This window comes from Impatiens glandulifera, chromosome 1 (genome assembly GCF_907164915.1).
Source record: "Impatiens glandulifera chromosome 1, dImpGla2.1, whole genome shotgun sequence".
Lineage (NCBI taxonomy): Eukaryota > Viridiplantae > Streptophyta > Magnoliopsida > Ericales > Balsaminaceae > Impatiens > Impatiens glandulifera.
In genome coordinates this window covers 115,504,126-115,576,214 of record NC_061862.1, presented here as the reverse complement: position 1 = coordinate 115,576,214, position 72,089 = coordinate 115,504,126, and the positions used below count along the sequence as shown (strand labels likewise).

General features: G+C 35.6%; 1 protein-coding gene and 3 pseudogenes across 1 annotated transcript; 3 read left to right on the top strand and 1 right to left on the bottom strand.

Annotated features, from left to right (window-relative positions):
• The first annotated feature begins 27,130 nt into the window (after window positions 1–27,130).
• Window positions 27,131–29,365, top strand: LOC124919629 (heat stress transcription factor A-2c-like). Its single transcript, XM_047459911.1, has 2 exons — window positions 27,131–27,764; window positions 28,513–29,365. Exons 1-2 carry the CDS (start codon window positions 27,420–27,422, stop codon window positions 29,266–29,268), a joined length of 1,101 nt encoding a protein of 366 aa, XP_047315867.1. The 5' UTR covers window positions 27,131–27,419; the 3' UTR covers window positions 29,269–29,365.
• A 1,286-nt stretch (window positions 29,366–30,651) lies between these two features.
• LOC124924592 lies at window positions 30,652–32,144 on the top strand (annotated as a pseudogene).
• On the top strand, window positions 32,007–46,577 carry LOC124941080 (annotated as a pseudogene).
• Window positions 32,793–34,415, bottom strand: LOC124918937 (annotated as a pseudogene).
• Window positions 46,578–72,089: the final 25,512 nt, after the last annotated feature.

Here is a 72,089-nt window from a genome sequence, read left to right as displayed (position 1 = left end):
GGAGGGCAAAGCTTAGTCGCATAATATTTGTCCAGTTTTGAAGACAGCTTAACTAAAACCATGTAAGTATTGGCGACTGCAATTCACAACATAATTTTGATTCTGATATGTTTAAATTGGCAACATTTATCCTACCTACCACCGGGTACCTTCCCGATTTTTATTCTATCGCACTTCAAGAAGTGTATTTATTTTATTATTTAAAAATATACTAAATATTAAAACAAATATTATATTTTAAATCTTTTCTTTTAACATACACTTTGGTCATCAAGTAATTATATTTTAAAATTTGTCATTCATATTCTCTTGGAAAATCTATTAAGCTGATTTTATTCTACAAATTCTTTTACTTTTTGTTTTGAGTTATTCTGGTCACCGATATTCTAATTTTGTGTGAACCTTTCTTTTGTCAAATAAAACGGATACATATTCTACGGTTTAAAATTTTAGAGCCTTTATTCACACTTAAAAGTTTGAAAAAGTTAATGGCACGTGAATAAACATTTATATAAAAATCTAGGTCTATCAACATTTATAAAATTATAATTAAATTGTACAGAACAAGTGGAGTCTAGATCTTCCTTGACTTAGGTTCTCTAGACTCTTTTATAAATTAATTTAGACTTGAGAATTTTTAAAAACTTTTAGAGAATTCTACAATTTGTCTACTCTTGAGAACTTTTAGAAAATTTCAAGGGAGTTTTCTTATTTACATATTTTAGAAACTCTTAGAGAATTTTAGAGAGTTTCATAACCTTACTAACAAAAAAAAAATTCTTAGAGAAATTTAAAGAGTTTTACGACCTTACTTTTAAAAAAGAACTTATAGAGAAATCTAAAGAGTTTCATAACCTTGCCTATAACTTGGAACTCTTAGACAATTCTAAAGAGTTTCACAAATTGAAAAAGACCATAAAAATCTAGAAATTTTTAGAGAATGCAATTTGTGGGCTTGACATCTTCACCCATGACATTCTTCTTCACCCAAGTCGTCGTCCTCCTCGGCACGACCTTAGACCGATGCTCGATTCAATTTCTATCGGTCAGCTCTAATTGATATTAGACGTTTCTCACACGTCCCTCTATTTTGATCGGTCTCTCACATCTGCGCACAAGCTCTTTGAGCACAGATTGTAGAGACTTCAATTGTTGCGGGGACTGTTTTCCCTTACTTTGGTCCCCTTTTCTAATTACAGGCCCTTTCAGATATGTCCTCTCTTCATATCTTCATATTCTTGTTGACTCTCTCCAAAGATACCCGAGCACGATCTGCTTCTTTTTCCATAAATTTGGCGAGAGTGAAGGCGGACTTACATTGGCCAACGTTACTTATGGCCAAACTCTATGAAGTTGATGGTTGTTTAGTGTCTTTAGTCTTGAGTCCTTTGAAGGCCTTCCTGTATGCTCTTTGGACTCATTTGGGTATTTTCCCTTTCCCTTTGGAACCGTCCCCATCATCGTTCTTAGCGAAATTGGAAAATTTTAATTTGTCACGTTTGCGATCTCGGTTGAATCTCATCGTTGAGAACATGCCTATTCCCTCAAATTCCCTTCTTGTTGGTATCACGCTAGTCTTTCCGTTATTTAAAATGATTAATGAATTGGAATAAGACATTATATAAGCACATACCCGATCGAACCATTATTGTTCCAACACTACATCGTAGTCTTCCATTGGGACTAAATTAAACAAAATTGTCCCATACTAGTCTTTGATCATAGTGTGCACTTTCTTATCCTCCCCGACCACCGACTTGTCTATATTAAAGGACATTATCGTCCCTCTCATTGGGTTGATGCGCAAATTCAATGTCTTAGCTACTTCTTCATGCATGAAATTGTGGGTAGTCCTTGTATCCACTAGTGCCTTGATGTGCCTTCCCCCGATCAAAGCTTTTACAAACATCGAGCTCTTTGTTGTTCCCTTTACCAGTTCCACAACATTAGTTTTTACAACATTGAGCAATCTTAAGGATCCCACTCGAGTCCTTTCCTCATCCTTGGAGGACTCGGTTCCTTTAATCGATGTTACTTTCTCCCTCTTAAAGGGTACATAAACTTTATGTGATTGTGAGCAAAAAAATATGACACACTCTTGGCTTACCTATTTGTGCTTTGTGCATGCCTCTTTTTGGACGGGCGGTCTCTTCCGCCTTTCTCCTTGTCATGTAGGCGATCTCTCCAACCATTCTTCTTATCATCTCGGATGAGCTTTGGCCTATCCTCAGAAACCTTGAGCTCGATCAGTCTCTTCGTAATTGCAATTGACTCAGAGACATTATGCACCTTGGCCCTTTACAGTTTTAACTACGCCCAAGTTTTTAGGCCATTAACAAACGCGAACAAAGCCTCTTGTTCTGTTAGACTAGGTAACTCGAGCATCAATTCCTGAAACTCCTTAACAAACTACTTGTTGGTCCTATTATGCACAAGTTGACTTAACATTTTTCATGCCTCAAAATCAACGTTCTTTGGGAAGAATTGGCGCTTGAACTCAGTCTTGAAGTCATCCCACGTCTCCATTTGCAGTGTACCTCGTTCAATATTTGATTATCGCCTCTTCCACCACAATAGTGCCATATCATTTAGGAAGAAATGTGTTGTTTCCAACTTGGTACGATCATCTAGTATGTTTGATGTTTGAAAGTACATCTCCATGTTCCAAAGGAAGTCCTCCACTTCTCTACACTCCTTGAATCTTTGAATGAAGTTGGCTTGGGAACTTCTATCCGATGAGGTGTCGCACCTCTAAGTTCTCCTCTATTCCTCTTAATCCGACCTTCCATCGATTATAGCCTCCCTATTATCTCCCTTTGGAGGGCGTCGACCATCGCATGGACTTCTCCACGGATTGTCTCGAGTACTTCCTTTCGAATTTCATTAACCTCCCTTCGAACCAATCCCAGCATCCTGAATTCTACGGTTCGCATTGTTAATGATCCCCATGACCTCATTCTCCAACTTTCCTCTAGCCTCATCCAACAATGTCATTTTATCGGACACCGCGCTAAACACTATGAGAGCCTCTTGGTGCTTGCACATCCCTTCCTCAAGTCGGGTCACACGTGCTTCCATGTCGGCACACCTCTCGACGGACGTGTCCCTTTTGGACCTCTCGTCCTTTTGTTCATCGGTCGAATCCTTCGTGACTTTGGAGCTTGAATCCATTTTTTTGGCACAATCTTCTTTCAAGTGCGGAAGCAAAAATGTGGATACGATACCACTTGTCATAGGTAGAAACTCGGTCACCTAATATTTCTTTGTCCCGCGTGGTACTAGGCTAGATTGTCACAATCCTAGTTAGTTAGCCTTTTAAAAGATGCATGAAGATGGAATACTTGAGAGAGTAAGAGTTTGGAAAATATCTTATTTATTGTTTTACAAGAGTGAGGTATTACAAGTGTTGAGTGTTCTTGGTTTATGGTTAAGACTTGTTTATATACAAGTGAATAGATTATTCTAGATCCTCCTTGATCTAGGATTTTCTAGACTCTTCTATAACCTAACCTAGACCTAAGAATTTTTAGAGACTTTTAAAGAATTCTACAAACTGCCTACTCTTAATAATTCCTAGAGAATTTTAGAGAGTTTTCCTATCTATATATTTCAGGAACTCCTGATGAATTTTAGAGAGTTTCATGACTCTACTAACAAAAAGGAACTTTTAGAGAAATCTAGAGAGTTCCACGAACGTATTTTTAAAAAGAAACTCCTAGAGAAATTTAGAGAGTTCCATAACCTTACTTACAACTTGGAACTCTTAGAGAATTTAAAGAGTTCAACAAAATAGAAAAGACCACAAAATTCTAGAAACTTCTAGAGAATGCACCTTGTGAGCTTGACATCTTCACCCATCTGAATGGGCCGTGATATTTAGCTACCTTACATGTTGGAAAAAAAAATTCATTTAAACATGTCAAAATGTTTAAAATTAAGCATTCTCCACTTTACATGTAAAGTGTTGTACAATAAGATTTAAGATCATTATAATAATGATGTAAATACTTGGTTATTTGAATTTTTAATTTGAAAATGACCAAGTCTTTATGTTTCTTCTCCAAGCTCACGGTTGAAAGATGCTTTTAGGTGCTTTCACCACTTTTTTTAATAAAAATCTTAGCTTTTTTTTAAATGCATGAAGTGCACACATTTTTCTCTTTTTCTTTTAGAATTTTAATAAATGTGAGGGAAAATAATAATATAATTAAAAATAAGAAGAGTGATATGGTAAAGGAATTTTTGAAAGAAAATGATTTTTCATTATATAACTAGTTGAAAAAAAAGATAAAGTGGGAAGGAAGAGAAAATAGAATTTTTTTATTATTTTATCATTTTATCCTTAATTCTCTCTTTTAAATTTTCTCTTTCAAAAAAATAATCATAAAGAAAATAATTCCAATTAACATTAAAAATAAACTTTTGAATCTTTAAAATATTTTTTGAAAAACTATAGAATTAATCTTATACTCATTAAGTAAACCACAAAATAACAAATTTTATTATGTTTGTAAAATTCAATTTAATATGTATATAAAAAAAAAATTTATGTTAAAATATTTATTATTTTGTTTTATCTTATTTATTTAATTAATTAAAATTGTTTTAATAATAATTTATTTAATTAAGAAATTTTTATTAAATAAATTATTTAAATAAAATCTCGTTATTATGTAAAAAAATGATTTTTTATAAAAAAAAAATATTTAAATTATATTAAATGATAAAACATATTAAGTATAATAAAACCTTTTTTCTATAATTTAAATTAATAATAAATTTAACTTTATTAAAATTTAAATTCAACATTGGTTAATAATTTAATTATGTCAAAAATTATTTATTTATACATTATAAACTGTCTGTTACTATTCGCATTACTATTTTCGGTATTTGTGTTTAAATATTGGTAAGTTTTAGATTATTATTTCAGCCTAATTTTGAGTTCAGATCTTCTAGACTTTTCTAAGAATAGTTTTTTTTCTTAGGAGATTTGGCTTTCTTTGTCTTTCATTATAAAAAATAAAATACAGCTCATCGTCTGGACTTTGTTATTATATTATTGGTCCTAGTAGGCACCACCACCTCTTGAGGTAGAGAGTTCCAGAACTTTCTCTCAATTTCTTAGCAAAAAGGTAAAAGAAGCATCCAGAAAAGTTAGTTTTTTTTTTATAAATTTACTAAACTTTACAGCACCCAAGACTTATTTGATATTTTAATGAATTAAAAAAATTATATTATTTAGAATTGTAAGTAATTATATTATTAAAATTTATAAAAATTAAATAAATAAAGATAAAATAATTTAAAAAAATAAAAATAAAAATTTGAAAATATAAATATTGAAGAACTTTCCAGAAATAAAAATAATTAATTAATTGAGAAGTTTCCACCACCAAAACTTTCCAAGACGGATATTTTGGGCAGGAAAGATAAAAGAAGGATCTTCTAGATTTTCCCAAGAATTCTGATAATTAATTGAAGATTTCTCTTTCTTTAGTAATGTTGTTATTCTTCTCCAACAGACTGATAAGTGGGGAAGACCATGGCGGAGGATGTGAGTTCATCACCCTACTCCGGCAAGGTGACTGACTCCGTCGCCATCCCCAGCTGGTGGGGATCCGGCGACTTAGCACATCTTGTTTGTCGTGAGGCAGAGGAGGGAAGACAGCTTAAAACCCATGTAAGTATTGGCGACTGCAATTCTCAATTTAAATCAAATATATAACATTATCGGCCTAGGAGCGCATTGCTCTAGTTACAACCAGCTACGTGGCGTGTTCCTGGGCGCTGGATAAAAATTCAACATTGATCTGATGGGTGAGATTCCTGTTACACCCGGGTTTTTTTTAATTTCGGCCACACTATCAGTTTTATTTTTAATAAATGGGTTATTTGAGATCAAATTTTTAACCCATTCTTTCATTTTTCTTTACCAAATTAATACATAAAAATATTTTTAAAAATATAATAAAAATTATGTTCATTTATTTTATTTGTGTGTATTTTGGGATATTTATTTAATTATTTTAGGCTATAAATTACACATAATTTATGTCTAAAATTATAATTAAATTATTCCAACCCTTTTTTAAGTTTACTTTAGGTAAAATAAGTATAATATTTTAATCCCAAGTTATTTTCTATTTTTAATTATTTTTTCTAATTAAGGTTTAATTATCACAATAATTAATCCTAATTTAATTCTAACATCTCCTTATGATTATTTTGAATTAAAAAATTCAAAATATTATTTTAAAATTATAAATATTATTATAAATTGGGATATGTAAATTTTGCATGCTTACAAAATGCCCTCTCGAACCGAGTTTGAATAAAACAAACTTTGTTTTTGGAAGAGGGTCCAAGGTTGAACATTTGAAATTTGAACCCCAACCTATAAGGTAGAGGTATAAAACCTGGATGGCAACATATGCTAGGATGAATTATGATTCATAGGTCGGATCGCTACAAGATTATTCTTTAACTGTTAAATCTCGTTGAGGATAAAATATCACAATAGTCTTGTCTATAATAGGTTTTGATTGGGAATTGATTATCATAATAACCCCAAAGGTTGCCTTGGTTAGGGTTTTATCATAACAATGATCAATAATGTCTATCAAGAGATAGGACATAACTGGGGAGTAGTCTTATCAACTACAGTTAAGACATTTTTTAAATACCTATCAACAAATAGGACTCTCATGGGGAATAGTGATAATAATCATGTTATGTCCATCAAGAGATGGAATTTACCGTTAGAGATTGGTCATCATAATGTCTTTTATGAACGTATATTATAAGATAGGACTTATTTGGAGATGGTGATAACAATCACTCTAAGGGGATAGGCTATGACAATGACCTACATAGATGCCTATTAAAATAGGGATTTATAAATCATAACAATGAACTATTGTGCCTATAAATAAATAGGGCTTTGGAGAGGTCTTATACAAAGTGACATTCATAGCTGGCTGAAAAAAAAAATCAGCTGGGGATTATTTATAAGAGGAGATGTTCTGATTGGCAGCGTATATCTTCTAGTTTGACAAAGTGACTTTCGCAACTGGGCGAAACATCGACCAGTTGTGTTGAGGCGTCCTTTAGGTTTAACGTGGCAAAATTTTCTTCGCAACTAGACTAAAGTCGTCGACTTTCAAGGAAATTCTATCATTTAAGGAATACTTCAACTAAATCTTTTTCCCTTATTTTTTACGAAGTGACCTTCGTAACTGGATGAAATATTGACCAAGCATTTTGTTATCTCATGTCACAAGGAATGGATGCATGTTACCTTGTCATGTTTTATGGTGCCTTATATATTTATGGCTTGGGGAGCTTTGATAAAATCTACTTGGGGATGGACTATTCCTAGTTTTATTTTAAATAATGTTTTGAAAATAAAAAAAATATTGATTATATTCACAAATCATGGTAACTCTCTGATTTGAAATGTGTTCGGGATTAAGCTATGAGCATTCTTACTATCGATAGGGATTATCTCGCTTAAAGAGCCTGAGTTTCCTTTCCTTCTATGTTAAGATATTGATGATAAATTCAATTTCGTGCAGACGATTATCCAAACTTTTAACTTACAAAGAAGGTTTTCGGGACGTGAGGTTCTATTCAGCTATATTTTTGGTTGCTTTTTGTTGTAGGCTGTAATCCTTCAAGAGTTTGATTATTCCTAGTATAGTTGTAGAGAGAGTTTCAACTTTCTAGATTCGGGAATTTACCCTTTTTTTCTTTGGCTTCCAGAATATATTTGGTGGAATCGATACATTTTTCCCTTGCGATAGTCATCAGGACAGTCACCCGAGTGAGCATAAACGGTGTTTTTAACACCTCAGCCTACATGGAGTGTTTATTATACATATATGAATAGATTTTTTTGAATCCTTGAGTCTAGCTCTCTTTGTTCTCTTGCACAAAGGGAATGAGACGTCGTTCTCAAATTGCGGTTTTGGCTTAACTTTTGGAGTTTATCCAGTTCTATTTTCAAAGCTTTCCATAAAGGGTTAATTTCCTAGATAATTACGTAGCACGAAAACGAGTATATTAAGAATATCTATCGATTAGAGTTTTCTGGAAGCTCGGGGTCGTATTTAGGAGATCTCTTTTCTTTTACGCCTACTTATTTCCTAAAATCTATGTCATTGGTTGGCGAAAAGAACCAAGGTTCCTATTATCTTTAGACTTTATGTGACACGGATATAGGAATAGTCCATTCCTTTTATTTATTTAAATTTGAGTTGAATTGAGACCGGACTTATATATAGGCTGCCTACGTATCTTCCTTTTGTCATTGACACATTTTTTCCTTTTATTCATTTGGAAGAATTAGGTCTCGCGTAGTTCTTCTGATTGGTGACATAGTTATACAAAACTAAATGTTCATTAGTTCATTCGAGGTTGGGGACTAAATTTGTTTTAATCCTGGTAGGGCTGGATTAGAGCTATCATAATCCTAGTAAGGCTGGATTGCAAGTCGTTCTTTACACGTGTTGATATTATACATAATATCGTTTTAGTGCGTCTAAATTGCTTGGAGCAATAAATTCTTCATCGTCAACTGTTGATAGGTGGATTGCACCTCTAGAAATGATTTTCTTAATTATGAAGGGTCCTTTCCATCATGGTCGGAACTTGCCCCTAGGGTCTAATAGTTCTCGAGTTCGTTTGAGCATTAAATCACCTTCTTTTAGGTTCTTGGGCTTGACATTTCTATTAAAGGTATCGACCATTCATTTTTGGTAAACCTAGGTTTTACATAGAACATCCAATCTGTGGTCTTCGATTAATGTACACTGATCATATCGAGATTTTATCTAGTCTTCTTCAATGAATTGGGACTCAAAGAGGATTCTCGGTCCTTGGCCAGGGTGTCAAGGATTCTCGGTCCTTGACTGAAATTACTTATCTAGGTATAAAAGATCATCGGTCCTAGACTAGCTTAGAGCTAGGTTTCTCGGTCGAGGTGTAGAAACCTCTCGGTCCGTGGCTAGCTCAAGGCTAAGATCCTCGGTCCTAAGACATGGGAGTCTCGGTCCCAAGTCACATTTCTCAGTCCTATGTGAAAACCTTCAATCGGATTTATTGGTCTTAGCTCAAGAACATCGGTCCTTGGTCTCGGTCATAGGTTGATTTTTTCGGTCCTTGGTCTCGGTCATAGGTTGATTTTCTCGATCCTTGGTCTCGGTCAGGACCGGGTATTCTCGGTCCTCAGTCCTACAAGACATAATCTAAGAACACTGAGTGTTCTTCATTTGGTTTCAAAATTGTAGGTTTGCAACTTTTGATGCATATCACAAAAACATGATATGTAAGTTATTATCAACTCGACTAGATGTAAGGATCATAATCCCTACTCCTAAAACTGATCAATCGATCCCTAAGACGATTGATTTTTCAAAGTGATTCTTAGGGCAAGATTTGAGAACTTTTTAATTAGGCCATATCATGGTCTAATTCTTATTCTAACAGCTTCCAAATGATGTTTATAATTAAACATGACCAAAATAAGAACATCAATCAAGCTTTGTAACAAATTTTTAAAATAAATTTAAACTTTTATTTTAAAAAAATTAAGTTCGATCAAACATGATCGAGATGTATGTTTTATGATTTGAAACTCATCCTAACATGTTGTTAAGCTTTAAACTATAACCAAGCCTTTCGAGTTCTTTAATTCAAGAAACGGGTTCTTGATAGTTGGGACCGAGGGTGGAATTCAATACTCAAACGCATCGGACATAGAGTGAGAGGAGAATTCGAGGTTAAAGAGAGAAGAAACCGGGATGAGAAGAGAATACTACTAGAATACACCTAGTAGTTCAAGAAGGAGGTTCAAGGCCAAAAGAATAACTTAGAGCAACAACTTTCAAAAGATTCAATTCATAACCCCAAAAACTGGGGTGGGCATCAACATTTATAGAGGCTGAGTTACCCAAGAGTATTCGGTTACCACTTGTTGCAACAACTTTCAAAATAACAGAATTCGGTTTAAGAGAAATAAGAGAGAAAGGAAACAAAACTGAATTATTCAACAAAAAACATAAACCGGCCCATATGCACACTAGGGCCGAAAAACGGGTGCTGCAAATATTTTAGGACCGAGGCTTTGGTGAGCAGACCCTAACATAATCTCCTCCTTCTAGGTTCGTCGCCCTCGACGAAAGGGAACATGGACTGGTCATCCTCTAATGTGCATCTTCAAACTTCAAAAAATATTGCTTCGGTCGGGCTTCGGTACATTCAGCAAGGGTCGCAGCATAGGACCGCATTTCTTAAAAAACTTTCGGCAGAATCGTTTCAATAGTGGAGCTGGTCGGGTCCTTGAAGTCTTTTGCACTGTCGGGTCACTTACCACTCCTCCCATGTAAGGTATTTCTGTGCAACCAAAGTCGAGTTTTTCATTGTTTAGAGCTGACCTTTGTTGCTGCAATGTCTCCAGCGCCTGGTGCAAAAATAATTTCTTCCAGCTTCGATTATACTCTATAGTATCTTCAAAAATCCAGACCAAGTCTTTTTCCCGAACCAGCATATCAGGGGCAGCAAAGGAGCCATAGTTTTTAATTAGATCTTCAAGAGTATCTTTCAAGGTCATTGTCGCGAGGGAAACAGTTTGGCCTTCGGGCTTACTCTTTATTTGTATTTTGGCAGCAACACTATATTCATCTAAAGTCTTTTCCAACTGGTTTCCATGCATCAAAGTGGCCTGTGACCGAGGAATCCCCTTTAGGACCGTGGTTCTGTCTTGCTTCTCAAAGGATAGGGTCAGCTTTTCGAAGTCCCAAGATGACGGGCCTAGAGTAATAATCCATTCAATGCCCAACACAATATCATATCCTTCCATGGAAATTACCTTCATTTCTATTTGATATTCATTTCCTTCCATCGACCACTTCAAGTCTTTGCAAACACTAGAGCATAACACATTAGACCCATCGACCACTCTAACCGATTGCACCCGGGTTGCTATGCTTTTGTGGTCTATTTTCTCTAAAATCCTGTTATTAATAAAATTGTGGGTGCTTCCTGTATCGATCAGGATCACTACCGGCAGGTTCCCAACTTTGCCAAGAATCTAGAGCGTTTGAAAAGCTTTAGAATCGGTCAAGGCATGTAAGGATATGGTTGGTTCATCCCTTGGGCCGAGCAACGAAGGTAAATCATCAAAAACAGGTTCTTGATCGGGTTCTTGGTCTTCTTGATTGGTCGAGACCATGAATAACTTTGATTTACACCTATGGTTTGGTTGCCATTTTTCATTGCAAGAGTAGCATAGGCCTTTCTTTCTCTTTTCATCCATTGAGACCGGGTATAATTGCTTAACATGGCCCTGATTTGCACTTGAAGAGGACCCATATGATGAATTCTTGAAGTCGGTATTGGTGCTTGGTCAGGCTGTGTTGATATTCGATGGTTTGGGCAGCAACGGTGCTTCAGCGCTGTACAAGTTCTCACTCCACATTCGGGACTGATACGTTGCTTCTTGGACCTTAGCCATGGCCATGGCTTTGTTTAGAGAATCTGGGAATCACAACCTAATGCAATTTACAATTTCCTTCCTTAGACCGAACAAGTAGCAATCTATGACGTAGTCCCTTGGCATATGTAATAACTTTTGAGAGATCGACATGTACCGGAGATTATATTCTTGAACCGAACCAACTTGTTTCAAATTCATCAGTTGCCTCAATGGAGTGTCGTGTATAGAGGGCCCAAATTGCGCCAAGAGGTCTCTCTTGAACACATCCCATGATAATGCTTCCTTTTGGTTGCGGTTCTGAAGATATGACCCGTACCACATTCTTGCTTCGCTAGAAAAGTGAATGGGGGCGATATCTAATTTTGTGTCATCCTTTGTCTTGTCCACCCTAAAGAGTGGATATCAGCTAGCCCTCGACATCGGGTCCATCAAACCGAGGGAAGTCGACCTTGGTTAGCCGAGTGGGAGGAACATAATGTTGGTCGCGGTTCTGGCCAGGGTGATGGGGTCGATATGGAGGACAGTGGCAAGAAGGCTCATCATGATCATCAGGGTCAGCGCGGGGATCTTGGTCCTTACCCGACGCGCCACTTTCGATCGCTACAAGTGTTTCTTCAGCGGCATTGAATCTTCCGTCTATATTATTGCTTAGTTTGGCCATCTGCTGTTTAAGGGCACCATGCAAGGCAGTCGATTCAGTCATGTGTTGGTGCAAAATGGCCTGCGTAGCGGCTGATTGTTGGGACAATCCTTCGATTAGGAACTTTAGTGCTTCCATTTCTATTTGTTGGCGGGTTTCTACCATTTGGAGAATCGCCCAGCTCTGATACCAATATGTTAAGTTTTAAACTATAACCAAGCATTTCGAGTTCTTTAATTCAAGAAACGGGTTCTTAATAGCTGGGACCGAGAGTGGAATTCAATACTCAAACGCAACGGACATAGAGTGAGAGGAGAATTCGAGGTTAAAGAGAGAAGAAATCGGGATGAGAAGAGAATACTACTAGAATACACCTAGTAGTCCAAAAAGGAGGTTCAAGGCCGAGAGAATAACTTAGAGAAACAACTTTCAAAAGATTCAATTCATAACCCCAAAAAGTGGGGTGGGCATCAGCATTTATAGAGGCTGAGTTACCCAAGAGTATTCGGTTACCACTTGTTACAATAACTTTCAAAATAACAAAATTCGGTTTAAGAGAAATAAGAGAGAAAGGAAACAAAACTGAATTATTCAATAAAAAACATAAACCGGTCCATATGCACACTAGGGCCGAAAAATGGGTGCTGCAAATATTTTAGGACCGAGGCTTTGGTGAGCAGACTTTAACACATGTTTACAAACATGTTAGGTATCTATTTGAATCAAAATCCAAGCTCAAAAACACGAAATTCAAAATTTCTAGATTTTTAAATAAAATTTGGGTTTTTTATTGGGATTGAATTGATAAAATCTCTTTTGACAGAAAACTTAGAATTTATTTAAGGATCAATTTCAACTATAGAGAGTACAAAATTGAACCATAAATAAGATCAACCCGATCGAAATTTAAAAAAAAAATCAAGTTTGAATCACAACTTGAATCACATGTGGTTTGGAAGCTTACTTGTGATTGGAGAACACTCCTATGATCTTAAAAAAGCTTTCCAAAACTCTAGATTGAAGCTTAGAACACTGAATTTTTTTTCCGAAAAACAGTCATTGAAGCTCTTTTAAAAATCTTCAAGTAGGCCATGATTGTTGAATTATGTTCGATGGATTAAAAGAAGAACACTTAGGGAGTATTTATACCCAAGCTAGGTCGGTTTTGAAGTCGAATTCATATTCAATTTTCTTCTAAAAATCATCTTCTTCGTTTCTTTTATGTCTTTGTATGCTTAGTTCTAGGGTATGTTTTGAATTCAAACCTTAAGAGAAATAATGGTGATGGAGAGGCGTGCACATGGGTGAATTTTGGAGGGATAATGATGAGAAATGGCGAAGATAGAGCTTCGGGAAGGTCGTTGGCGTCGGGTGCGATTCTTTGACGTTCTCTCTGTCTCAATGGAAAAGACGATCAAAATGACATTGTTTCATTAAAATGAAACACACTGTTGCAATCCGTTGGCGGTCCGTTAGGTGTTCGAGCGTTTGGACTAACGGGGTTGACGTCTAGTTAGTTAATCCTATGTGGACCCAGGCGCGCGTTGCTCAAGTTACAACTGGTTACGCGGCGTGTTCTTGGGCGCGGGATGAATGGGTGAGATTCCTACTGCAGTCGATTTCTTTAATTTCAGACACACTAGATCATTAGTTGTTATTTTTAATAAAATGGTTATTTGAAATCGAATTTTTAACCTTTTATTTTATTTTTCTTCACCAAATTAATACACAAAAATATTTTTGAAAAGATAATAAAAATTATGTTTATTTATTTTATTTTTGAGTATTTATTTAATTATTTTAGGCTATAAATTACACATAATTTATGTCTGAAATTACAATTAAATTATTTCAACCTCTTTTTAGGTTTAATTTGGGTAAAATAAACACAATATTTTAATCTCACGTTATTTTTGTCTTTTAATTAATTTTTCTATTTAAGGTTTAATTATCACAATAATAATCCTAATTTAATTTTAACCTCTCCTTTAGATTATTTTGAATTAAAAAATTCCAAATATTATTTTAAAATTATAAATTGGGGTATATAAAATTTTATTACTTACAACTTCCAAAACCTATCATAATTAAAACTAGAATGAAAATATGTTGATAATTGCAGGGCAGACGGAAAGGAAGGGTGGGTTGTGTTGGGCTCCAGCCCCACGCATCCCAAACAAATTCTATATATAATATAATATATATAATATTAGTTGGGTGAACTAAAAAAACCTTTAAGCCTATTAAAAAAAAAGCCTATCTAGAGACTCCTCACCACTCACCAGTTCAGCATTCAACAGCCTCATTTACCGCTTCAGCCTTTAGATATCTGTAATCTGAGACGGCGAATGTAATCTTAGTCCTTATTCTCTTCAGGTATTTCGTATTTAAATAGTCGAGCAATACCATTAGATTAAGGATTTAGCCATTTAGAGTTGTGGTTTTGGGTAAGTGGTAATCAATTTCAATTAGTGATTTAGTGCTTAAGAATTTGAAGGGGGTTCTTTTTCTGTTTTAAGTTTAACTACTCTATTGTCAAAACTTGGTCTGATTGATTGTTTGATAGTTGTTTAGTTGGTTGTATATCATGTTTCCGTCTAAAAATTCATTTTCTCAATTTGATATTTGTAAACTCATCTTTCTTGCTGAACTTTATTCCGAAGATTTTAGAGGCACTAATTATTTGTTTTTGAAACAACAACTTCGGACTTACTTATTTAATTTACGGGAAGATCCTCAATTTTCATCGATTGCAACAGAAAAACATTTAGTCTTTACATTGTTTTATTGTTTGATAGAGTTGACTTTAATTTTACCAGTTGTAACTGCATCCGTTGAAAGAGTTTTTTTTACAACGAAAACTGATTTGTGTAATCGAATGAGAGACAAATAAATAATAGTTTAATAATTTTTGTTGAAAAATATATTTTTTAATAATTAAAAATGAACGATTGCAATATTTTATAATATAATTGTCTTTTGTTTATTAATGTAATTTATATTGATAGGATAACATTTTAATTATTAAATATATTTATTTAATTAGAAAAATAAATTAATACAAATTTAGTCTCGAGAAATTATTTTTGGATAAGTATCTGTATCTATCCATCTATATATATATATATATATATTTTTACAAAGAATAGAAAACAGCGGCAGAGAATAACCTTTTTTGCTAACGGTATTTTGGTCTTTCAAGATAAACTCCTTGTCAATACACTTTCTCGGCCAAATGATCTGGGACCTCGATCCAATCCCTCACAAAAACTTCAACATGGATGGATAGATGTTATACAACCGTTAACTATTAGTTAAGTATTTCGTATAAGGCAGAACTGTGACTCTCCTCTCAATCCAATTCCTTACTTGACCCTCAAAACTCACTATCGAGTTGTAACCGAACCGAAGTAGATCAAAGGAACGATGCCCATATATATATGGTTTTAAAAATGTCTTGACGAAGCTGGACAAGTTATTTTGCGAGTAAGCTCTGCCTTCCACCAGATGTGTTAAGTCGCCGACTCACATCTAGTAACCCCTCCATCAGCTGCGATGGCGACTGAGTCAGTTAGCCGGCCGGAGTAGGGTGATGAGCTAACATCCTCCGCCGCTGCTGACGGATGGTCTTCGGAATACTCTGTCTCTATCCATTTTCAATCACGTGTGATTTATAATTATAATTACGATCACACAAGGATGAGAACCCAATTATCATTTCTGCTGGAGTCTTGGAGAAGAAGCTACAACAGTCGAGAAAACAAATGATGGTAACGAAATTGGAAGGAAGTAGAAAATGTTAAAAATTTGTTTGGAAACGAAATCTTGTCTAGAGAAGTAATTATAGAAGAAAAATCTATAATTAATTATCTGTATTCATGGGAAAATCTAAAAGATCCTTATCTTTCTGCTCTCAATCTCTTAGTATTTTGTGAAAACTCTTTCAAATTTATATATATATTTTTTACAATTATTTTCATTTAATTTATAATTTAAAATATTTTAATTTATTTTTTTAATATTTAAATCCTTTTTGCTAAGAAGTTGGGAGAAAGTTCTAGAACTATCCTCTTCCCTCAAGAGGCAGTGGGTGTCTAGTGGGACCAATAATAATATAAAAGATTAGACAGTGAGCTGTAATTTTTAATAAAATAATAAAAGACAATCTCCCAATTAATATTCTCCGTTCTTAGAAAGTCTAGAAGGATCTGAATTGCAAATAAGGCAATAAAATATGTGGTGGAATAGCATTTTTGCTTTCCTTTCATTTTGAAACTCTCCTTTCAAAACATGTTTAATGGATATTTTAGTTGGATTTTTTTTTGGATTTGAAGTTAAGTTTGAGTTTTGTTAAAATATAAATTTGAATTTTGTTAAAAGTTAAAAATTAATTTTAAATACTTTTTAGTTACTTATGAATATTGTAGTTAAATAAGATAAAAAAAAAATATTTATTTTATATATATACATATTTAATTATTTATATTCTTTTTAAATCACTATTTTTTATAATTCAATAAACTCTTAACAAAAAAAATAATAATATTTATATATTAAGAGATTTGGCTTTCTTTGGCTTTTCATTATTTTAATAATAAAAAATAAATTACAGCTCACTTTCTAGTCTTTATTATTATTATTGGTCCCAATAGAGGGACCACTGCCTCCTCTTGAGGTAGAGTGTTCCAGAACTTTCTCTCAATTTTTAACAAAAAGGTAAAAGAAGCACAGGAAAAATAAAATTAATTTTTACTAAACTTTACGACACCCAAGACTTAATTGAGAACTTTCCACCACTAGAACTTTCCATAAAGGATATTTTGAGCAGGAAAGATAAGGAAGGATCTTCTAGATTTTTCCACGAATACTGATAATAATTAATTGATGACTTTCTCTTTCTTTAATAATTAAAATGATTTCGTTTCCTAAAAAGTTAAGATTTCTATAGTAAAAGAAGTCAACTTCCTTCCATTAAACTTCATTTGATTCTCAATTTCATACATGTGATTGATAAATGTATAAAGACAGAGTACTGTTCGGAAGACCATGTCGGCAGCGGCGGAGGATCACCCTACTCCGGCTAGGTGACTCCGTTGCCACCCTGGGTCGGTGGAGGGGGTTACTAGATGGGGTCCGACAACTTAGCACATCTTGTCGTGAGGCAGAGGAGGGCAAAGCTTAGTCGCATAATATTTGTCCAGTTTTGAAGACAGCTTAATTAAAACCATGTAAGTATTGGCGACTGCAATTCACCAACATAATAATTTTGATTCTGATATGTTTAAATTGGCAACATTTATCCTACCTACCACCGGGTACCTTCCCGATTTTTATTCTATCGCACTTCAAGAAGTGTATTTATTTTATTATTTAAAAATATACTAAATATTAAAACAAATATTATATTTTAAATCTTTTCTTTTAACATACACTTTGGTAATCAAGTAATTATATTTTAAAATTTGTCATTCATATTCTCTTGGAAAATCTATTAAGCTGATTTTATTCTACAAATTCTTTTACTTTTTGTTTTGAGTTATTCTGGTCACCGATATTATATATTATTATTGGATGACTATTCTAATTTTGTGTGAACCTTTCTTTTGTCAAATAAAACGGATACATATTCTACGGTTTAAAATTTTAGAGCCTTTATTCACACTTAAAAGTTTGAAAAAGTTAATGGCACGTGAATAAACATTTATATAAAAATCTAGGTCTATTAACATTTATAAAATTATAATTAAATTGTACAGAACAAGTGGAGAGATTATTCTAGATCTTCCTTGACTTAGGTTCTCTAGACTCTTTTATAAATTAATTTAGACTTGAGAATTTTTAAAGACTTTTAGAGAATTCTACAATTTGTCTACTCTTGAGAACTTTTAGAAAATTTCAAGGGAGTTTTCTTATTTACATATTTTAGAAACTCTTAGAGAATTTTAGAGAGTTTCATGACCTTACTAATAAAAAAAAAAATTCTTAGAGAAATTTAAAGAGTTTTACGACCTTACTTTTAAAAAAGAATTTATAGAGAAATCTAAAGAGTTTCATAACCTTGCCTATAACTTGGAACTCTTAGACAATTCTAAAGAGTTTCACAAATTGAAAAAGACCATAAAAATCTAGAAATTTTTAGAGAATGCACTTTGTGGGCTTGACATCTTCACCCATGACATTCTTCTTCACCCAAGTCGTCGTCCTCCTCGGCACGACCTTAGACCGATGCTCCATTCAATTTCTATCGGTCAGCTCTAATTGATATTAGACGTTTCTCACACGTCCCTCTATTTTGATCGGTCTCTCACATCTGCGCACAAGCTCTTTGAGCACAGATTGTAGAGACTTCAATTGTTGCGGGGACTGTTTTCCCTTACTTTGGTCCCCTTTTCTAATTACAGGCCCTTTCAGATATGTCCTCTCTTCATATTCTTGTTGACTCTCTCCAAAGATACCCGAGCACGATCTGCTTCTTCTTCCATAAATTTGGCGAGAGTGAAGGCGGACTTACATTGGCCAACGTTACTTATGGCCAAACTCTATGAAGTTGATGGTTGTTTAGTGTCTTTAGCCTTGAGTCCTTTGAAGGCCTTCATGTATGCTCTTTGGACTCATTTGGGTATTTTCCCTTTCCCTTTGGAACCGTCCCCATCATCGTTCTTAGCAAAATTGGAAAATTTTAATTTGTCACGTTTGCGATCTCGGTTGAATCTCATCGTTGAGAACATGCCTATTCCCTCAAATTCCCTTCTTGTTGGTATCACGCTAGTCTTTCCGTTATTTAAAATGATTAATGAATTGGAATAAGACATTATATAAGCACATACCCGATCGAACCATTATTGTTCCAACACTACATCGTAGTCTTCCATTGGGACTAAATTAAACAAAATTGTCCCATACTAGTCTTTGATCATAGTGTGCACTTTCTTAGCCTCCCCGACCACCGACTTGTCTATATTAAAGGACATTATCGTCCCTCTCATTGGGTTGATGCGCAAATTCAATGTCTTAGCTACTTCTTCATGCATGAAATTGTGGGTAGTCCTTGTATCCACTAGTGCCTTGATGTGCCTTCCCCCGATCAAAGCTTTTACAAACATCGAGCTCTTTGTTGTTCCCTTTACCAGTTCCACAACATTAGTTTTTACAACATTGAGCAATCTTAAGGATCCCACTCGAGTCCTTTCCTCATCCTTGGAGGACTCGGTTCCTTTAATCGATGTTACTTTCTCCCTCTTAAAGGGTACATAAACTTTATGTGATTGTGAGCAAAAAATATGACACACTCTTGGCTTACCTATTTGTGCTTTGTGCATGCCTCTTTTTGGACGGGCGGTCTCTTCCGCCTTTCTCCTTGTCATGTGGGCGATCTCTCCAACCATTCTTCTTATCATCTCGGATGAGCTTTGGCCTATCCTCAGAAACCTTGAGCTCGATCAGTCTCTTCGTAATTGCAATTGACTCAGAGACATTATGCACCTTGGCCCTTTGCAGTTTTAACTACGCCCAAGTTTTTAGGCCATTAACAAACGCGAACAAAGCCTCTTGTTCTGTTAGACTAGGTAACTCGAGCATCAAATCCTGAAACTCCTTAACAAACTACGTGTTGGTCCTATTATGCACAAGTTGACTTAACATTTTTCATGCCTCAAAATCAACGTTCTTTGGGAAGAATTGGCGCTTGAACTCAGTCTTGAAGTCATCCCACGTCTCCATTTGCAGTGTACCTCGTTCAATATTTGATTATCGCCTCCTCCACCACAATAGTGCCATATCATTTAGGAAGAAATGTGTTGTTTCCAACTTGGTACGATCATCTAGTATGTTTGATGTTTGAAAGTACATCTCCATGTTCCAAAGGAAGTCCTCCACTTCTCTACACTCCTTGAATCTTTGAATGAAGTTGGCTTGGGAACTTCTATCCGATGAGGTGTCGCACCTCTAAGTTCTCCTCTATTCCTCTTAATCCGACCTTCCATATATTATAGCCTCCTTATTATCTCCCTTTGGAGGGCGTCGACCATCGCATGGACTTCTCCACGGATTGTCTCGAGTACTTCCTTTCGAATTTCATTAACCTCCCTTCGAACCAATCCCAGCATCCTGAATTCTACGGTTCGCATTGTTAATGATCCCCATGACCTCATTCTCCAACTTTCTTCTAGCCTCATCCAACAATGTCATTTTATCGGACACCTCGCTAAACACTATGAGAGCCTCTTGGTGCTTGCACATCCCTTCCTCAAGTCGGGTCACACGTGCTTCCATGTCGGCACACCTCTCGACGGACGTGTCCCTTTTGGACCTCTCGTCCTTTTGTTCATCGGTCGAATCCTTCGTGACTTTGGAGCTTGAATCCATTTTTTTGGCACAATCTTCTTTCAAGTGCGGAAGCAAAAATGTGGATACGATACCACTTGTCATAGGTAGAAACTCGGTCACCTAATATTTCTTTGTCCCGCGTGGTACTAGGTTAGATTGTCACAATCCTAGTTAGTTAGCCTTTTAAAAGATGCATGAAGATGGAATACTTGAGAGAGTAAGAGTTTGGAAAATATCTTATTTATTGTTTTACAAGAGTGAGGTATTACAAGTGTTGAGTGTTCTTGGTTTATGGTTAAGACTTGTTTATATACAAGTGAATAGATTATTCTAGATCCTCCTTGATCTAGGATTTTCTAGACTCTTCTATAACCTAACCTAGACCTAAGAATTTTTAGAGACTTTTAAAGAATTCTACAAACTGCCTACTCTTAATAATTCCTAGAGAATTTTAGAGAGTTTTCCTATCTATATATTTCAGGAACTCCTGATGAATTTTAGAGAGTTTCATGACTCTACTAACAAAAAGGAACTTTTAGAGAAATCTAGAGAGTTCCACGACCTTATTTTTAAAAAGAAACTCCTAGAGAAATTTAGAGAGTTCCATAACCTTACTTACAACTTGGAACTTTTAGAGAATTTAAAGAGTTCAACAAAATAGAAAAGACCACAAAATTCTAGAAACTTCTAGAGAATGCACCTTGTGAGCTTGACATCTTCACCCATCTGAATGGGCCGTGATATTTAGCTACCTTACATGTTGGAAAAAAAATTCATTTAAACATGTCAAAATGTTTAAAATTAAGCATTCTCCACTTTACATGTAAAGTGTTGTACAATAAGATTTAAGATCATTATAATAATGATGTAAATACTTGGTTATTTGAATTTTTAATTTGAAAATGACCGAGTCTTTATGTTTCTTCTCCAAGCTCACGGTTGAAAGATGCTTTTAGGTGCTTTCACCACTTTTTTTAATAAAAATCTTAGCTTTTTTTTAAATGCATTAAGTGCACACATTTTTCTCTTTTTCTTTTAGAATTTTAATAAATATGAGGGAAAATAATAATATAATTAAAAATAAGAAGAGTGATATGGTAAAGGAATTTTTGAAAGAAAATGATTTTTCATTATATAACTAGTTGAAAAAAAAGATAAAGTGGGAAGGAAGAGAAAATAGAATTTTTTTATTATTTTATCATTTTATCCTTAATTCTCTCTTTTAAATTTTTTCTCTCAAAAAAATAATCATAAAGAAAATAACTCCAATTAACATTAAAAATAAACTTTTGAATCTTTAAAATATTTTTTGAAAAACTATAGAATTAATCTTATACTCATTAAGTAAACCACAAAATAACAAATTTTATTATGTTTGTAAAATTCAATTTAATATGTATATAAAAAAAAAATTTATGTTAAAATATTTATTATTTTGTTTTATCTTATTTATTTAATTAATTAAAATTGTTTTAATAATAATTTATTTAATTAAGAAATTTTTATTAAATAAATTATTTAAACAAAATCTAGTTATTATGTAAAAAATGATTTTTTATAAAAAAATTATTTAAATTATATTAAATGATAAAACATATTAAGTGTAATAAAACTTTTTTTTATAACTTAAATTAATTATAAATTTAACTTTATTAAAATTTAAAATCAACATTGGTTAATAATTTAATTATGTCAAAAATTATTTATTTATACATTATAAACTGGTTGTTACTATTCGCATTACTATTTTCGGTATTTGTGTTTAAATATTGGTAAGTTTTAGATTATTATTTCAGCCTAATTTTGAGTTCAGATCTTCTAGACTTTTCCAAGAATACTTTTTTTTTTTTTTTTAGGAGATTTGGCTTTCTTTGTCTTTCATTATAAAAAAATAAAATACAGCTCACTGTCTGGACTTTGTTATTATATTATTGGTCCTAGTAGGCACCACCACCTCTTGAGGTAGAGAGTTCCAGAACTTTCTCTCAATTTCTTAGCAAAAAGGTAAAAGAAGCATCCAGAAAAGGTAGTTTTTTTTTTTTATAAATTTACTAAACTTTACAGCACCCAAGACTTATTTGATATTTTAATGAATTAAAAAAATTATATTATTTAGAATTGTAAGTAATTATATTATTAAAATTTTAAAAAATTAAATAAATAAAGATAAAATAATTTAAAAAAATAAAAATAAAAATTTGAAAATATAAATATTGAAGAACTTTCCAGAAATAAAAATAATTAATTAATTGAGAAGTTTCCACCACCAAAACTTTCCAAGACGGATATTTTGGGCAGGAAAGATAAAAGAAGGATCTTCTAGATTTTCCCAAGAATTCTGATAATTAATTGAAGATTTCTCTTTCTTTAGTAATGTTGTTATTCTTCTCCAACAGACTGATAAGTGGGGAAGACCATGGCGGAGGATGTGAGTTCATCACCCTACTCCGGCAAGGTGACTGACTCCGTCGCCATCCCCAGCTGGTGGGGATCCGGCGACTTAGCACATCTTGTTTGTCGTGAGGCAGACAGAGGAGGGAAGACAGCTTAAAACCCATGTAAGTATTGACGACTGCAATTCTCAATTATAACATTATCGAATGTTTTAAATATTCGATATCATCTCTACGCAACTTAAATAGTCGCACAACAACTCAACGAGTTAGGGTAGTTTAATATAAAATACAAGAAATTTAATAAGATTTACTAACATAAACAAAACTTTAGCATAGTACTTAAGGATGAAAATTTAGAATTTTTTTATTTGATCATTAGTTTAGATTTAAAAAAACAAAACATTTTTTTAAACTGAATCTTAAGGTAACAGTTTTTTTTCAATTTATTACTTGGGTTTAGGAGAGTTCAAAACTTAGGGGTTGATTCTAGTCATTTGTATCCTATCAAAATTTTGTACAATATATGTATGATTTTTTATATGTATAAATAATTGATAAAACATTTCGGTATATCGTGTACACTTACAAATTTTAGATATCTTATCACGGGTATTTTAAATATCTTAGGCATCAATTATTATTATTTAAACTACTCTAATAAGATAACATTATTTACTTCGTATATTTTTTTAAATGTTAAAGAAATACAATTTTATTATTATTAATTAATAAAGATTGAAAAAAATTAGTTCTAAAGGTGAAGTTAAAAAAAAAAATAGGAAAAAGAATTAATATTTTTTTTATTAATAAATTTGATATTGAATAGTGAAAAAGAAATATTTGTTTGGGTGGGAATAAAATAAATATATATAATTATTAGAATGAAATTAATGTTATATTAAATTATATATATATATATATATATATATATAAATATAACTATAAATATAGTCAGGTTTAAATATTTGCACATTTTCCGTTACTCAAACACAAGACCACCGGGTATTTTTCTCATTTTTATCCTAAACCAACCGAATTTGATTTTTTTTTTTTTTTATCATAAACCGACTTAAAATATCACATATATATATATATATGATCAGTACTTATTATTAAATATATTAATCAAATTTAATTTAATCCTTGTTATTGATTATGTTGAATTTTTTTTAATAAATTTTTTTTTATTTAATTTACATGCAATGGTTAGAATATATTATTCAGTTATGCAGGAATAAATTTTATAAATGTTTAGGTAAATTCTTTACCAACCTTCATGACTACTTCCAAAGTTTCAATTGATACATCAGGGGTTGTATTCTCATTGCTCTTGAGAGGAAAATGTCTTGTAACTATTCTAGGAAGCAATGCAACCAATTCGGAGGCCATAGTGACAACATGAACAATTTAGGCAGTAGTGGTAGAAGCGACGCAAACGGTAACAATGTCCAAAAACGATATAGTTTTTAACAGTTATGGACTCTTCCTCCCGTGAATATAGTGAGCCATCTCAATGTGAACCTTACCCATCCAACTTGTGGGATTGCCCCCTTCTCCCCCACCACCACCAACAAAATGGCCTCATTATTCATACTTTACTTGCCTATCCTTTTTTACCAACATCATTTTGGCATAATGCAAGTGGCAACATACCTTTCTATATTCTTGCCTAAAAATTATTAACTTATTAATCTCCTATTCAGATTCTTATCAAAGAGAATCATCACATTCTCATCTTTGAATTTTTTTTATGTTTGTGTTATCTTTTCTTCACTTCTACTATTATAAATAAATTTCAACCCCACTCTACTATGTGTGTTTTAGAGATATCCATCAAATCATCGTGGTTACAAATGTAATGATTTATATTCTCGAAAAATTATTATAAATTGTCATGTAATGTTCAATGAGACCACATTTCCATTGGTTAAATTACACACTTCTAAAAGTTTGATTTTTTAAAATAATGTTTTATCACTCTATTCGATCAATTATTTATCTTCTCAATTCCCTTCTTTTTCTTTAAACTCTAGAGCCCACTACCCCCAATATAACTCGTAGTGGCGTACTGTACTCTGTTAAGAGTACAGCCTTCGACGATTATGTCAAGCCCGAGCATGATTTGTGTTTCAACAATTCTTCCTCCAAACCCGAATTTTCTTTTACCGAGCCTTTTAAACCCACCTCAACGGCCTATCACACGCAGTCAAAATTATCCTTTTAAACCCAAAATGACCTTTAACCTTATGTCCACAGTTTTTAAATCCCCTTGGTCATGTAACCCGCGTTGACCTTATGTGACCGAAGGTCATGAATGATGAATATAATGCTCTTTTTAGAAATAAGACGTGGGAGTTGGTGTTAATATTATACGATTAATGTGGATTTTTTTTCATAAAGAAATTTCTGATAGTTCTTTTGAGAAACATTAAATACGTTTTTGTAGGTAATGAAAAACCTAATAGATTGGCGTGGATTGTCGCGAAGAACGTATTTAACAATAAAGTTCTTCTATTTATGAGACTTGTTTAATGAAGCATGATAAAGAAGAGTGTCTCAATGACTCATAATTAGTGACATTGTGGTTTTTAATAAAGTCTTATTGGGGTCTAATAAATTCTATATGAGAAGAATAGGTTTTGGCCAATTTGATCCTAATCAAATTCAGATTAGAATGGTAAAATAACCAAAGGCAATGTTTTTAATTTCGGGTGAGGCTTTAAAAGGTATCAATGGAAATTGAACATAATTTAGTCATTAATCATTGTGATCTTAGTTGGTTGGATTCTTTTATTAAAGTCTCCATTCATGCCTTCTCTTCTTTTTCCCCATCTCAATTTACAAAGATATCATGCTAAGAAAAATGTTGACCAAATACAATTCCATTTTAATGTGAGATTTAGAAGGAAATCAATACATGATTTGGTGTAATATGGAAACATTTGCTATCGTTTTTTTCTTACTATGAATTTTTGGAGGCTTGTAGGGAGAAGAAATAAATGATTTCTATGATCATGATGATATTATGTTATAGCTTAACTATAAATATTTTTAAAATATATTTTGTCATGTTTATCTCATTATGAGCTATTTTTTACTTAATTTTTTTATAGGTTATTAGTTTGAATTTTCCCAATAATTTAGATTATAGATATATTTATATATCTATTTTTTCAAATATTTATTATGATCACACTATTAATTAAAGTGGAAGTAATAATTCTAAATATTTAAATCCCAACTTTAAATTTTCAAATAATGTTAACTTAATTAAGACATAATTTTTTTTCCATATAAGAATAAAAGAACCTCAATTAGTTTTCCTCAAATTTAAGGAACATTTAGGTTCAAACCCCAAAATTTGTTATTTCATTAGCTTTTCTTCAAGATTTTGAGTATTCTATATGGGTATGTGCTCTAATGTTTCTCCCAATGTAGAAAGAAGATTCGAGAACAATGTAGTAGTAGAATAAGGTTCTTCTATGGATTTTTAAAAAATATAAAGTATATTGCATCAATTTTTGTCACCAGTTTGATAGAGTGAGTTTTTTTATAAAAAATTTATTATCACATTTTATTTATTTTATAATTATTAAAATTTAAACTAATAAAATATATATTTTTTAATAATATAACTAATTAAATTTTTAAATAACTTATTTTTAATTAAATAATTTTAAAATTTTATAAATCATATGAGGTATTATCAAATCACTCCAATAAAAGAGTTTTTGGGATAAAATCCTATTTTTATCTAAAAATCTAAACATTAAATCAAATAATTTTATCATTTAAATATTAAAATTATACTCTAATTTTATTCTCTTTCTAAACTATCATTCTTTCACTTACATCATATTTAAAAAAAAAAATAATAAAAAAAATTAATTTTTAAATTTTCAAAATTAATTTTTTCCTACTTTTTACCCAACAAGAGTTTTTAGAATTAAATAAAAAAAAAACTCTTTTCTCAGACAAATCCTGAGTTTACATATCACTTATATATAATTATAAGTCTTCAACATTTTTAAATTGAATTATTTGCTTAAAAAATAATAAATATATGTTGAATAATTTATTCAATTAACATAATATAATCAATTTTAAATCACAATGCAAAAAATTAAAATTCACATACATCACTTTCTCTCAATTAATTTTTTTTTTTAATTGTTTTTGGTCCCACGAGGCACCACTCTGTAGTCTAGAGTTCCAGAACTTTCCTGGATCACTCTCTCTCTCTTTCTCTCATTTTTCTCTCTCTTAAGAAGAAGAAGGAGACAAAAACAATAAAAAAATGGATTTATACTCTTACTAGAAGTTTCCAGCCACGGATATCTTGTGAAGGAAAGATAAGCCTTTCAACTGTATATATATATAAAGATAGAACTTTCACGCCCTCCACTACTCTCACTCTTGTATTTCTTCTCGGCCGACCGACCAGTGTTCCCAAGCATGAAGCTAATTTCCGGAGTAAAGAAGAAAGCAAATCACAGTCGTCACCATCAGGGCCTTTTGAACATCTTCTAATTCTCTATCAATTTCATAAATCTGGCCTTTTATGATCTTTAATTTCATTATGGATCCTCCTTCTAATTACCCAATAAAGACAGAGTATTATTCTGAAGACCAACCTGGAGTGGATGTGAGCTCATCTTCCTACTCCGGCGAACTGAATCAATCGCCGCCGCAGCCGATGGAGGGGTTGCACGATGTGGGTCCACCGCCCTTTCTGACGAAGACGTTTGAAATGGTGGAGGATCCGGCGACTGATCAAGTAGTGTCGTGGTGCAGAGGAGGGCAGAGCTTCGTCGTTTGGGATCCTCATGCTTTCTCTTCATCTTTTCTTCCCAAATTCTTCAAACACAATAACTTCTCCAGCTTCGTTAGACAGCTTAATACCTATGTAAGTCTTCCATTTCTGCAATTCCACTCTTTTTTTTTTTTTTTAATTCAAAATTATTGTCATTGACTCTGAATATTTAAGTTCTAGAAGTTTCGAGGGCTATGGATGGTTCTTTTAATTTTCCTTTTTTTATTTATTTATTATAATATGATGATGGGCAAGTTGAAAACTTGAAATTATTAGTTTTTTTTTTCTGAAAAGAAAACCCCAGTTGTTGGACATGCCTTTTGAACCATCTAGATTGTTCCAAACATTTATTTATTTATTTAATAAAAATATTAGATTTAGGATTTTTGATTTTTTTTTTAATAATTTAAAATATTTAAAAATTAATAATTCATAATTATTTTGAATATTATTTTTATTAATATAATAATAAAATAAAAAATATTTTAATTAATAATTCATTTCAATATAGCATAACTTATAACCTCCACTCATTCTCTTCCTCTATTATTACATTTTTTTTAAAAATATATTAATAAAATATTAAAATATTATTTATTTTAAATTATTATTATTATTTTAACATTATATATTATATTTTTTAATTTTTTATTAAAAAAAAATTCATTTTCACGAAATATCACAAATCATTCTTTATTAAGCCCTAATTAACAAAATGGAAGAATATGTTTGATTAAGTATCAAACAAACCTAAAATTGAAGAATCCTTTTGTTTTCTTGATTTTCTTGATGTTCTGCTTTTGAATCCAGAAGGTGGAACTTAGGTGGGTGATTCTTGCAGGGGTTTAGGAAGATAGATCCAGACAAATGGGAGTTTGCCAATGAAGGGTTTGTTCGAGGACAGAGAAATCTGTTGAAGACCATCAAAAGGAGGAAAGCTCCACCACAGGTTATACCTCCCCAGAACCAGCAAACCATAATAACCCCTTATGTCGAGTTTGGACGGCTCGGATCAAATCAGGAAGTAGATTGTTTAAAGCGCGACAAGCAGTTCCTGTTGATGGAACTAGTGAAGCTAAGGCAGCATCAACTGGCTACAAGATCGCAGCTTCAATCAATGGAGACAAGGCTTCAAGGAGCTGAGAGAAAGCAGCAGCAAATGATGAGTTTTCTGGCGAAAGCTATGCAGAATCCGGCATTTATTCAACAGCTCGTCCAGCAGAAGGAGAAGAAGAGAGTAATTGAAGATGACATTAAGAAGAAGAGACGTAGACCTATTGATCAAGGGACTAGTACTGGCGTAAAGGCTGAGCCTTTGGAAGTTGAAGACCCTTTTTTTCAAGTTTCAGAGCTTGAAGCACTTGCCATGGAAATGCAGGGGATTGGAAGGGGAAGAAAAGAACACGTTGATAGAGAGGAAAGAGTTTCTGATGATGATGATAAAGAACTTGATGAGGGTTTCTGGGAGGAGCTGCTGAATGAGAAGTTTGATGAAGAAGGAAGCCATGATGAAGAGGAAGAAGATGATGTTAAAATTTTGGTTAACCAATTGGATCACTTGGTTCAAATTAAAACCACAAAGGACCGGTTTGTTTAATCATTAGTCTAGAACACTGTTTTATTTTTTTTCCTTTTATTGTAGACCCCTCATTATTTCTTTGTTCAATTTATGTAAAAAAGAATTCTCTTTCTCTCCTCATCTTATTACAAATCCTAGGATGATCAGGATGAAGCTTCACCAATCACACCACCACCCAGTTGCCACATTGGATGAAAATGGCGACCTAATTGTAATTTTCAATCTTTTCCTGGTTGTTTTGCCAAGCCAATTCTTGAATAGTTGTGTTCATAAGGTCAACATCGATTGGTTTTGACATTATTTTTGTAATAGTACTGTGGTTGTACATTGTTGTGGTGCTAATTGCTGAAGGTATTTGGTTACAAGCTTATAGGAGTTTGAGATTATAAATGAAACAGAGAAGATAAACAAAATGGGAAATTTGATGAAATGACCCAACTAATAACCTTAATTTTAAAAAAGCCCGTTAATGTTTGCAAAATAGTCTTTTTTGTCCTGCGAAAAGTCTAAAATACTCTCTCGTGCGCCTGATTTACCGCTCATTTACGAGAAATGTCATTCACGCATTTTCATCTAAAATGCGTGAGTTGATTAAATGCGAGAAATATCAAATGCGAGAAATATACAAAATGTGAGTGGATTAAATGCAAGAATACCAAATGCGAGAAATATACCAAATGCAAGGAATACATCAAATGCGAGAAATATACGATTCGAGCAGCTAAACTAGTTCCCCGTGGGAGAATACTTTTTATATTCGTAGATCGGCTATTTTTAGGAATAATTAATGTTGAAGCGGAGAAAGATCAGTCCAGTATTTAGAACTAGATTCGTACAAAATCAAAAAAGGAGTGAGGCTTGAGTCCACTTTCGATTACAAAAGTTCGAGTAGAAAGAAGAAGTTACCCCACCTTCGATACGCTACCACTCACTCGGCCAGGAACCAAAAGTAAGGGCGAGTTCAATTCAAGTCTTCATCGATCGGGTCTATCTATATGCTCCAGTGAGACGAGGTGTAGCGCAGTCTGGTCGACATTTCTTTTCTGTACCAAAACCATATGTCTCGGTTCTGACCACAAGGCGAAGCCAAAAGGAGTGAAGTCAACAGAAGGAGAAGCTATTGAATCTTCTTTCAGAAAGGCTAGACGACTATAAAGAAGGGATCGATCCCAGACCAGGCTCCGCTCAAGGTGCTGCTAGGCCACCAGAGGAAATGCAAGACTCAAGAAGAGTTCGCTCCGCTGCTCCAGATCCTCGAACCTACCACGACTACCATCCGCGGTCCATTTTCGTTCTCTTCCCTGCCCGGGAAGGCGGAATGCGAGAAACACACAATAACTTTATTTTGCGTTAATCAACTCAGAATAAAAGAATGTAAAAAAAAGTTGATTAACGCAGGGGTCGATTCCAAAGTCCAAACTTTCGACTTCAAGCAACCCATTCGATTAATCTGAACCAAAACTCATCCGCCTTCTTTACTTGGGAAACCACCAGCAGTAGCCATGAAGCCCTTCCACATAGAAGGAAACACCCTTTCTCTCTCCTTTTACACGGACGTCGCTAACTCCAAGTACTCTCTCTATCTCTTTCTCTCTTAATTCACTTCCAGTATTGGTAGTCGTAAGCGTTTTGGTTAGCTTGAATATTCAGTCTTGACAACAGGGTTCAAATTTGATTTGGCTCTTTCTTAATTTGAAGAGCGCAAATTGATTATGTACTTTGATTTGTTTAATTGTCTGGCTAATAAATATATAGAAATCTCTGTTAGGAATTTTAGCTCCAAGCTTATTTGATACTGCTGCAGGAGACGATTGAAAGAAAACAATGGATACCTATAATGATAATAAACATGTGTTTGAAATCTCTTTATGATATGGTTGCAGAGAACTTCTTGACTTGATGCAAGACGTGACAATTGAACCGGAAGTGGCTTTTCTTAACGCTTCACTGGTATGATCAGATCAATCCATTAATTATCTAGTTTTGTTTCAATTGATTTCATTTTAATGCGCCTTTAACTTGTCAATGTCATCCTCCTCATACATTTAGATTCCCAGATGTTTTCCCTATTCTAGCGGCTGCACATAAAGCTCTGGTGGGAATCACTGACTACACGCACTCTTCATTCTGAGCTTGTTTATAACTACTTGGGCTCCAAGCATGTAAGTCTTGTTGTGTTCTCTCTATTAGGCAGCAGGCGTAAACAAATTGTTTCTCTTTTTTCTGTTAACGATATGATTGACTGGCTCATAGTTCTAACCAACTTGATTAGATAACAGAATCCTTTAAGCGATGTGGAATCTCCGAGAGTACCACTTATGTTGTTGTGGCACGTTTTGATGCCTCCGAGGATGAGGTAGTTTGTCTTGTCTGTTTTCCTTCCCCTTACAAGAAAGGACTTAAGTTGTTGCTGACATTAATTTCAGATGAAAGGCATTGAAAAACTTGTCAAGGGGGAAAAAATTGACTTAGACGAACTTCAAGTAAGAGCAAATCAAACTCAGATTCAAAAAGTATTATTTATCTATTTTGTGCGTCTGTTTCATTCTTTATTAAAAGACTCGAGGAAGAGGAGGAGGATGACTAATTGCTCTTTCTTTCTCAGCACTATAAAATATCTGGACTCGAACTAGGGATATCCTATGTAGCTGATGCCATTATAAGCAGAATTGCTGCTCGCGATGCCTTGTGAACCATGAACTAACTTATATAGAAATTTGAAAGCTCTATTCATTCAAACTTTTCTTTGAATTTTAATGCAGTGTAAGAATTTATTGTTTCTGTCTCAGTTTATTTTTTACTTTACAAAGGCAAAGTTTGTATTAGCATATTCTGGCATTTATACAGTATTGGTACTCTTCAAAAATTTATTTACATAGAAAAAGATCTTTAAAACAAAATAATATGGTCTAAAAATCCTTCCAACTGATAAATATACAAAGATGCAGATACAACGATAGAGTAATAATATGGAAAGAAGGCAATCAGAACGAGTGGGCTCAGGCACATGTATTCACATACCATAAATCATTTGTGAACTCAATTTCTTGGGCTCCTCGTGAATTCGGGTTGTGTCTGGCTTGGGATCTTCGGACGGAAACATCTCAATTTTCACTTTTAGATTCGACGGTGGTTGGGATATTTCTATGATAGAGCAGGCTCATCTTGTAGGAGTAACATCAGTTTCTTGGGTCCCTTCTGTTTAGAAGTTGGTGTCTAGTGGATGTGATAATACTGTGAAAGTATTGAAGCTGACATCAATAGGATTATGGAAGATAGATTGCTTTCCTGCCTTAAAGATGCATGATGATTGGGTTAGAGATGTTTTGTGGGCGCCTAATTTGGGGCTTGTTAAGTCTACCATTGCTAGTGCTTCACAGGTTGAGAGGGTTGTGATATGGAATAGTGTGGGGAAGGAAGGTGTAAATGTAATTATAAAATCAAGTACATGTAACTCAATACAAATAATGTCCTAAAAGACATAAGGTCTTATAACTGAAAACACAATTGAATTGTGGATAAATGCAATATTAAAGAACATATTAAAGCAATGTACATGCTTCATAATTTATCTCATTTTTCAGAACATTTTTAGCTATACACTCAAACGCAACTTCAATATTCAAGCCATCTTTTTGCAGAAGTCTCAAAATAAGGTATGTTACCCTTAGAAGCACATCATGCCCTTACTTTCTTCTCTGAAACCTGAAATTCAGAGAGCAGTATGTATATAGTGATTAGTAGCCAAAATAAGTCAGGAAATATTTTAAGTTATTTTCTCATGTCAAAAAATGATTCAAACATACCACCATGTTGTTGCCACCATCAACATCTACCTTGTTACCTAGGACCACAAATGGAAAGTTCTCAAGGTCATGTGGGCTAGCCTAAAAGACCCCAAAAAATGAACAAAATAGTTAGTTCAGTAAATTTATGATTTTTTTAACCAAAATAGTTAGTACCTGAAACAAAAATTCTTCCCTCTAGTTGTTAAAATTCTCAAACGACTTCATCACATTAACATCATAGACGAGAACACAACAATCAACCCCTCGATAAAAATCCACGCCAAAGCTTTGGAACCTTTCTTGTCGTGCTGTGTTCCATATCTGCAGGGATTGATTACTATACTAAGAATATTGAGAAATTAAATGTATAAAAACTTGTGTAATGAAAATTGGAAGTAGAAGTGAGACATTTAGTTCATCACCAAACTGACATTTCCATGTTCAACTTATTAAAGAATGAAAAATGAATAGAAATTATCATCTAGCCATTATATCAAGTATATAGGACCATATTGGCATATTCAACATAAACATTTAGTTCATTGCAAATCATTTGTTAAACCCTAAAGAAAATGACACGAAATTTAACCTCATTATCCTTTTGTGGCCACCAAATACATTCTTTTAATGTGTTTAAGGATCTTAAAAAAAAGAATCTAGTGCTGACATTACATACCAATTAAATAATCCAATCAAAATCTAATAATGAAGAAAGCTGACCTGCAAAGTGAAGACTCTATCTTCAAACTTCAAACTGCTAACTTCTTTAGTAAGGAAATCAGATCCAATGATAGCCTTATACTGATTGCTAAACTTACGATTCACATACCTACAAAGTCGAAGCAATAAATAAAACACTGGACAAAGAAATACATCCAAGAACTTCAACAAAAGAAATCATCATCAGAATGTAGGGATCCACATGATTCTTATTGATTCATCAATGACGTCTTCCCGACCTACTAAAAGAAGATGAAAGATATATCCATGTCACAAATCAAAACCTCAAACTTTAATATACAAACAAAATCAAAAGTTGAAATTCTATAGACGGGCATGTTTTGACCAAATTTAGAAAGTAAATGTTTCAGATCTACGAGCAGCCAACATGATATCTCAAGTAAATGATTTAAATGGTTGAAATTGTAGGTGTTTTTAGGTCTTACCCGCTGTCGACGAGACTTATAACCTTGAGAAGCAATGCTTTACTGACGATTTGTTCATTCCAACGCACGCAAACATTGATTCCATTAAAACTATTAGGGCTGCACTAACGTTCTTTTCTTAGGTTACAGGTTTAACAATTAATAAAAGCAAAAGTGTGGCATTTTATGGAGGCGTGAAGGACGAAACAAAGCAGGACATCTTTAACATCATGGGTATCAAGGAAGGCAGTTTTCCTGTAAGATACTTAGGAATTTCGTTAACCGCGAAGCAGATCGAGATCTCACACTGCAAACCGCTGATTGAAAAGGTAAAAAACACGATATCTTGCTGGGCAGCGAAAAAACTTTCTTATGCAAGGAGGATCGAACTTATCAAAACCGTGGTCATGGGCATAGTTGGCTACTGGGCGCATCAGATGGTCATTCTGAAGAAGGTAATGAAGGAACTCGACACGCTGATGAGGAACTTTATCTGGGTCAGTAGCAGAAGAGGAGGAAAAAAAGTCAAATGGACCGCTCTTTGCAAACCGAAGGACGAGAGAGACATCGACTTGAAGAACTGTATCGAGTGGTACAAGGCTCTCACCTTCAAGCATCTGTGGGCTTTTGAGCGCAATCAGGAGTCACCATGGATCAAATGGGTGCATACGAGGTTTATGAAATACGAAACCAGCATCTGGACCTGCAAAATTCATGAAGGTATGAGCTGGTCTCTAAAAAGATTCTTAAACTAAGAAGCGATATTGTAGATCTTTATGACATCCGACTAGGGGACGGGAAAGAAACTCTATTCTAGAACGACTCTTGGTTTGAAAACCAGCCTATCATCCACAATGAGGAGTTTCAAAATACCCGCATCAGAAGGGACTACACAGAAGCAAAAATCAGAGACATTAAAGACGGGAATTGGGACTCACTCCTGAGAAGAAATCTAGAAAGACATATGATACTTGATCATATAAGTAACATACAACTACACGACAGACTGGATATTCATGAATGGAAAGCTGAGGACAATGGGAAGCTGATCTCGAAGAAAATATGGGAGGTAACCCGGGAAAAAGCACAGAAAGTAGAATGGGCTCTTCTTGTATGGTCAACGAAGATTATCCCTAGACACCAGTTCATCCTATGTCTCGCCTTCTGGGAAAGACTCAACACTCGTGATCATATCAGCAAGTATATGAGCATCCCGGACGCGAGATGTCTTCTATGTAGAGGAAATGAAGAAACCATAGATCACCTATTCGGAAGCTGCTGTATTGCTTCGGAGCTTTGGGACAGATTCTATAAAAGCCTGGAGCTGATTAGTTTTCTAAGCGAATGGAATGAAATCAAAGATGCAACACTACTAAAAGCCAAGGGAAATAGATTTACAACAAGCGTGTTCAAGTGCGACTTTGGAGTAGTGGTGTATAACATTTGGCAAGAACGAATTGCAAGGGTATATGGCAGAACCCATAGGAGCATTGAAGAGTTATGGAAATATATTGTATCAGATTGTATCGCCCTCGCGGGAACGTGGAGAAGAATTCCAAGCACGGAGCAGAACTGAAATATCTGTAGGAACTGAAATTTACCATTTTTTAAACTCACTAGAATTGAAAGCATTGTAATTAGATAATTCATTTACGTTTTTAGCTTTTTAGCTTTTATTCAGAATGTTACGACTTCAAAATTATTCTAGGCCTGTCTAGAATGATCTCTTAAACTCGTGGTTTTTTTCCTATTTTTGAGAATTTTTAATGAAATGACGCTAAGTCATTTTTCCCACCAAAAAAAACCTTGAGAAGCATACGCTACTACCACATCTACCGATTTCTGCATCTTGTTTGAAACCACCATTCCTACCACATGTTTCATTTCTCTCTTTCTATTCCTTGTACAATCGTCTTCTTTCGTAGCCTATTGTAGATCGATATGAAACCCTAGCTGCTAGCCATTTTCATATATTTTACAAATTTTCGAATCTCAATATATACTCAGATGTAAGAGCATTACACGAAGTGCGGGAAAAAATTGATTAACGCAGAATAAAGTTATGGTGTGTTTCTCGCATTTAGTATATTTCTCGCATTTGGTGTATTTCTCACATTTTGTGTATTTCTTGCATTTGGTATATTTCTTGCATTTGGTATTCTCGTATTTGCTATTTCTCGCATTTGGTATTTCTCGCATTTAATCAACTCACGCATTTTTCATGAAAATGCGTGAATGACATTTTGAAAGGATCAGTGGCACCAATAGAGACATGGGTTTATCTATTGATGACAACTTCTGGAAAACGGTTTGATAGAAATCCTATTAGGGATTAATATCACTTTCTATTCTTCGCAAACCTTTACAAACTCTTGAAACGATTCAAGTGCGGAAACGTTTGCTCAGGTTTGAAGCTAAGAACCGATGAAGGAGAAGATGACAGAATGTAAATGACACACAGAGTTGTTTATGGATGTTCGGAGCAAAACTCTCCTACGTCACCCCTTCTTCCAATCACCAGAAGAATTCAATATATTTTTCTTAGAATCAAATACAGTTGCAAAGCTAGCTCACTGTTGAACAGAACAGACTCTGTTCAACTTACAGTATATTGAAGAATATCACTCAGCTAGACAATACTTTGATTCCCTCTCTCTCTCTTGATGTACAAACATAGTAAACAAGAAAGCAATTCGTAAGAATGATTGTAAGTTATCAAGTATGGCTTGTTCGTTCGTGTATCTTCTATCTACATATGTGTGTATATTCGTCCATTGTCCTTGATGATCTTTAAATAGAGAACAGGTACCAACGGTCGAATCTTTCATAATGACACGTGACAAACACCCATTGGAAAACCTCCATAGTACACAGGTACAACATACACTGTGCACAAAGATCGTGGCCGTACTAATCTGGTAGTGCACCAGATATTCTTCTAGGATTGTCTTACAAGAAAAAAATAGTGGGAAGAATATTTGCTTACGTAAAATTAATTCATTGGATGGAACTAGCTGTCATACTAATCTGCACGGATTAGTGGAGCAGGAGTAGCGTACAACTAGTTGATCGTGGGTAGACGGATGCTAACTTCAAGCAACTGCTGAAGCGAGACATTAGGCGGGCTCTAATTAGACTGACAAGTCTAATGAAGTTAGACGCCCCCGTCAAGTTGCAAGATCCATTAGACCACAAAGTCTAATGAAGTTAGACGACACGTCTAACTACGTGTCCCTTCAGACTAATCTGAAGGAGTTAGACTGCACGTATAACTACGTCTGTTAGACTGCACGTCTAACTACGTATCTATTGGACTGCACGTCTAACTACATTTGTTAGACTGCACGTCTAACTACGACTGTTAGACTACACGTCTAACTATGTATCTATTAGACTGCACGTCTAACTACATCAGTTAGACTGCACATTTAACTACATCAGTTAGACTGCACGTCTAACTACGTATCCGTTAAACTGCACGTCTAACTACGTATCCGTTAGACTGCACGTCTAACTACGTCTGTTAGACTGTATGTCTAACTACGTATCCGTTAGACTGCACGTCTAACTATGTATCTGTTATACTGCACGTCTAACTACGTATCTGTTAGACTGCACTTCTAACTACATCTGATAACCAATACGTCTAATATACCATATTCAAGCTAAGTCAAACTTAGCATGTTTTGATGCACCTGCACAAAATCAATTAGACGACTTAGTTTCCTTCTTATTTAAGTTTTACACAATCTCATCATCAAAATTCCATTAGTCAAAATAATTTGACCCAACACAATTCTCGTAAATGAGCGGTAAATCAGGCTCGCGAGAGGTATTTCAGACTCTTCGCATGGCAAAAAGGCCCATTTTGCAAATATTAGCAGGCGCGAGTCTTTTTTTGGAATTAAGGCTATTAGTAGGGCCATTTCATCCAATTTCCCAACAAAATAGAGTACAGAAGACTACTCTAACCTTTGTAAAGAAAGTAAAAAATTAATGTCTAAATTCATTAATTCTGTTTATAAAAGCATTTAAGATCATAGCATTTCATTTATAAAAACATTTCAGCACTAAAATTTCTCTACCTAATTTATAAATAATTATTTTGATTATTCTCAATAAATAAAATTCAAAGAAAAACTTAATTAAATAATAAATTAATTATTGTGATAATTAAATTTTAATTAAATAAGAATAATGGCAAAAAAAATAAAAAAATAATTTGAGATAAATGTTATATTCATTTTATTTCAAATTAATTATAAAAAAATTAAAAGGGATTAAAATAAACATTTTAGGATAAATGTTGTATCTATTTTATCTTAAATAATTATTTATTAAGCCCTAAATATATAAAAATAAATAAATAAATAAATTGACAAAATATATGTCCTATTTATTTTAAATATTTTAAATATTTTTTTAAAAATTTAAAAACAAAGCTTAAATGGTGAGAGAAAAATTAATTTCAAATAAACCTTTAAAGTTAAATAAAATAAATAAATATGTAGTTGGGTATTGTCAAATCCAGAAGAAGCGTTGCAACAGAAGTCATAGCCTTCGGACAAGCGTTGGATCCTTATCCAATGCCCAAGAATGAGCTGTGTCGCTCGCTGCAACGAAAGAAGACGTGTGCGCGAAGCAGTAAACCACCAAACGACTACTCCAACACCGTCTCCTCCAACGCGGACGAAACGCCCGAGCACTGACGGAACATGGATGGAACGCCCAACGACCACGTTCGTGCCCAGAAACGACGTCATTTCAGCCCTCCCTCAACACTCGAACACGTAAGCTATAAAAGACGCCGTTTTTCCCCTACATCTTCGTCTTCCTCGCGACGTCGGACGAATAAGAATCCACAACCATCTTTGATTTTTTAAAGATGAAATTTTTTCTTTTCTTGATCGTTTGACCTCATTCAAAAATGAAATGATCACCCTATTTCGGTTATCATTTCCTCTAAGCCTACAATCATCTTCAAAACCTACACCAACGACTAACCGGAAAACAACCAAAATGTCATTATGGTCGTTTGACTCAATTAAGCCCACTTGCTTCTCAAACCGACATCGAGAGGCTATAAACAGCCTCCATAGATTGATCCGAATGTAAGAGATCAACTCTTAAGCCTCCAATAAAAGATTTTCAGAAATTCGCCATTAAAGCTTCAAGCTTTTGAATTTTTCGAAAATTTTGTGTAAGGTCTTAAAACTCGGATCCAGGCATCCTCAAATCTTCCACAAGAACTAAGGAGAGTTCTCCAACTCTCAATAAGCTTCAATCATCCTTTAATTTAATCTTCCAATTTAATATTGAAATTTTCCATTTCAGTTTTCACAGTTTCATGTACAGTTGCACCCCTGTCAAAACATTGGAGTTTTGACAATCTCCTACAACAGTTATAATTCTAGATAATCATTTATATACGAGATTAAATTTATGGACAATATCTCAAAAAATGGGGAAAATAATCTGATTCCTTTATGAAAAAAACACCACGAAGGACAGAAGAAGTGTTCAGAGCATGGTCCCGAATGCGTATCGAATTCAAAAACATCATGATTCGTTTAAAAGGATTAAAGTTCATGCCAATCAAGAAAAAAGATAAGGATAGGAACTGGGGAATAAAAAATGTTCATTTATCCAAAACATTGGTCATCTATTCATAAATATGGTTCGAAATCGTCGATTGACGGATTTCAACTATTTGTGAAGGACAATTTGAAAAGAAAATATTCCCTTAAAGGCCAAAAGAGCCAAGACCGATACTGTAAAAACAAATAAGAAAATCGAGTCTCCAAACCCTTTTGTTAATAGGTATCCAAACCCATGTTAATAGGTACTTAAACCCTATTCGTTAATAGGTCCCCACAACTCTATATGTTGATAGGTATTAAAACCTTGTCTGTCGATAAGTACCTAGATCATTCGTACAATATCCGTCCAAATCCTATCTTTCGATATGTACGAGACATCGTTTTTATACGATTCCGTCCATACCCTATCTATTGATAGTCATCAAGACTTTGTATGTCGACAAGTACCAAGATCATTCGTACTTGATCCATCCAAACACTATATGTCGATAGGTACAAGTCATTATTTTTATACAATTCTGTCCAAACTCTTTCTGTTGATAGGTATCAAAACCTTGTTTGTCAACAAGTATTGAGATCATTTGTACATGATCCGTCCAAACCCTATCTTTCGACAGGTACGAGACATAGTTTTTACACGATTTCATCAAAACCCTACTTGTTGATAAGCATCAAACATTGTCTATTGATGAGTACCGAGATCATTCACACATGATCTGTCCAAACCCTATCTATTGGTAGGTACGAGACATCGTTTTTACACGATTTCGAAATAACTCTATCTATTGATAGGTATCAAACCTTGTTTATCGATAAGTATATGAGATCATTAGTACATGATCCATCAATCTATTAATATGTACAAAACCTGATCTATCGATAATCATCTGAGATCATTTGTACATGATCCGTCAAAACCCTATTGTAGACACTCATTTTTCACACCTAATTTTATAGTTTATGCTTTACATAAATCTGAGTCTATAATATTTTCTCGAATTCATTCACGGACTCATTGCACGATTTATATTAAAGACGATTATTTTTTAAAACAATTGAGTTTTTGAAAATAATTGATTTTGGATTCTTAATAAAGTTAAGGTAGTAATTTGTCTATGTTACAACACTTAGAGAAGTTATTATGCTTAAAATATTCAAGGTTTTATTTAATTAATTACTTGGGTATTTATAAAAAATAAAAATTAAAAAAATTATTTACAAAATATATATTAGCGTTTTTTATAAAATTTCGTTAGGTATATTTTGTTTTCTTTTAATTTGATTAGTTTGTTAGATTAGTTAGATTAGATTTTGCAATTTGATAAGTTAGTTAGTATTTTATTATAATTATAATTGCTCCTTAGAAATAGGAATAATTAATAATAATACAATTGTTTTTTTTTAATTGTTTGTTTTAATTTTATTTCTTTTGTAGGATAAAGGGAAATGGGTCAATCCAAGATCCACATGCAAGATCCAGATCAGATTTGTGAATAGAGATAGGAAGATCCAAATCAAAGGCAAATCAACCCAAAGTAAGGCCAAGGAAAGGATCCAATTGACGGATCCGACCGGTCACCCGACTAATGGACCGACCCATGCCCAAGATTCGACCCATGAAATCAAATGTTAAAGAGTTAGGTGAAGGCAACGGTCATCTTCTTGATGGTGATAACCACAAATCTTGAAATGACGATTCTATCATGTGCGGTCAAAAGAAAATAAAAAAAGTTGCTAAAAAAGAGGAGGAAGTGGCAAGAGAGAAAGTTTCAATGTGTGTAGAAGAAAAGATTGAAGACTGGGTTATTTTTTAATTATAAAATTAAAATAACCAAGTATTACATCATTATTAAATAAAGATTAAATCCCATTGGATTGAAAACTTGATTTAGTGACATGTCAAGTGGAGATTGCTCCATTATTTTAAACATTTGTAAATGTTTAAAATAGTTTTCTTTCCAACGGTCAAGTTTGTTAAATGGGCCTTTGGGCCCTAGGGTTTCATAACTTTGCTTATAAATAACCCTCTTCACACCCTAGCAAAGGAACTTCAACTTTCGACCTTCAATCTTCACCTTCTTCTCTCTCTTTACACATTAGGCTGCCGAATTAGACTCTACTTTTCTAAAAAACCTAAGCAAGAGCACCAACTAGATTTGTTGAGTCACAAGTCTCTTGATTAGGGTTTTCATTTTTTTGCAAGGATATAAAGAGTAACCCTTTCTAGGATTAGGTGGAAAAACCAAAAAAACAGCAAGTTATTCTACAAGGAGACGCATGTTCTTCAGCCTTCCAGCACTTCTCCCAGGGTCTCGGCGCTTTCCAAACGACGCTTGCTCTGCTCCAACTGCTGCTGAATCAGACTTCTGACGCTTCCCAGGCGACGCTTGCTGCAGTCTTCAACTTTTTTATTTTTTTTATTTGTTTATTTGTTTATTTTTTTTATTTCTGCATTTTAGATTTAGGTTTATTTTTTGTTGACATTTTTTATTAGTTAAGAGTTTGTGGCTTGTTTGATCCTAGGTTAGAAAAATAAAATAAAATTAAATCCTAACTAAAATTGAACTTAGCCCAAACTTAGACTTATAATTTTCTTTAGACATAGGACTTTTTTATTTTATTTATTATTATTTTATTATTTTATTATTATTTTTATTATTTTCATTATTATTTTTATTTAAATAAAAAAACCCCAAAATAGTAAAATTTTAGACCTTTAAATAATTCAATAAAGTTTCTTAAAAATTAATCTAGACTTAGGCCAATTAATTTTTGATTAATAACTTGCCTAGTTTTGATTTTTAGGATAACTTTATGTGTGGATTATTTGCTATCGTTTTCTTTTATCTTTGCTTATTTGTTTATCTCATGCAAACTCATTAAATGCTTAAAATGGAAAATCCTAAAATGTAAAGCGTAAGAATGTTTAAAGAAAGGCCAAAATTAATTAGTAGAGACCTTAGGGACGTTGTGGGACATAGCGTCTAAGAGACCCTTTCCCACACGTAACCAAACGCCGAACTCACATCTCTTAAATTCCTAATTTTTGAAATTAGGTGGCGACTCTCTAGTCGTGAGGTTAATTAATACTGAAAAAAGTTAAAAAAGGCCTATGACATACTTCCCATTAAAAACTCACAATCTCTCCCAGATTCGCCGGGAAGGTAAGATATGGAGTTGTCTATAAAGCCTCGTTTTTAAAACTTAAATTTTTTCAACATTAAAATTAATTCCCCTCACGTTTTCAAAAAATAAATTTTTTAAAGAGTGCCCAGAATTTTCAAACTAGTTGATCAAAAGTCTTTTTTTTAAAAAAAATTCGATCACACCTATCTGCCGATATGTATTAAAATATTATCTGTTGATAAATGCCGCATTATTTGTACATGATCCACCAAATTCTATCTATTGATAGATCCAAAAACCTTATATGTTGATAAGTGCCGGGATCATTCATACATGATCCGCCAAAACCATATCTATTGATAGGTCCAAAAATCTTATCTATTGATAAATGTCGCGATCATTCACACATGATCCAACCAAACCCTATATGTTGATAGGTCAAAAAAATTTATTTGTTAATAAATTTTGCGATCATTTTTACATGATCCGACCAAACCTTATCTGTTGATAAGTCTAAAAACCTTATCTGTTTATAAGTGTCGCAATCATTCATACATGATTTGGTTTGTTGTACTCAAACTTGATTCGAGAGGGGCACTCTTTAAACACTAAAAATCTATAAAATCAATTTATAAATTTACAAATAATTATTTTAATTATTCTGAATAAATAAAATCAAAATCATTTAAACAAATGGAAAATTGTAATTAAACAATTATTTGGATTAAAATTATTATGATAATTAAATCCTAATTAATTAATGATAATGGTAAAAAAATTTAAATAATTTGAGATAAATGTTATACTAATTTAATCTCAAATTAATTTTAGAAAAATTAAAAGGGATTAAAATAAATAATTTAGGATAAATATTGCATCCATTTTATCCCAAATAAATTATTTATTAAACCCAAAAATATAAAAAAATATTTTGGCAAAATATATTAAATATTTTGTAAATTTTTTAAAGATTTAAAAATAAATCCAAAAGGGTGAAAGAAAAATCAATTTCAAATAAAAATAAATAAATCTGTAATCGGGTGTAAGCCAAAATCCAGAAGAAGTAGTACAATAGAAGCCACAATCTTTGAATAGGCGCTATATCCTTATCCAAAGCCCAAGGAATGCACCGCGTCTCCCGATGCAATACAAGAAAGACGCATGCGCGAAGCAACGAACCATCAAATGAATTCTCCAACGACGTCTTCTCCAACGCAGATGAAATGCCTGAACGGTGACGGAATGCGAACGAAACGCCCAACGACTGCTCGCTTGTCCAAAAACAACGTCATTTTGGCCCTCCCTTAACGTTCGAACGCGAAAGCTGGAAATGACGACATTTTTTCCCTACGTCTTCGTCTTCCTCGTGACACTAGACGGATAATCATCCAGAACCATCTTTGATTTTTCAAATATGAAATTTCATCGTTTATTGTTCGTTTGGCCACATTCAAAAAGTGTAATGATCACCCTACTCTAGTGATCATTTTCCCTAAGCCTACGATCATCATCATAACATACACCGACAACTAGCTAGAAAATAGTCAAAACACCATTATTGTCGTTTGACTCAATCAAACCCACTTGCTTCTCAAACCGACCTCGAGAGGCTATAAATAACCTCTCTAGATTGATCATAAGGTAGTATATCAACTCTCAAGCATCTAATCAAAGATTTTCAGAAATCCTCCATTAAGGCTTTAAGCTTTTATATTTTTCGAAAATTTTGTGTAAGGCCTTAAAGCTCAGATCCAAGCATCCTCAAAGCTTCCAAAAGAACTAAGGAGTGCTCAGAAAGTCTCAATAAGCTTCCAATAATCCTTTAATTCAATCTTTCAATTTAAAATTAAAATGTTTACTTTTTAGTTTTCATAGTTTTATATAATATTGTTTGGTTTTTTGGATTTATTATTTGAAAAATGATCATAGGATCATTTACAAGCTTTCCGTTGAAGCAAAACTAGATCAATCGATCTAAAATAGAATACCCCAAATTTGAATTTGGAAAATTTCAAAATCGGGTTTTTTGTTACTTAGTTATTACTCAAGAACAAGTATCCAAAAAGATTCCTAACTTAATATGTTTATAATGATGTTGGGATACTATTTGGATCATGTTTGATTAAAATCAATTATTTATAAAATATGAAAATCTTAAGTTCTTGAATTGATCAAAACGAATATTCAATGTTCTTGTTTTAGTTCCAATAAATCATTTGAAGGATAATAAAGATATAGGAAAGCTCCTTACACTTCATTAAAGTCAAAAACCAAAAACCCGAATATTACATCAAAACTGTTTTGGTTGAATGGAACATCATATCGGCTGAATAACACATCGGGATGATATTCATAATGATATTGGGAGCTTTGTGAAGTTTTCCTTGCTCTTGGATAAAAGGATCCAACCTTAATCAAAATTGCAAAACTTGATGTTTTGATGTTCTTGAGGACCAAGGAACCTAGCCCAAGTTTGAATAGGACAGAGAGGTCCAACCAAGAATCTTCGACTAGGACCAAGAGGCCCGACCGAGAATCTTTGACCAGGACTGAGGATTTTTGAACATAGGACAAAAGAGGCCCAACTGAGGAATCTCACACCCAACCGAGAATTACTGAACCTAGGACCGACGAAGTTAGCCTAGTGTCACAGCCCATTGGAATGGAGTGACTATGTTAAGCCACAAGGTGCAATCTCTAGAAGTTTCTGGATTTTTGTGGTGTTCTCTATTTTGTGGAACTCTCTAGAATTCTGTAGAAGTTCTAAGTTGGAGGCAAGGTTATGGAACTCTCTATATTTCTCTAGAAGTTCCTTTTTGAAAGTAAGGTCATGGAATTCTCTAGATTTTTCTAGGAGTTCTTTTTTATAAGTAGGGTCATGGAACTCTCTAGGAGTTCCTAAAGCATGTATAGATAGGAGAACTCTCTAGAATTCTCTAGTAGTTCTCAAGAGTAGGAGTTAGTAGAATTCTCTAGAAGTCTCTAGGAATTCTTGGGTCTAGGTTAGGTTATAGAAGAGTCTAGAAAGTTCTGGGTCAAGGAGGATCTAAAATGATCTCTCCACTTGTATATAAACAAGTCTTGGCCATAAACTAAGCACCATGTACAATACCTCACACTTGTAATAAACAAGATATTCTCCAATCTCTCTCTCTCTCTCTTTCTCAAGTATTTCATTTTCTTGCATCTTATAGAAGGCTGACTAGCTAGGATTATTGCAATCTAGTCTAGTACCGCATGGGACGAGGAAATATTCGGTGACCAAGTTTCTTCCCGTGACAAGTGGTATCAGAGCAAAAGTGATATCGCATCCACATTTGTGCTTCCGCATTTGAAAGAAGATCATCCCAAGAAGAGATAGATTCGGATTCCAAAGTCACAAAGGTTTCGATCGACGAACAGAAGGACAAGAGGTCCAAGACAGACAAGTCCATCGAGAGGAGTTTCAGAATGGAAGTGTGGGTGACCCAACTTGAGGAAAGCATGTGCGAGCACTAGGAGGCTCTCAAAGTGTTTAGCGCGGTGATAGGGTTACATTGTTGGATTAGGCTGGCGAAAAGTTGGTGAACGAGGTCATGGGGATCATTAACAATGCGAACCGTAGCATTCAGGACAAAGTGCTGAGATCAATTCGAGGGGAGGTTAATGATATGCTCGAGACAATCTGAGGAGAAGTCCACGCGAGAATGAATGCTCTCCGAAGGGAGATGATGGGGAGGCTCGATGTGATGGAGGGTTAGATTGGGTGGAATGGAGGGGATCTTTGAGGCGCGTCACCTCATCAGATGGATATTCCCAAGACAATTTCATTCAAAGGCTCGAGGGGTGCAAGGGAAGTGGAGGACTTCCTTTGGAACATGGAGATGTACTTTTGGGCATCAAGCATATTTGATGATCGTACGAAGTTGGAGACAAACCTTTCTTCCTAGATGAAATGACACTACTGTGGTGGAGGAGGCGGGACGTAGATATTGAACGAGGTACGCTGCGAATGGAGACATGGGAAGACTTCAAGACCAAGTCCAAGCGTCAATTCTTCCTAGAGAACAACGAGTTTGAGGTACGGAAGCGGCTAAGACAACTTGTGCACAATAGGACCGTCAAGGAATATGTGAAGGAGTTCTAAGAGTTGATGCTCGAGTTACCCAGTCTAACGAAATAAGAGGCCCTATTTGCGTTTTTGAATGGCCCAAAGACCTGGGCACAACTAGAACTACAAAGGGAAAAGGTGTAAATGTAGCCGATGCAATTATAATTGTAGAGAGGCTGATAGAGCTCAAGGTTTCTATGGATAGGCCTAAGCTCATCCGAGGTGATGAGGAGAAAGGTGGGGGAGACCGCCCACATGACAAGGAGAAAGGTGGGGGAGACCGCCCACCCAGAAAGGGGCATGCACAAAGAAACTCGGGGAGGCAAGCCGACGAGGCGGGTAAGCCAAAAGTGTGTCATATTTGTGGTTCTCATAATCACATAAAGTTTATGTGCCCGTTTAAGGGGAAAAAAGTTGTAGTAGTTACAGGAACCGATTCTTCCGAGGAAGATGAAGGGACTCGAGTGGGATCTTTAAGACTGCTCAATGTTGTGAAGACCAGTGTTGCAAAGCCGGTCAAGGGAACAACGAGGGGATCGATGTTCGTGGAAGCTTTGATCGAGAGAAGGCGCATTAAGGCACTAGTGGATATAGGGGCAACTCACAACTTCATGCGTGAAGGAGTAGCTAAGGCGTTGGGTCTGCGCATCAACCCAATGAGAGGGACGGTAATGTATTTTAATGTAGCCAAGCCGGTAGCCGGGGAGGCTAAGAAAATGCACACCAGGATCAGAGACTGGTATGGGGCAGTCTCGTTTACCTTAGTCCCAATGGAATACTACGACGTATTGTTAGGACTACAATGATTTGATTAGGTACGTGCTTGCATAATTTCTTATTCTTACTCCTTAATAATTTTGGATCACGGTAAGACTATCGTGATACTAACAAGGAGAGAATCAGAGGGAATGAGCTTGTTTTCGGTAATGCGATTCAGCTAAGGTCGCAAACGTGGTAAAGGGAAATTTTCCAATTTTGCTAAGGTGGATGATGGGGACGGTTCCAAGGGGAAAAGGAAAGTATCGAAGGAAGTCTAGAGATGGTGCAAGGTGTTCTAGGGACTCAAGGATTGAGACACCAAACAACCATCAATTCCACAATGTTTGTCCATAGTCCACGTTGGCCAAAACCAGTCCGCCTTCACTCGCGCCAATCCGTGGTAGAGGAAGCAGATCGTGCTTGGGCATCTTTGGAGAGAGTCACCAAGAAGATCACGAGAGGAGTAGATCTGAAGGGGCATGAAGTCAGAGAAGGGGACCAAGGAAAGGGGAAATTGTCCCCGTAATAAATGAAGTCTCTACCGTCTATGCTCAAGAGGCTTGTAAACAGATGTGAGGGACCAATCAAAACAGAGGGACATGTAGGAAACGTCTCATATCGGTTGGAGCTGATCGATATAAATTGATTCGAGCACCGATCTAGGGTCATGTTGAGGATAGCCACGACTTAGGTGGGGGAGAATTTCAAGACCCATTGGAATGGGGTAACTATGTCAAGCCACAAGGTGCAATCTCTAGAAGTTTCTAGATTTTTTTGGTGTTTTCCATTTTGTGGAACTCTATAGAATTCTCTAGAAGTTCCAAGTTGGAGGCAATGTTATAGAACTCTTTAGATTTCTATAGGAGTTCTTTTTTGAAAGTAAGGTCATGAAACTCTCTATATTTTTATAGGAGTTCCTTTTTGTAAGTAGGGTCATGGAACTCTCTAGGAGTTCCTAAATCATGTATAGATAGGAGAACTCTCTAAAATTCTCTTGGAGTTCTCAAGAGTAGGAGTTAGTAGAATTCTCTAGAAGTTTCTAGGAATTCTTGGGTCTAGGTTAGGTTATAGAAGAGTCTAGAAAGTCCTAAGTCAAGGAGGATTTAGAATGATCCAAGCACCATGTACTATACCTCACACTTATAATAAACAAGATATTCTCCAAGCTCTTTCTCTCTCTCAAGTATTCCATCTTCTTGCATTTTTTAGAAGGCTGACTAACTAGGATTATGACAATCTAGTCTAGTGCCGCGCGGGACAAGGAAATATTCGGTGACCGAGTTTCTTCCTATGATACTAGGCTAACCTAGAGCCGTTGATTTCCAAAACCGACCAAGAGACTTTAGCACACGACCGAGGATCTCTGAACCCTGACCGATAAACATCACACCTAGGACTTAGGACACTGATCCTAGGGTCTGTTTGGTTGTAATTTTAATTTTCAAAATTATTTTTGTAATTTTGGGATCCTAAACTATTTTCTAAAAATCCCAAAAAAATAGAAAATGATTTCAAAATATTTTCATAAAATATTTTGACAAGGGCTCGTTTGAGATTTATGTTTAAACCTTAATGTCTTTAATAACTAATGTTATTCACACATATTCCTCTATGGTCATCATCTTCAGCTATAAGTACCAGCATTTAAATATTTTTGTTACAATTTTAAATACATAAAAACATGTGCATGACTAGGACCGGAAGAATAATTGGTTAAAATAAAATGTTATATAAACAATTTTCAAAATCTAAGACTTATAAAGTAGAAACCATTTTTAAACGGATACGAAGGATGAAGCGTAAAAGCCTAGGAAGCACGGATACGGGTGCGTGAGTGCGGGGATACGCCGATTCGGCAAAATTTAAAAACAAGGATTCGGGTGCGGGGATACGTCATATAAAATATAATTATATAAATTATAAGTACACAAAGTTAAAATCTGACTTCCATATTGCCAACAATCTTAATCATCTTGTAAAAACATTGCTTCAAACTCCGGCTCATCTAGTGAAAGGCTAGATATTTCAAGTTCTTCGGAACCATCAAGCGGATCAAATCGGTCACCTCCTACATCCCACAACCTTGATTACCCTTGCTTGTAATGTTCATTCGTTCTTGAAAGAAGCCTAAGATTGTTGTGCACAAAAACTAAATCTTCCGCTCATTTTGGTAGTATCTTATTCCTTTGAATTGAGTGAATAAAGGAATATGTGCTCCAATTTCGCTCACAACAAGAAGAAGAACAAGGTTGGCATAATAGTTTCAAAGCTATTTTTTGGAGATTTGGTGCTGAAGCTCCACGAACAATCCACCACATTCGTGGTTCCATAATGCCTCTTTCTTCCACGGAGTCGGGACAACCAAAAATATCTATTTGCCCCGAAAAGCGAGCAAATTCAATATTTACCACTACTCTTGCTTCACTTGATGGAAAGTATCGTTTGAGGCACTTATTTTTTTCTTCTGATAGCTTAATATCAAGATGAGGAGGAATACGATTCGGAGCGGCACTAAGCCATGTGTCACTATAATACCTAAACAAAAACAAGTAAATAAATTAAATTAAAGCTCAAAGATGACAAAAATGATCTTAAGAAGTATGATATTATATTATAAAATAAAAGTTCACCTCAGATTTAGTGAATGAGCCAAGCAATGAAGCGGTGAAGAGCTTTTAGTCCATCTATCTGTTAGTATTGCATAGACTATATCATAAAATTCAGAACCCTCCGTGAGCTCTTTCTCTTCATGCCTATATATGATATTTTTTACCTTCTCTATCATATCGTCCCACATATCATATATGAAATGAAGTGAAGGTCTATCGGTATCCGCAAAACGAAGCATATCATAAATAGGAGTAGTGAATTCTATAATATAATCAAGTTTATCCACCATAAATCATCAAGCACCGTGCTCCTAATAGTTTGAGCTTTCGAGGGATCACATTCTCGGTAAGTACTCCACTCATTACAAAGAACCATTGATTCAAGTGCTCGTTTCACTAATTTAAATCTTATGAGCATGACAAGTATCGAAGCAAATCTCGTTTGAGCAATAGAAATAATTTTTAAAGGAGCAAATTGATTAAACATTGTTAAAACCATATTATGATTAAGAATATAATTCTTAATCATTAATGGTTTGTCTCCAACCTTTGTAATCCAGTGACACTCAACATATACATCCTCATTAGACTCGATATTCTTAGCAGCACATATATTCTTCAAAGACAAATTAAGTGTGTGCACAACACATGGAGTCCAAAATATGTGAGAATACATAGTCTCAATGAGCATACCTGCTGCCTTGCAAACAGGTGCATTGTCCGTGATAACTTGAACTATATTTTGTGGTCCTACTTGCATTATAACTTCTTTAATTAAGCTAGATATATAGAACTTGTCTTTGTATTCACCCTCATAGTTCACTACCTTCAAAAACATAGGGCCACTCTCAGTAACAACCATGAAATTAATCAACGGTCTTCTCTGACTGTCAGTCCAACCATCTGATACTATGGTCACCCCTTTCTCTTTCCAAGTCGTCTTGATTGGTTCCAATAATCTTTCAATATGTGCCCTCTCCTTTTCTAATAACGTAGTTCGTAGTGCATTATAACAAGGAGGAACATAGCTCGGAATGTTGCTATTGGCAGCAAGTGTATACGACTTGATGTAGTGGGGATTTCTAGCAAAATGGAAAGGTAACCCCCTTTAATAAAATGCTCTTGCAATTTCTCCATCCACTTGTGCTCTCACCTCCTAATTAAAAGCTTTATTTATAGGACTGTTCTTGTCAACTGCTCTTCTTTTGGAACCTTGTTTTGGCAGCATTTCAGCTCCTCCCCAGGGAGAATCTAATGAAGCATAACTCAATGGTGGGAGTGGAATCACAACCTACCATTTTCTTTCTTCTGCATCTTCCATCTCCCTTCGAAGTTGCAACGAAATATCAGTAGTGACTCTAGGACACACTGAAACTCCTTCTCCCTTGATCTGCAACAGGTGTGCTTTAACCCTTGAATACGAACCCATAAATTCCAGATTATATAAGTTGCATTTAATTTTCGTATTTCCACATCTCTCTTTCATTTTCACTAATTTTGTCACATGTTTCCACAGCGGGTCCTTATCTACTGGACTTTGTTGGCTTAGAGTGACTGTCGTACTTGAAGCTGAGTTAGAGGAAGCCATTGATTCCATCTGCTATAATCTCTCTCTCTCACACAGAAGAAGGAGAAGAAGAACTAACCTGATAGTGGAAGAATGGTAGTGGAAGACAGGCAACCGAGAGAGAAGCACCGTAGAGATTAGGTTTTTTAATTTGGGGGTTGGGGGCTCATAGTCATATTTAATATTTGGGGGTTTTTTTAATTTGGGGTTTTTTTTAATATTTTGGAACTCATATTTACTGAATATGCCATTCCCGCACCCCCCGCACCTTCGATTCTGGGATACGCCACGTGGCGCACCCCGTACGGACTCCCAGCCGCACCCCTGCACCCCCGAAGCACCCGGTGCGCAGTGCGCTACAGAAACGAACACCCATGCATCCTAGGTAAAAGCTCTTTCCCGAGTATCACTAAACTACGAACCAAACGAAACTTAGTGAAAAATACGTCTGTATACGGTTACCTTTTTTTAGTTCCGCCGACTGTTAGCTAACTGAAAAATAAGTTAGAAGCAGCCAACAAGTCTGGAAATCTAAAACCTGACTCAAAGTCAAGAAGTTTTAAAAGAAAATCATCTTCAAAAACTAAGGGATCAGAGACTAGCAGGAAGGCGTCTGCTATGTCAAAATCATACGCATTAATCACAACACAAAATGAGAAATTCATCAGAATAACTCAAATAAGGATCCCTAAGGGACTGATTGACCGATGACCCAATTAAATGTGGGTACCAAACGATTGTAAATATTATTTTGTGTAGGTACATGTTAGTGACTGCCTCGAGGATTTTGTGTGGTATTTGGATAGCGGATGTTCCAGACATATGACAGGAAACAGACGACTTCTCACTGATATAACATATTTTTCTGGACCTAAGATCACTTTTGGTGACATCAAGAAGGGTAAGACCATGGGTAAGGATAAGATTATCTATGGTAATCTAACCATTAATGATGTGTTACTTGTTGACAATCTGTGCTATAACTTGATTAGTATTAGTCAACTATGTGATAACGTCTATCAGTTGATTTCCAAACTCATGCATGCCTAGTTAAGGATCAACATGGTAATCTTTATTAACCGGAAGCAGAGTAGGAAACTCATATATAATGAACTGGAAAAATAAATCATCCGATCCTATGTGCATGATTGCCAAGAATGACCAGAAATGGTTATGGCATAAAATATTAAACCATCTAAATTTTAAAACCATCAACAACATATGTTCGAGTAACTTAGTGTTCGGTTTGCCTAAACTACAGTTTTCTAAGGACAAGGTGTGTACTTCTTGCTAGTTAGGCAAATAGGGCAGATAATCATTCAAAAGTACTAGGAAATCTCAATCCAGCCGATGCTTAGAATTATTACACATGGATCTGTTTGGTCCAATTTTTGTAAAGAGCATAGGAGGAATGAGGTTCACCCTAGTTTTTATTAATGATTTCTCACTATTTACATGGGTAGCAATTTTGCAATCAAAGGATAAAACTGCTGAAAATCTGATTAAAATCTTTAGAAGAATTCAGAATCAGAAATCTTTAAGTATTGCTTGCATTAGAAGTGATCAGGGAACTGAGTTCACCAACAAACGCCTATCCTCTTATCTCGAGGAGTCTGGTTTTATGCACGAGTTTTCTAGTGCCAGAACTCCACAGTAGAATGACATTGTTGAGAGAAGAGTGAGAACTCTAAACGAAGCAGCGAAATCTATGCTTGCTGAATTAGATATTGCTCAGAGATACTGGGCAGAAGCCATAAACACAACTTGCTACACACAAAATCGGTCAATAGTTAACAAACCTTTTGACAATACATCCTATGAACTGTTTTACGGAAGAATTCCTACTTTAAAGTATTCGGGTGTAAATGTTTTATTCATACAATGGGAAGGATTATCTGACCGCTTATGATGCTAAAGCAAATGCTGGATTCATGCTGGGATACTCTTCAGTTAGCAAGGCTTACAAAGTATTCAACAACATAACTAAAACTGTTGAAGAGTCCCTACATGTTGTTTTTGATGAGTCTGTTGAAAGTAATTCTATCGATCCCATCGACCTTGCTAACAAATTAGAAGCGACAAGTCTTGAGTCTGTAAATGAGGATGAAGTTCTTGTTAAACGAATTTCGTTGTCTGATCCTGTGGCTGATCTGGTTGAAATCCAACCAGATGTTCAAACTCCTGTTCAACAAAATGTTGAGAGTTCGAACGTCGCAGAGCCATCCAGTCAAATGACCAATCCTTTAGGAACAAACTTCATATGGAACAAGAATCATCCACCAGAATTGATTATCGGAAATCATAACTCTCCTCATAGGACAAGACGTCAATTGATGGATGAAATGGCCAATTCTGCCTTTATTTCTCAAATTGAACCCAAGAAAATTGGTGAAGCAATGCTTGATCCAGATTGAATCAATACTATACAGGAGGAGTTAAACCAATTTGTGAGAAATAAAGTGTGGCATCTAACTCCTAGACCGACTGATCAGTCAGTCATTGGAACAAGATGGGTCTTTAGAAACATGCTTAGTGAAGATGGACAAGTTATTAGAAACAAAGCCCGTTTAGTTACTCAAGCATACAGACAGGAGGAAGGCATCGACTTTGATGAGTCTTTTGCACCTGTAGCTAGACTTGAGGTATTAGAATCTTCCTGGTTTATGCATCATTTAAGAATTTTAAAGTTTTTCAAATGGATGTGAAAAGTGCATTTTTAAATGGTAAACTAAATGAAGACGTCTATGTTGAGCAACCACCTAGTTTTGTAGACCATACTTTACAAAATCATGTTTTTAAACTTGACAAAGCATTATATGGTTTGAAACAAGCTCCTAGAGCTTGGTATGATACTTTGACTAAATTTTTGTTTGATCATGATTTTATTATTGGAACTATTGACAAAACACTGTTTAGATTTCCTAAAGACTCTCACATCCTGCTTGTTCAAGTATATGTTGATGATATTATATTTGGATCAACTAACCCCAAATTGTGTGAGAAATTTGCCAAGCTGATACAGGACAGATTTGAAATGAGCATCATGGAAGAATTAACCTTCTTCCTCGGTCTTCAAGTTTGTCAGTTGGAGAAAAGAACTTTCATCAATTAAACAAAGTACCCCAAAGAGTTACTAAAGAAGTTCGGGATGGATAACTGCTCTGCTGTAACTACTCCAATGAGCTCCTCCAGTAAGCTAGATAAAGATGATGGTGGTCAAAGTATAGACATCACAGCCTATAGAGGTCTTATTGAATCTTTGCTCTACCTCACTACCAGCAGGCCAGACATTCAATTTGATGTTGGTGTCTGTGGAAGATTCCAAGCTAATCCTAAACTTTCTCACTTTACTGCTACTAAACGCATTTTGAAATATTTGAAGGGAACTCAAAATGTGGGATTGTGGTATTTGAAGGATTCCAGTTTCAATTTAACTAGTTTATTAGATGCAGACTATGCAGGGTGCAAAATTGATAGAAAGAGCACGAGTAGAACTTGCTAGTTTCTTGGAAATCGTCTTATCTCATGGTTCAACAAGAAGCAAACGTCGATTGTTACGTCTACAGCTGAAGTAGAGTACCTTGTTGCTGGTAGTTGTTGCTCTCAGCTCTTGTGTGTTCAACAACAGCTTAGGGACTATGGGATTGAGGCTGAAAAATCTCCAATTTTCTGCGACAACACAAGTGCTATCGCAATCACCTACAATACAGTTTTGCACTCTCGGACAAAGCACATCGAAATTAGACATCATTTTATCCGAGAGCATGTCAATCGGAAGCAGATTCGCCTTGAATACATCCCTACAGATTAACAAACTGCAGACATCTTCACGAAGCTTCTACCCGAGACTAAGTTTTCTCACTTTAGAAATATTTTAGGACTTCTTGATCCTGATTGATTTTATTATGTGCATGAATTGAGGGGGAACATATTGTTCAAATGTAACTAGAGAGACAAGTAGACAGAGGTCTTAATACGTCCAATGGATCAGTAATTTAAGAAGCATAACTACTTAGACGTATGTCTGCTCAAGCAGTTTTTATCTTCTTCTGGATTACTATCTTGGTTAATGACCTGCGCGGTTAGACGTAGACGTCTAATAGACGTTATACGTTTATAAGACTAGAGCAATTGGAAGCTCACGTCTAACCGAACACACGTCTAGCACGTGGTGTTTATACGTAATTAGACGTTTTAAGTCTAAAAGACTTGTGACCGTCTATAAGACAAGCGTGATTAGACGTTAACATCTAATAGATGCATTTCCCAGTTAGAAGTAAAGAATGTGGAAAGTAAATTAAACGTCTAACTACTTGTGTACTTAGACTTTTCATCTTTTAGCTATTGGGATAGCTGTCCTCTGTCACTATATCTGTCCATATACTTTTCCCGCCAAAAATAAACCAGTCACTTCTCAAATGGATTGAAGACAAGTGTCTTTCAATGTTTAAAGAGTGACTAAAATTTCTGATAACTTTCTACTATACGTTTAATATTAATAGTACTTTTTCATGATTAATATTAAATGATGGTTGCGTCCCTTGAGAATAGGTTTCTGAAAATTTTGACGGTTCATATAATCATGAAGTTAATAGTTACACGTTAGCTTTTCTGTATTTAATAAACGGTCATACTCAAAGGGTTGAGTATCTCTGAATCATCTTTTCTCTCTCTAGAATTCGAATCGCCAAAATCTTGTGTTCATCTTGCTAAAATGTCTTCTCTTTCTCCGAAATCTCTACAAATAGAATTTAAGTCTGTATCCACTCTAGTGATTCCAGAAATGGTTGCTATGTTTGAATCTCTGAAAGCTTCTGGACTCAAGAAATTTCTTCGTACCCACTACATCTTTCACGAACAGGCGGTTCGTGAATTCTTTGAAACTACTGGTTTTTATCATAACGAGTATATTCGTGCGAACGTACTTGGCAAGAATAACTGCTTATCTGAAGAAACATTCGGCTTGTTCTTCAGACTTTCAACCGAAGGGATCCATGAGTTTCCCTTTTCCTCCAATGACATCTTGTTTGAGATGACGCTCGTCTTCTTAGATCAACACTTCGAAGGGAAACTCCTTCTGATTGAGTCCCATGGAAAGAGTAACTGTCTGAAGGTTGAGTATGCCCTACTCAACGACATTATCTCCAAATCCATTCTTGCAAAAGACTCTCCCTACATCTACTGTACGAAAGTCTTTGAAATAATGGTGGCAATCACAAGAGGTGTAGCCATCAACTAGTCGAAATTCCTCTTTAACAATCTGGTTAAAATGATTTCCTCTCGAAAGAAGATCTTCGGATACGATGCTCCCCTCAATGCACTCCTTTGTTGTCTCCTCGCTGAACTTGGTCACGTGTTTTAGTTTAATCCATCTAAAGTCTTGAACGGTCCGAGAGATCTCGACTATGTTCTTCGGGTGGGTAGGCTTAGGTCAAAGAAATGAAATAGGGAAGCCTCTAACTCGGCTCTAACCTTTGCCCTAGAAATGGCCGTAGATTTCCTTTCCGAATGATGTTAAAAAGGGGGAAAGAAAGGGAAAAAGATTAGCCTTAGATTAATGGGGAATGGAAAATCTTTTGATGTTTTTGGGATGAAAACCCGTTGATGAATGTTTTTCTGTATTTTCTTTTGAAAAACATTCATGTTGTTTCGATTTAAGCTATCATTTGCTATAAGATATGAACAGTTTGTTGCTATCTACTGCATTATTGAATATTCTAATCTTGTAGTTGCGCAATGTTTTAACATCATCATCAAAAAGGGGGAAATTGTTGGATCAAATTATTTGACTAAGGGTCAAATCATTTTGACTAACGGAATTTTGATGATGAGATTGTGTAAAACTTAAATAAGAAGGAAACTAAGTCGTCTAATTGATTTTGTGCAGGTGCATCAAAACATGCTAAGTTTGACTTAACTTGAATTTGGTTCATTAGACGCATTGGTTAACATACGTAGTTAGACATGCAGTCTAACAAATACGTAGTTAGACATGCAGTCTAACATATGTAGTTAGAAGTGTAGTCTAATGGATACATAGTTAGAACGTGCAGTCTAACAGATATGTAGTTAGACGTGCAGTCTAACAGATACGTAGTTAGACGTACAATCTAACAGATACGTAGTTAGACATGCAGTCTAACAGATGTAGTTAGACGTGCAGTCTAACAGATACATAGTTAGACGTGCAATCTAACAGATACGTAGTTAGACGTGTCGTCTAACTCCATTAGACTTGGTGGTCTACTGGATCTTGCTACTTGACGGGGGCATCTAACTTCATTAGACATATTAGTCTAATTGGAGCACGTCTAATGCCTCGCTTCAGTAGTTGCTTGAAGTTAGCATCCGTCTACCCACGATCAACTAGCTGTACGCTACTCCTGCTCCACTAATCCATGTAGATCAGTATGACAACCAGTTCCATCCAATGAATTAATGCCACATAAGCAAATATTCTTCCCATTACTTGTTTCTTGTAGGACAATCCTTGAAGAATATTCGGCGCACTACCAGATTGGTATGGCCACGATCTTTGTGCACAGTGTCTGTTGTACCTGTGTACTATGGAGGCTTTCCAATGGATGTTTGCCACATGTCATTATGGAATATTCGACCGTTGGTACCTGTTCTCTATTTAAAGATCCTCAAGGACAACAGACAAATATACACACATACATAGAGAGAAGATACACGAACGAACAAACCATACTTGCTAACTTAAAATCGTTCTTACGAATTGCTCTCTTGCTTACTGCATTTGTACATCAAGAGAGAGATAAAATCAAAGTATTGTCTAGCTGAGTGATATTCTTCAATATACTGTAAGTTGAACAGAGTCTGTTCTGTTCAATAGTGAGCTATCTTTGAAACTGTATTTGATTATAAGAAAAGTATAGTGAATCGTTTCGGTGGTTGGAAGAAGGGGTGACGTATGAGAGTTTTGCTCCGAATATCCATAAACAACTCTGTGTGTCATTTACATTTTGTCATCTTCTCCTTCATCAATTCTTAGCTTCAAACCTGAGCAAATGTTTCCACACTTGAATCGTTTCAAGAGTTTACAAAGGTTCGTGAAGAATAGAAAGTGATATTAATCCCTAACAGAATTTCTATCAAACTGTTTTCTAGAAGTTGTCATCAATAGCTAAACCCCTATCTCTATTGGTGCCACCGATCCTTTCAGTATGCCTTATGAATATTAGATTCAGGTGCATCTCATCATATGTCACCTAACATTAACTCATTTATTTCAGTTAATTATGTTTCATCATTTTCTATCATGACTGCCGATGGTACTCCAATGCCATTGGCATGAATTGATTCTATACATACACCTTTTTTTGTTTCTCCCACATATTTACTATATTTCCAATCTTTCTTTAAATATTATATCTGTTAATCAATTGTGTGATTCTGGTCTCACAGTTTTGTTTACTTCTTCTAATTGTTGTGTTAAGGACCCACAGTCACCAAAGGTGATTGGGATAAGCTGTAGGAAAGGAGGACTTTATATTTTGGATGAACTCAAAGTATCAGATGTTGCTGCCTCTAGCATAGACTTGTCATCATTTCGTTTGAATCATTCATCTTCAGAATTTTACCTTTGAAATTCCCGTTTGGGTCATGTTTCTGGATCTCGTTTAAAGTTTTTAGTGTCTACTAGAGCTTTGGATTGCTTAGAAAGTCATGACATTTCAGATTGTAGTGGTTGTAAATTGGCTAAATCTTTAGCATTACCTTTTTATAAAAGTATTTCTTTTTCCACTACTCCATTTAATCTCGTGCATTCTGATGTGTGGAGACCTTCTCTTGTTTCCTCTAAAGGAGGTTCTCGAAATTATGTTTTGTTTATTGATGACTTCACTCGTTATACTTGGGGTTTATTTTATAAAACATAGGTTTGAATTTCTCACTATAGTTACCAATTTTCGAGCTCTTGTGAAATCAACATTCTTGAGTCATTAAATGTTTTAGGTGTGATTTAGGGGTGAATACACCTCTAATGATTTCTCTCAGTTGCTTGCCTCTGATGGTACCATTCACCAAACCTCATGTACCGACACTCCTCAACAAAATGACATGGTTGAAAGAAAATATCGTCATCTTGCTGAAATAACCCGTTCTTTCATGCTATAAGCCGAACTTCATAGTGTGTTTTGGGGAGAAATAGTTCTTACTACTACTCATGTGATCAATAAAATCCCAATATCTCATAATTCTGGTTTGTCCCCTTTTGAAAAAATTATATGGTCATTCACCTAATTACTCCTCATTACGTGATTTTGGTTGCATTTGTTTTATCCTTCGATCACATGTTTAACGTAATAAGTTCTCTTCCTGGTTTTCCTTATGTGTTTTTTTGGGTTATGGCATTGGTCAAAAGGGATATCGTTGTTTTGATCCAGTTAGTCAAAAATTGTATGTCTCGTGTCATGTTGTGTTTTTAGGGCACATTCCATTTTTCTCTGTATGACCCAAACAGATCTAGTTCGCATTGATCCCTTTGACATTGAGCCTGATGAAGATCTATTTGATACTTTGGTTCACGATACACCCACCTCCCATATTCTTACTCCTACAACCACCCAATTTCCGGATGAGACTGTGGATCCTCCTCGTCATCACTTCACTCGCAATCGTAAGTCTACTAAATTTCTAGATTTTGAGTACTCCTCTTATTCTACTTCATTTGCTTCCTTTGTCACTTCTGTTCATCATTTTTATGAGCCTTCATCCTATAGAGAGGAAGTTCGTGATCCCCTTTAGCAGGCTGCTATGGCTGATGAACTTACTACTTTATATCAGACTCATGGGATTTGGTTTCACTACCATCTTATTAACATGTTATTGGTTCTCGTTGGGTCTACAAGATTAAAACAAAATCAGATGGTTCCGTTGAGCGATATTAAGCTTGACTTGTTGCTAAAGGCTATTCTCAAGAGTATGGCATGTATTATGAGGAAATATTTGCTCCTGTTGTGAAAATGACAACTGTTCGCACTTTGATTGATGTTGCTTCGGTTTTCCAATGAAAAATCTCTCAAATGGATGTGAAGAATGCTTTCTTGAATGGTGATCTTCATGAAGAGGTTTATATGACGCCTCCCCCAGGTGTTCCTCATCAGCTTGGTGAAGTTTGTAAGCTTTGCAAAGCTCTTTATGGTCTCAAATAAGCACCACGTGCCTGGTTTGAAAAATTCTGTATTGTGATCACTTCACTTGGCTTTCTTCCTAGTCACCATGATTCGACTTTATTTGTCAAACGTACAACAACAAGACATATTCTTTTATCCCTATATGTTGATGATATGATTATTACAGGTGATGATCATGATGGTATTGAAACATTGAAGTCTAAGTTGGTAAATTCTTTTTACTATTAAAGATTTGGGCATGCTATATTATATTTTGGGAATTGAGGTAGCCTATTCTCCTAAAGGTTATCTCTTATCTCAATCAAAGTATATTGTTGATTTTTTTAAGTGCGCTCGACTAACCGACAATCGAACTGTTGATACACCCCTTGAGACCAATGCTAGATATTCTCCGTCTTATGGCACTCCTTTGGAGGATTCTGGTATTTATCGTACCATTGTTGGCAACTTGGTATATCTTACTATAACTCGCCCAGACATTGCACATGCAGTTCATGTGGTTAGTTAGTTTGTCACTACCCCTACTACAGTTCATTGGTCTGATGTTCTTCGTATTCTCAAGTATCTTTAGGGCACTGAATTTCACAGTCTCATATTTCCTTCCACGTCTTCATTAGAGTTGCGCGCCTACTCTGATGTAGATTGGGCTGGTGATCTTACGGACCGCAAGTCAATCACTGGATATTGTATTTTCCTTAGTGATTTGCTTATTTTATGGAAGAGCAAGAAACAAGATGACATCTCTCGGTCTTTCACAAAAGCTGAGTATCGTGCCATGGCCTCGACTACCTGTAAAATTGTATGGTTACGTCGATTACTTACTGATATGTGTATTTCACTTTCTCACCCTACTCCGCTACATTGCGATAATCAGAGTGCTATTCAGATTGCACGAAATTCTGTCTTCTATGAAGGAACCAAACATATCGAGATTGATTGTCATGTCACTCGTCATCATCTACAGACTCACACCATCACTTTTCCATTTATTACTTTCTCTTTGCAGATTGCTGATATATTTACAAAAGCACACTCGGCTTCACGCTTTCGTTTTCTAACTGGCAAACTCTCAATGCTTATTGTTGTTGCATCGTGAGTTTGAGAGGGGATGTTAGATATATTATTTTATTATCTTTATTAGAATTTAAGGGTATTTTAGTCTATTACTACTTAAGGATATTTCAGTCTATTATAATCATTAACTATATAAACTCTTTCATTACATTTAATTTGTTTAGGTTTGCTAATATGAAACCCTAACTTCTCTCTTTGTTTCATCAGTCTATTTCAGAATCGTCGAGAGGGATCGAGGGAGAATATATGAGGTGTGTCATATCACACATCTTTTTTTGTTTTCGGTAATAGGTATATTCAAAGTGAATTGAAATGAGTCTCCATTAAAATTTCAGAAAACGGAAATTATGGTTGATTTGTTAAAATGGTTCGACAACAATTTTATGAATAATGTTAGTTTGAGAATGGAAAAAGCTCTCAACTTTATAAACTTCAGATGGATTGAGAATGCTTCAAGTGTGGAGTGTAAGTATTAATTCCTTGTATCAAATAAAATGTAACAGAATAAGGTGTAAAATATTTTATTTGATAATGTGTATAAATTAATTCATTGAAATCTTAGGAATTACACACATTGAATTATGAGAGGTTATTCTCATTATGACATTTAATATATTTTAATTCATTATAATTAATATCACACATTAAATCGTATAGTTACAATAATCTTCATAATGTTATATTAATAGAATAAATAAAACTAGGAAAATTCTTGTGCTATCACGATACAAATATAAACAAAATAAATTTAATTTTTTTTACAATAATATGTATTCAACGTTTAAAATTCGTAATAAATTATAAATAGTATATTAAAATAAAAAATAGAACACTCTTATTTCACATTTTATTCACTTTGGTAAAACAACTCATCTTTTTACATATCTCATCACATATTATTTTCCAATGAACCTCTAATCTCGTGACATTACAATTTCACTTTGGTCTATCAAATATCTAATTAATATTTTTTATGAATGGGTCAACCCACAATCCGACCCAAATATCTATTTACTCTCACATATATATCCAAATTAACCATAATGCTCGACCCAACAATCCGAACACTTTGAAAATTAAGCAATTTTATTTTACAATAATATGTATTCAATATTTAAATTTATTAATAAATCACTAATAATATATTAAAATAAAAAATGGAACACACTCATTTCATATTTTATTCACTTCGGTAAAACAACTCATCTTTTCACATATCTCATCACATATTGTTTTCCAATTAACCTCTCATCTCGTGACCTTATACTTTAATTTTGGTCGATCAAATATCTAATTCATATTTTTTTATGGGCGGGTCAACCCCCAATTCGACCCAAGTATCCATTTACTCTCACATATATATCCAAATTAACCACAACGGTCGACCCGGAAATCCGGACATTTTGAAAATTAAGCATCATTATATATATATATATTAATTAGTTAAAAAGTTGAACTTATATTGTTAAAATGTCCCATGTTCATCAAATTTAGTGTTGAATTTAAAGTATAAAGCCTTATTAGCCTAGTTGGTTAAATAGTTGTACTTGTTTTGTTAGGTTGTAAGTTCGAAACATACATATATCATTTTAATTTTATTTTTAACTGTTTTAAATTTATGGGCGGGTCAACCCATAATCCGACCCAAGTATCTATTTACTCTGACATATATATATATATATCCAAATTAACTGTTAGGATCGGGGACGCCCTTGGAGGACCGGGGTGTTTCCGATTTTAGGAAGGGTGACCGCTTACAACAACACAACACACTTTGGTGATAGTCCGGTTAGAGACTATGATCGTTCTCAGCACTTCACAAACTGTCACAGACTCTTGAACCGGGTTCAAGGGCGGAAATGTCTGTTTCAGTCTGAAGCAACGTATGCGACTTAGTTTGATGAGATTAACAAGGAGTCGGTTAGATGAATTATATGGACCGGTTTGATTAGGGATTATGTTTAGGTTGGTGATAGTTCGGTTTTTAGAGTGAGTAAGCTGGAAATAAAATAAATGACACGAGACAAGATTTTTTATGGATGTTCGGAGCAAACTCTCCTACGTCACCCCTTCTTCTCAAGTTATGAGAAGGATCTCCACTAACTTTCAAAGTTACAACACTTATAATGCCGGTCGAGCCTAACTCGCTACTCGCCGGTTACACCAATTCACTCTTGATGTAATACACAACACAACACACACAAAAACACAAACAAACAAATCTTCCGGTAAATGACACAACGGTTTTGGATCGCGCGTAAGATTTCTTTATCTCTCTAAGATTTTCGTAAATTGTGTCGCCATTAATGAGGTCGCTTCGTCTTCCTTTTATAGTGAGGATGATCCCAACGGTCATTTTCTTCTCTCACTGTGGGATTGGTTAATCCAACGTCACGCCGGTGTAGGGAGGTTGCTTGCATGTTTCACCTTCCTCAACACTTGGCAAGCATGCAGACACTTCTCAGGTAAAGATGACGTTGCCGGTTTGCAGATTCGAACACGTGTCAGGCATGCACCTTCCGGCTGTCGAAGTCGGATCAGTAAATCATCATTGTTTTCCTCGCATGCTTCTAATCGGATCTTATCTTCGTTTATCTCTTCGAGACACGTCTATTTCGTCATATTGCGTCATCTTTGTAGTTTTTAGTTTCCGGTTGATTCTTACACAGTATAGTCCGGTTGGAATGTAGACTTGTCTTTGCTAGCCGGTCTCTCTGAGAAAGTTTGAAACCGGTTCCTCTGATCTTGACTTGATCACTTGGAACTGAATTTCTTTGAAGTGTTCTTCAATGGGTTTGTGAGGCTCCAACCGGTTTGTCCAATTCGATCTGTTCCTGCACATAGAAGTTGAAAGTTGTTTAGTTTTTCTGGCCGGTTCCAAAAATTAACTTTACTTAATTTTTCTATCAATTTCTCCCTTTTTGATTATTTAGAATAAATATTCAAAACTTGTAATGTATGGCCGGTTTGAAAATTAACTTACTTAATTTTTCTATCAATTTCTCCCTTTTTGATTATTTAGAATAAATATTTAAAACTTGTAATGTATGGCCGGTTTGAAAATTAACTTACTTAATTTTTCTATCAATTTCTCCCTTTTTGATTATTTAGAATAAATATTCAAAACTTGTAATGTATGGCCGGTTTGAAAAATATGTTTGAAAATTTCTCTCTTTTGATGTTTTTCTGTTTTAAGAAAAATTTCAAAACATGTTTTGATTTTTTTTAAAGGTTATTTAGAGAAATAATTACTTCAAAGTATGATAAAAACGACTGAGTTCTGAAACAAAACCAAACATAGAAATATTGTTCATAAGAAAATAAACTAAGGATTGGATGATCCCCCCTTTTCATTTTCTTTCTCCTTCCGCCTCCTTTCTTCCTCTTCTCTTGTCTGCCATTCTCTTTCTCTTCGTTCAGCATCGAATTGCCAACCGGTCTATACACTTGAGATGCCGGGAGTTCGTTTGCCGAATCCAAAACCGCCGCTTGATGGTTTTGATGGGCGAGGCGTTTGAGCAACGATCGGTCTGGTACTTTGAGTTGCGATTGTAGTTTCAACTGCTTTATTCTTACGCCGGTTGAGTTGTTTGAGATCCTCTTCTTCTTCTTCGTCAAGAGGTTCTTCGTTTGAGCAATGACTTGACTGAAGTTTGCACAGTTTCATCTATCATCGACCTGATCGATGTTTGAGCGGTGTTGGCAATTTCGGTTTGAACTGATCCCCGAATGGTATTTGTCAAGTTGGCTTCAACGGTTGCAATCTTCTCATCGGTTGCAATGCTGTATTTCCCAAGACAAGAGATGATTGTATCGATCACCACTTGCTTTACTTGCTCAAGATCCTGAGTCTTATCAGTTTGAGGAGGATCACTTCCCCGGTTTTCTGCTGTCATGGAGGACTCTCCGGTACCAAAGAAGGGTTTGCTTTGGTAGAGGTCGGCATAAGTTAAGACATGTTTGCACTTTTCCTTCCATTCTGCTTCGAGCCGGTCAACATTTTTAATGAGTTTTTCACGCACTGGGTGAAACCGCTCAAACATTCTTGATTGAATTGGAGTTAAAGTTGCTCCTTCTGCCTCCCTCAATGCATCTTCTACTGCATGTAACCAGGCGTATTCGTGAATCGCCAAGGATTTGCTGAATGCGGCTTGAATGACATTGGTACCCGCTAGTTTGAGAGCCACTTCTTCTAGTTCCAACAATTTCTCCCAGTGTTTGTTACCGCTCATATCTGGGATCATGTCTGATAGCTTTGTCTCACAACGGAGCTTGACCCATAAGTGGTATGGTGATACCAACTCACTAGCATCTTTGTTCATATCCAGAAGGAGCTGCTCAAACATCTCCTCCTCTTCTTCTGCTAAAATGAGGACCTCGACCTCGGTTACAATCACAGGTTGGGAACCAGTTTGCATAACACTTTTTCCCTTTACCGCAGAATCCTCAAGTAAAACCTCTTTGCCTTTGTTAACCTGAAACGACCCTTCATGTGTGATAGTTGAGACTGCTGTCCCATCTTGGGCCGATTGGAGCGTTGTTTCGGTTGGAACAAACTTGTTCCCCGCCGAACCGGATGGTTCTTTTTCTTCAGTATTTCCCTCCTGAGCCGGAGGGGTGATGTTCTCAGTTTTGGCCGTTTCTTTGACCAGATGGATTTCACTCTGACCGGGTATCTCAACCTGATCAGCTGGCTTAAGACGACTTGACACATCGTCTTCGGTTTCTTTAACAATATTTTGGACTACGTCCATAATGACCTCTGAAGTCTTTAAACCTACGTCGGCCATTATCTCGTCGAGGTTCTTGTTAGGAGATTTGGAGTTTTCAGAGTGAATACTAACCTCTTCTTCCTCCTTCGATGTTGACTCGGTTTCTTGGCTCCCCGAGGGTTCGGCTTGCCTGGATGGTGGTGAATCGACTAGTATGGGATGAACTGTGTTGATGGGAATGGGCTGAAAGACGTCTCCGATTCTCTTTGGCGAATGATCCGAGGAAAGAGTTTTCTCGGAATCCGCCGGCTTGTTGGAGCTATTCTTTGCGGATGTCTTCTTCCTCCCCTTTTTCTTCTAAGAGGCCCCGGCCTGAACCGCCTTCCCCTTAGGATCTTCTTGTTTCGAGCTTTCTCCAGCCCGAGCGGATGAACTGGTTCCCTTTGATGACTTCGTTCTGGAGGACTTCGTCTTAGCCTCTTTGACAGTCTTCTTACTCATTTGCTCGGAGTTAAGAATATTTGCGGGTGGAAGCGGTTCTCCTTCACCAAGTTCCACATTAAGGAACCTAAGGATCTTTACAATTTGCATTGCGAAGGCCTGAACCCGGCCATCCTTCTTCACTACCATCTCGCAGAACTGTTCGAACAGAACGATTCCCTAGTCTATTTTGTCACCGCGGACAATCACCATCATCATTTTCAACTTGAGTTTGGTCATGTTATCGAAGTTACCTCCTCTACCCTGAAGTGAACGAGAGATTATGTTCAACAGCCATTTGAACTCCGGCTTGAGTTTGTTCTTCCGGCTGGATTGAGTTACCAGGTCCTGGTCGTCAGCCGATATAACCAACCGGACTACGTTCGATTCTGCGTCGGTCAGGCTAGTCTTGAAGTCCAACCCGGTATTCGGCAAACCGAGTGCTTCAGAGAATAGCTCCTCCGTGATGTTAACCGTTTTGCCGCTTACGGTGGCGGAGACTTTCCTCTTCGTTAGAGTCGCCGTCGCCAGAAACTCCATAACTTCCGTCGGATGCACGATGAACGGACCAGATAAGAACGTTTCCAATCCCGCATCCCTTAGTGATTGAAACACAGCCTTGTTCTCCTCAGCGGCGTGTTCGTCGATGTCGTTGAAATCGACCTACAACATGAATTGAAATGCTGCTTTTACTAAGGCCATGATGATTTTGTGTATGAAGAAGACGAAGAACATCGATGAACAGAAGTTAGAGAGTTTCTTAAGATTTGAGATTTTAGAGAGAGAAAGCTTGTGTAGAAAATGAACTATTTTGAACTTATATAGGAGGCGGTTTCGAACGGTTGGAAGATGAACCGTCACTTGGTTATGTTTTTGGCGCCAATTTTCCCTCCAACTTTCGGCGGTAAATGCGGAGAATACACTGGGCGGTAAGTTTATGCGCGGTAAAACCGTGGGCGGTAAGTTTTTCAAACTTTTCAGGTTTTGTTTGAGATTTTGATTTACCGGAGGCTCGTTAACCGGAAGTTTCGTTTAACGTGGAGTCTTATGTTTATTCAAGTCAAAAACCGGAAGGAAAGATTTTGTGAATAACCGGAGACTTTAAAAATGAGAAAATTTTATTAATAAGACCGAAACATAGAGTAACTAAGTGGTTTTCCGGTCGTACAACAAAATGACCAAAAAACCGAAAAGAAAAATAGACAATCTAAACTAGCTCGATCCACTTTTCCTCGGTCATTCTGACAAGCCATTTGGATACGGTGTTGTCGGGTGTCCGTTTCTCAATCCTTGATATCCATCTATCTAGCACGGATAGAGTCAGAGTGTTGGCCGGTCCGACAGGAACACCGGGTCCAAGGTTGCGGCGATGATCCTTTAAGAATCGAGTGATTTGTGGAGCAAAACCGATCATTCCCCTTGGAGCGGTTATAAGCTGCTTCAGATTGTTGAAAAGGTAGGAAGCCCAGTTGATGGGCGATTTACGGATAATGGCTATCATGATGTCGAAAGCCTCCCGGTTATAGTTTTGGTTGGACATTCGGCCCATGATAGACCGCTGAACCAAGTCATGAAGGACTTGGAAATGAGGAGCGAGTTTTTCTTTCTTCCCGTGGTCGGCGACCGGTTCGATGGAAGAGGAGAAGATATGGGCGTAGTCTTCCTTAGCCGGAAAGAACGGCGTTGGGAAGTCTGAAAATCCTTCGGTTGGAAGGTTGAAGAAAACAGCAAAGTGTTCTTCGGTGAGCCGAAGAAATTTCCCGTCAATGATGGTCCGAATGCTACCATCATTAAGAATGTTCCCATTGTTAAAGAACTCGTACACCTCCTCTTCGAGGATGGTGTCTGAACCTTCAAGAAATTCTTGAAGCCCTGATTCTACGATCGGTTGGAAGATGCTGTTGTAGAACCGACCATCTTTTATTTCTTAGAAGTTGACTATGATTGTGTTTCGTAGTTCAGCATTCATTTTGGAGATTAGAGTGGGAATCGAGAATCGAACAGAGTTCTTTGAACTTTCAAGCTTAGAGAGAGAAGAGTAATGGAAGCGTGTTTGAAGAGGAAGAATTAGATTCCCTTTTATAGCTTGAGCGGTTGGGTGCATTAAATGAGAATATTTTGAAAAATCAGACCGTTTATGTCTGGTCATAAATGCCTTGTCAATTTTCAAGAGGATAAGGGTATGTCTAGTCTTTTCGGATCAGGCATGTTTCTTGAAAGCAAATATTTCTGTTTCCAAGAGTGATTTGAATTGGTTTGATACGGCGCATTTAATGTTGGTCATTTACTTTAGGATTTCTTTGATTTTCGATTGAAAGGGGAAAGAAATGATCTTCATTAATGGAAAGTACCGAACCGGTAGTACAACAAAATTACCGGTTTGGGAAAGGATAAAGGAAAATGAGAAATAATTTAAACATTTGATGACCCGGCCGCTTGATTCCTTTTGGCCTTAGCTGTTTCCCACCGGTCGATCAGCTCTTGGACTCTCTCCTTAGTGAGCACATGCTTCAGATGGAGAGTGACGAAGGGTCCGGAGTGGATATCCAAGCTGGCACAAAAACTGCTTAGCTGAGGAGCGTAGCCGGTTTTGTTTGAAAGAATCATCTTCTTTAGGTTGCTGAAGATGATCCAGGACCAATTTACCGGTGTCCCAACCGTAACGGCGATCATCATCTCGAAAAGCCTTTGGGTGTAGTAGTAGCCTTTCTCTCTGCCCAGAACAGACTTTCCCAGAATCTCACAAAGAAGCTGGTACTTGTGAGAGAGTTGGCTTTTAGCACCCCAGGGTCTAACCGGGATGTCAGAGTTGGAGAACCGATGACACATTTCTTCAATGGTCACCGGAGAGTAGGTTAAATCGGTTACCCCTTCAGTGGGCAAACCACAGTATTCAGCGAAATCCGTCTCGCTGAATAGAAAGGACTGACCGTAAACTCGTGCAACGATTATGTCTCGATGCACCTCCTTTGCGGTCTGGAAGAATTCATCGACTACTAGGTAGTCGAGAATTAATCTATTTTCCAGAAATCCTCTTAGCCCGCTTCTTTCAACGACTAAGAACATTTCTTTGACATTGTGATCTTCGTATTGGTAGATCGAGTTGAAATCAACCAATAAAATTTTCTTTGCTAGTGGGTCGGAGTTCATGTTCTTTAGGTGATTTGAACTCAAGATAGTTTTTGTGAATAGTAGATTTTATGAAGAGTTGTGAGGATTTGAGGGTGGTTTATATAGCCAGGGGTTCGGCTAGATCAATAGGTTAAGCATGCTTAGTGATGTCATCAATTAGTTAATAGGCTTTAACTTGTTAAAGTGTATAATGTTTGTTTCCAATGCAAAACTAATTATTACTAAGATATTCATGATGACAAAAATCTATTGACAAGATGTGAGTCTCCCTCTCTTGATGATGGACACATGTCGTCATCTCGATTGCGGTAGACTATTTTATTTATTACAGGCTTCATTTCTCAAGGTATGCATGAAAACACGGTTAGCTATCCCAAGTTAACTAGAAAAGTTCAATCCATCGAAACTACAGTGCATTTGTACTAAGCGGTTCTCCATGACCAGTTTTAGTTGGATATTTTGTTCCGATTATGAAGAAATGTTGAGACATATCAACATTTGTTCAACTTTGGGTTACATATATCCACTTCTACCAGGTCATTTCAACCGTGTAGTAAGTATACACGTGATTTGATATCATGAAGTGATCATGCATAACCTGAGACTTCCTCCCAGTTAGCATTCTTGAATTTTCAATGGCCTATTTTAATTATGGTTTGAGAAGCGAGAGCTTCTCCCTGAACACATATCCCGGTTTTTCATTATTATGTATGTAAGCAGTATGCATGCATGATCATGATATGAGTTGCTTAATATCAGTAATTCCTAGAATATTTCTGAAATGAGAAAACTTAGATTCATGTAGCGGTTTGGTGAAGATGTCAGCTACTTGTTGCTTAGTCGAGACGTATTCCAACCGGATGTGTTTCTCCTGAACGTGCTCCCGGATGAAATGGTGTCTTATATCAATGTGCTTTGTTCTTGAGTGCAACACCGGATTGTATGTAATCGCTATCGCGCTGATGTTGTCATAGAATATTGGAGATTCCTCAGCAACTACGCCAAAGTCCCTTAGTTGTTGTTGGATCCAGAGGAGTTGTGCACAGCAGCTTCCGGCTGCTATATACTCTGCCTCTGCGGTTGATGTTGCAACTGAGATCTGTTTCTTGCTGCTCCAGGTAACTAGCCGGTCACTCAGAAACTGGCAGGTTCCACTTGTACTTTTTCTATCGATCTTGCATCCTGCGTAATCTGCGTCTGAGTAGCTTATGAGATTGAAACTTGAGTCTCTTGGATACCAAAGTCCCACTTCTTGAGTTCCCTTTAGATATTTTAATATTCTTTTGGCCGCAGTGTAATGTGATTGCTTTGGATTGGCTTTTAATCTCCCGCATACTCCAACCGCAAACAAAATGTCCGGTCGGCTGGCTGTTAAGTAAAGCAGGGATCCAATCATTCCTCGATATGCTGTGATGTCAACGGCTTGATCATCCTCATCTTTGTCTAACTTTACGGAAGGGCTCATTGGTGTAGCCGCTTCGGCGCATGTATCCATTCCAAACTTCTTCAGTAGTTCGGCTGTGTACTTTGGTTGGCTTATAAATGTCCCGGCTTCAATCTGCTTAACCTGAAGTCCTAGGAAGAAACTCAGTTCTCCCA

What these genes read in the sequence shown, in the direction of transcription:
- LOC124919629 (XM_047459911.1), top strand. Translation starts at nt 27,420, where the DNA reads ATGATCTTTAATTTCATTATGGATCCTCCTTCTAATTACCCAATAAAG. An exon ending in TTAGACAGCTTAATACCTAT is followed by an intron (nt 27,765 to 28,512) that starts GTAAGTCTTCCA and finishes TGATTCTTGCAG; the next exon opens with GGGTTTAGGAAGATAGATCC.